The following is a 72,089-nucleotide window of genomic DNA, read 5'->3' as shown; positions in this document are numbered from 1 at the left end:
CCCCTTTCTAACCCCCCAGTTAACTACATGGGCCAATCGTGGAAAGAATATAACAGAACCCAACAAAGGCAAGGTAAACATGTGTAACATCAAGGGACATTGTGGTGGAGGTTAGTCACTGTGACTCTATTTGCGCCTTTTAATCTTTGTCGAATGGGTTAATTCTCTCACCTCTTTTGCACCCATTGAGGACATCAATTCTCGTGTGCGTTCTAGTAGTCGATTTCTTCTTAGGACAAGCTTGACAAAGGCTTATGCTTGGTTTTTTCCTAATACTTTTGATTTCATGGATTTTTTAATTACAACTTGGCATCCAACTATGCTATAATTTTAAATCATGCTATCATCTTGTTGTTTCCTTATCTATATCTATATCTATATCTATATCTATCTATATATATATATATATATATATATATATATATAGATATAGATATATATATAGATATATATGCACCTTTATAAAAACGTTTACTAGGTGGAAAATAACTATGCCAAAAAAGGATGGGCTATAAATTTCTTACCCTCTGAAAGGTTAGAAATACCAGAATGGTGAGATATATATTTTGGTATTTCTAACCTTTCAGAGGGTAAGAAATTTATAGCCCATCCTTGTTTGGCATAGTTATTTTCCAACTAGTAAACGTTTTTATAAAGGTGCCTAGTGTGGTGTGAAAATGCCTGCATTGCCCTTAATTGAGGTGGTTTAATTATCTGGGGACCCTAAATTAAGTGAGGTTATATTCTCTTACCTTTGGAGTCCCTCATTGGCTAATGAGTGGAGGCCTATGGCTACCATGAACTAGCCTTGCTTGATGAGTACTCATATTTTAGTATACTCAAGATTCCCTTCTTCCGGTGGAGTTACTATTGCAACAACATAAGGGTGGAGGTTCTCACCTCTATATTTCATCATTATCTAAAGGATGGAGGAGGCTCACCTCTGGAATCCCTGTACTAGCCTACAAATAAATAATTTTATGTCAGAAGGGTGGAGGTAGGTTAGACCCCTAGAATCCCTGGAAAAACTAGAAGTTTGGCCTTTGGGATAGTTTTTACAAGCAAGGGGGTGAGAGGTGCATAAAGAATATGTTGTTAGTCTATCTATGTTTGGGAGGAGAATCATTGACTATGTCCTAGTGCCCATCCTAATTTCCACAGTGTTGAGTGGCTTATTAACTAGGATACCCAAATACAAATGGATTGTTTGTATGGGTATTAAGTTTTTGTACTATGGGTGATTTCTAATATGCATGGTAGAATGGCGTGCACTGATGGTTACAATTGCAATACTGTGTGTGGTTTGAAAAATAGAACAACGTGTGTTTAGGCATTGTCTTCCATTTCATAGGCCAATATATGTATGTTTTAACCCTATACATAAATTACCTGCAAATGAATTCTTAAAAATAGAAAATAAAAGATGGCAAGAGCATAAAACATAAAACAGATATACAGTGAGATTTTCCAATGGATCCCAAAATTGGGACTACTAGATTGATTTTTCATTATATTCCTTTCAATGTTACAATACATATATATACATGTCGAAACATCCATAAACCCCAATCTATTAACCTTGGATTAAAACATAACTGTAGTTCCCTTTACCGGATCTATAAGATACCATGGGTAGAAAACCATAATGCCCAAAACCATGTGTAAAACCCATGCAAATAACCATAGGTAGGTCTGCCTACCTAATATAGGGTCATGGAAAGAATATAACACACACCCAAAATTCTACCACTTGTTGTTTTCTTTCCACACAGGGGGTCACAGGAGAGATTAGCCATTGGTCCATCCATACAGTGCCCATTGTTTCTCTAAACCAGGAAAACTTATCAATGCTTACAGACTTCGTCAATGCATCTGCAATATTCTTCAAAGTGTCCAGCTTTACCAACAACACCTTTTTATCCTCCACCATGTCCCTCACAAAGTGATATTGAAAATCAATGTGCTTTGTATTTGAAGGATAAGAAGGGTTCTTTTCCAAACAAATTTCACTTTGGTTGTCACAGTATATCCTTATAGCTCGTTGTACTAACCCCATACTTGAACACAATCTCTTCAACCAAACTGCTTCCCTGCTTGCATGAGTGGTTTCCATGTATTCGGCCTCCATAGTTGAAAGTGCCACTATAGACTGTCTCTTGCTCATCTAACTAACTGTAATTCCAAATATGTTAAACATATACCCACTTGTAGATATTCTTTAATCCATATCTCCAGCCTAGTCTACATCAACAAAGCAAGAGATGTCCAAAAATCTATCCAATCCTGGTCTACCTTGGTAACACAAACCATAATCATTTGTGGCACACAAATAGATGAAAACTCACTTTTCTATTGTCCAATGCTCCTTCCCTAGTTTTGATATAAACCTACCCAATACTCCCACTACATGTGCAATGTCTAGTCTAGTGCGTATGGAACACTAGACATGTTCTTTTCCTCTTCTTGTGTCCTGGGATATTGTTCAACACATAAATTTACACCCACATGAATAGCAACCTTCACTGGTTTACTATTATGAATATTAAACCTCTACAGTATTATCTTGACATGCTTCCTCTGGTTTAACTAGAGCTTCCTTTTTTCCTGATCTTGTTTAATTTCCGTGCCCAAAATATAGATTGCAGCACCAAGATCCTTCATGTCGAATTTGGAGGATAATTGGCTCTTTAAATCCTAGATAATTTATTTTTCATTTCCAATCAACAACATATCACCCACATACAAGAACAGATAAATAACATGGCCACCAATTAACTTAAAATACACACAATGATCCGCTTCACTTATGGTGAAGCAAAGTCCCTGTATAAATGTATCAAATTTATGATACCACATTTGTGGTGAATTGTTTAAGCCATACAAAAACTTGCTTAACCTACATGCTAGTTCTTTCTTTCCCTTCACCTAAAAGCCTTCATATTTCTTCATGTAGATCTCTTCTTCCAAATCCCCATGAATAAATGTTGTCTTCACATCCATCTGTTCTACCTCAAAATCAAAAGTAGTAGAAAGAAATAAAAGTAATCTAATGGAAGCTACCTTAGCAACATGAGAAAATAAATCACCAAATATAATTCTCGACACTTGGGAATAACCTTTTGCTACCAACCGAGATTTATATTTCTCTAGCTTTCCTTCTGCATTCATATTCTTCTTAAACACCCATTTTCTTCCAATGGTTTTCCTTCCAGCTAACAACTCCACCATATCCCAAGCCTAATTTTTGTCCAAAGATTCCATTTCATCAATCATGACCTCTTTCTAGAGTTTTCCATCTTATTAATCTACTGCCTCCCTGACAGTTCTGGGATCATCATCAATAATATATAAAGAAAAATTTTAACAGAAAGTAGCTGGAATATACCTTTCTGGCTACCTCATTTCTCGAACTTATCTTCTCACAGTTGGAGTTTGTGGCTCTTCATATTTTGATTCTTTTTCTGTTGTAGAGTTTGATTCTTCCTCCTTTTTCTCAGATTCTATATTCTCAGGTTCCTCTGATATGACTTCATGTTTAATAACATATTTCACCTCTCTAAACACTACATCGTAGATGTACACAACCTTCCTTGTTTCTGGGTTCCAAAGCTTATAACCTTTTAAACCATTCTTATACCCAATACAGATGCACCTTTCATATTTACTATCTAACTTGGATCTTTTCTCCTTTGGAACATGTACATATGCATCACAACCAAATACCCTCATATGTGAAAGAGAGGGTGTTTTTGGAAAATTTAGCGTTTCTACAAATTCCTAACCCTCTAGACCTAGTAGCTAGTATAGAAACAATAGACAAAGTAATTCATTTCTTTTCCGATAATCAACATATAAGAGAAGGAGGAAAAGAAACCAACCTATAACTTTTGCTTGCTCCCTCTCTCCTTTGACTGATTCTGCCGCTCCTTTCCATACTTAACTCTCTTGGAAAGTACCCGCACACAAGCCGAGATAGAAACCCATCAAAGCACACAATAAAGATCTCTTAATTAAACATATCATAGAATCCATAATACGATATACATCATATAAGGACATGAATGGAAAAAGCTTAGAATTCTTTATTGATAAAAGGAAAGATTACAACCCATGAATGTTCATGCTTGATTCAATGTCTTCCTTCTATTTTTGATCCCTTCTCTCCTCATGAAGCAAAAATTCGACATCATTACAATACTCTTACTATTCTCATTCAAACAACATTTCCTTAGCTCAAGAAATCCAAACCTAGACTAGCCTTTGAATGCTTGATCAATTTATAGCTGAATGGAGGAGGTTAAGATATTAATGGCCCTCATGAATGCTCTGCCAAATTTTGGAGGTGGTTCCATGGAGGAAGGGATAGTGAATTGAGGTTCATTCATCCTCTTCCTCATCCAAATGCGAGCTCAACCAACCTAGAAACTTCTAGAAGTATCCATTGGATGAGGAATCCAATGGATTCATTTAAAAAATTCGATGAATCTCGCTCAGCGTAGGTGAAACAAAGGCTAAGTGTGCTGTAGTGCACCTAGTCAGTGCAGTTTCTGCATTGCAGTGCAGCCTAATAGAAGGCTACCTGTGCTAATCTCATTAGGGGAATTTTTTGGATGAATGGTGTCATGGAAACTCTTGGGAGGAAAGCATGATGTAGGTTGACTTCACTAGGGAATGAAAACAACTGAATTAGGGATTGATGGAGCCTAATAGTACTGATTTGGAAGTCAGGGTTGATGTGCCCAAATTGACCTGTTATAGTTCCCCCCTAAAGCATGAAGTCGAAAATAAACATGTCGAGTGAGATGCTTTACCATTTGGAGAGAAGGTTTTGAAGTGGAAGGTGACTTGCATCAGTTACAATACAAATATCATGATAATTTGATTTTTTCTCACGAACTAGCTAAGGGAAGGCATACCCATGCTAAACTTATAAAATTTCATTAAATGTACAAATATAGTCATCTACAGATATAGACCCATGAATGGATGACCATGAATGTAAGGCCATTTGTACATTTGATATAGTACTCCTGAAAATATGTTGCAGCCCAGATGGATGAAACTAGATCCAGGGTCTTCAATCTCGTTCAATCTTCACTCAATGTACAAGTCTAACCATGTGAATAGATGATCTGAAGTTGAACATGGAGAGACATCATCTAATTACCAGCAAATGATGTAAGCCATTAACAGAAGCAATAGGAATCACCTATAATGATAATGACCCTCAAGGTACTGCAGTACATTTTGCATGGTGTGAATAAATGATTTGAAGTCAAACACCATATGAAGTCTTTCGGTCGAAGGCCATCGATGTCAACCTATCGCTGGAAGTGAGAAACATGCCATTGATGTATGCAAGCCTCAAAGTACTGAAAGGGTGTTTCTAAGTCAACTTCTTGGATGATGTGCTGATGTCGACAAGAAGTGACTTGTCGCAAGAGGGCCTTGATGTATCCCACATCAATGAAACGAAACGAGGTAAATTATTTTGGAGATGAAACATCAACTAACAACACAAGTTTTAGGAATGATGGTCATGAAAAATGAAGGTTTACTGTATTGTAAAGGATGAAGTTTTGAACTGAATGACTTCACTTGAACATATCGGTGACACTGAAGCGAATTGGTAGCATTGACCCAAAACAAATAAATGGATGGTATGGTAGAACAATGGTGTGATAACCATCAAGTTGAATGACACAACCCACATAGTCACGGTGATGAGGTGAAAGTGTCATGTTCAAGAGCGACCTGCTACCATAAAGTTCTCAGCTTTTCCATTTTCCCCAGTCATTTCTGACCAGTACCTCTTTATTTTTATCAAGCTTGAGGAGGATAACATATTCTTGCTGTATAATTCCACCCTTCAGGTGAATCCATCGCTATTTGATGTTTTAACAAGTCTAGGGAAGGTGAAACTTGGTCATGTCTAAATGGATAAGTTTGTCGCTATTTAATGTTTTTAACGAGTTTAATGACAAAGATAACTCGATCCTTTTCACATTTAGAGAGTCTAAAAAGGGACTAAAAGGAAACACCAGAAGTTCTTTTTCGTAAATTTGTCTCTCAAGTCCAAAAAACCATGAAATAATACAAGAGAGAACCTATTAATCATGTTTGATCAACGAGTACCTTTTTCGTAGTTAATCTATCTTAGCCCAAAGAAGGGTTAAAACTATACTGAGTAGATATCGATTCTAATATTTTAATGAGCTATAAATGACAAGCCCTCGACAACCTTTTCATGTTTAGAGAGTCTAAAAAAGAGCTTAAAGAGGACTCGATTTTGAGGAACGAGTGGTGTCTAGGGTAGCAACTAGTTCCGGTGATGTTGCAACTTCTCAAAACATGTTGATTTATGTGAAGAGGCTGGCTAATAATACCACTCATTGCAACTGTCCCTCAAAAAGGGTAAAACAACCAAGTGAAAGCGTATGATCGGCCAAAGGGATGGTGACAATGGGATGAAAACAACCAAGGCTCATCTGACAAAAGAGGCTAATAGAATGGCGATCACAAGGGTTAAATTGGAAATGGGTTCATTTTTAGACAAGCTTGAACCATAGGTAACTGTTCTTGGGTTTAGTTTCATGTTTACAGAAGCTTGAAATGAAAAACTATGCTTGGATTCAGTTTTATTTTACTCAAGATTAAAACAAAAAAATATACTTGGATTCGGTTTCGTTTTTACACAACCTCGAAATGAAAAATTGTGCTTGAGATTGGTTTACATGCTCCTAGCATGATAAAAGGGAGAGACTCTTGAAACCAGATGGAAATCACTACGGTGAAGTAGGACAGTTATTCAACACCTTTTTGGCTTTGTCCAGATAGACAAAGGTGAATGGGGTGATTCCTTTCACATAACCTATAGCGAAACGTAACTTTACCATTAGGTGCATGCCCCCCAAGCTTCATTACATTCACCTAAGTAGACTACTCATGGTTATTAGGTGGATGGAATGAAGGTTCTTTTACGAGATCAAGTGAAAGACCCGACTAAGATTTTACGAGATCTAATCAAGGACTCGACTTGGAACTTGGAACCTTTTTTCATTTTTAAATGAGCTTGACACAAGACAAGAAACTTTGCTCAGTTTCCTTGTTTCATTTTGTAACAAGGTTGACACAAGACAAGGAACTATCCTCATGGGGCTGTTTCATTTTTTAACAAGGTTGACACAGTAAAGGAACTATCCTCATGGACCTGTTTCATTTTTAATGAGGTTGACACAAGACAAAGAACTCTCCTCGAACTTCTTGTTTCATTTTTTAACGAGGTTGACACAAGACAACGAACTATCCTCGGAGGACCTGTTTCATTTTTTACCAAGGTTGACACAGTAAAAGAACCATCCTCGTACTCCTTGTTTCATTTTTTAACGAGGTTGACACAAGACAATGAACTATCCTCAGATTCCTCGATCACAACTCATAAGAGGTCATGAAAGAGAGATCTGGTTCTAATGCCCCCAGTACATGATGTACAACATCACTGAATTGATCGTCAGTTGATGTAGGTATGGAATAGGTTGCCACATAATTAACCCGTGGTGGGGATGATACCATTGGTACAAAAGGACCATTTAGGGAAGATGGTTGACTAGGAGCCATATTTGGACCAGGAAATGAAAGCTGGTCAATGGTGACAATTCTGCCTTCATGCGAGAAACAAATCACTCAAAAGAGTGTTGAAACAATAGCTCCCATGTCATAAACATAGTCACACCCTAGAAGTAAATTGTAATCTAAAGGGCCTGGGACTACCATCATGTTCAGATAAATGATTTTTCCTCCCAAAGTAATAGGTAATTGAGGGAGGATCCCTAATGGTTTACTGGTTCCTCTGTTAAAACCCAACAAATTTTGGGTAACAGGCACAAGCGGTGGCGAATCGAGCGCTTGCCAAGCAGTTGAGGAAAGGATGTTCACTGATGCACCTTCGTCTATAATAGTGCTATATACAATCATATTACAAACTTGTACTATGATATGGAAAGGAAAAAAAAGAAGGAAGGCAGAATCCTACTAGTCGATTCCAATCAAAGGAAGTGACTAGAATACTTGGAGGGGGTACCGTAGAAATGGGAGAATTAACCCCTTGAGTTACGAGAACTAGAGGATTTTCCTCTTGTCTTGATGGAACAGGAGGATTTCCCTCAAGCTCATTTGAATTTGAAGAAACAAAAAGAACTTGAGTGGTATCATATTCACTCTCTTTGGGAAAGGTACAATTTGTTGAAGGTGAAATTGAGTCAACTGTTACCTTGACCTGTCGATTTGGGTCGGGTATAGACTCATTGGATTCACTTTTAGAGAGAGTGGGTTTGACCGAGAGTTGATTTGAGTCAGTCAATTCATCAATTAATGAAGGATTTATGGATATTTTCTTGTAACCAGATGGAAGTCGCTACGGTGAAGCAGGACAGTTATCCAACACTCTTTTGGCCTCATCTAGATAGGGAGAAAGGTGAATGGGATGATTACCTTCACATAACCTACATGGAAACTTAACCTTTCCCTTATTTCCATGATCTTTACTGCCACTAGTTGATGGTGTGTCACCAACATGATCTCCAGAAGTTGATGACATAGGATGATGTGAATGGGAAGACCATTCTTCTAAGATCTGAGAAATATTAGGACAATTTCAGAGAAGATGGTCTCTCACACAAAGTTTGCATGGATATCAAACTTTGTGAGGCTTGATGGATGTTTTCTCATCTGATGTTGCATTCAAAGCAATGGTTTCTTGGTTTTCCCTCTACTGAATTTTCTTCTTCTTCTTCTTCTTCTTAGCCACCTAGTTACTAGTACCAATACTTTTGCTAGGAGAAGAGGAAGAAGGGGAGGAAGAAACAACCGAGGAAGAAGGCAAAGGGTCAACTTTAGGATCAAATGGAGGTTGATTTTGTCCAATTGGAGGAGTACTCAACTGTGAAGAAATCACGACATTTTGAACCAAGGAGGTTGAAAACAACCATATTGGCAAGCCAATGGTAAATCCTGGATGGGACAATGTATCCATATAAGGAGCACCAATATTTCCAAAAGGAGGAAACTAGGATTCCCATCAAAAGGAATTCCTTGATCAGTGGACTCCGGATTTATCACCATATATTTCAACCTAAGATCAACTAATGAGCGAGCTAGGAGGATGTTATCCACGGTCAATTAAGTGTTACGACACTGGAACACAACATTTCTTTTTCATTTTTAAAGAGTCGAGAAAAAGCAAAAGATGACTCTAGTCGCCTTCAATGTTTAATGAGCCTGAAAGGACAAGTGCTTAGATGATCCTTTTACTTTTAAAGAGTCAAAAAGGAATGAAAGTGATTGCTATGGAGATTCTAGACAAGAGGGTTTACCAGACAAATCAAAAAACTGCAATATACACCTTGGTGATAAATGAAAGAGAAATTACCAAGGATTTAACGTACAACAGTCAATCTTCCCAAATGATAAGATCGGTGCATTGCGATCGGTAAGGCGACAGACTCGGCTTCCTAGGGATAAAGGATTTCAACCTATTGGGGTCTCCGACTATATGCTCGATGGTACAGGGTGCACAAGTCCATACTAGTACTTATCGAATCAGAGAGGAGGAATCATCCAACCTCAATGAAAATGATAACCACTAGGTTTAAAGATGTCGTAACACATATCTAGCCTAGACCTCTAGATGTTTTCGTTAAGTTCAAATGCATTATTAGACTAATTGATGTAAATTTTAGGTTGATATTTCTTAAAATTTTCCTTTGAAGGTTCACCATGAGATGTTTTCCAAAATTCCTAAGAATGCAACTAGAATCAGAAGCACTCTTTCCATTTTATTTCAACAATGAAAATCCTAGATATGAGGGATAGAGCATACAAGTACTTTTTGAACAAGCAACAAAGAGCATTAACTAATGCAATTCCCTAAACCATTTCTTTCAAGCATTCACAAACTCAAACTCTAAGATGAAAATTGCATGTATTTCTTTTCAGTTTCTCTTAAAGTGAATGATGCAAGAAGAAAAACTAATGCATAAACAATTCAGAACTATTTTCATAAAAAATGACGATTTGTGACAATTTCTTTTAAAGGGAAAGGAAGACTATACGACACTTTTGATTTTAAAGAAATGAAGATTTTCGATCCTTTAAATGAAAATACAAATCAAATGCACAAATAAATCAATCGATTATTTATGAAGGAAGACTTTATGACACTTCATTTTTTTGAAGAAAATGACAATTTTAAGACACTTTTCTATCGACAAAACAATCGATCAACTGTCTTTCGATAGTGGAATGAAAATGATAAAACAAATTCATAAAAAGAATCCAACAATCCAGTCTAAATCGGGTCGAAATAAGGAACAAAAACTGTTTTCAGAAATAAGACATCATTTACATTCGACAAACAATTCAAATTGCTGAAAATTGACAAAAGTTTTCAGTTCCTAGATGGGAAAACTGACCCTGAAGGGATCAACGCAAGAAGCAGTTAGAGACATTGTGCTAAATCCCACTGAGTCTATGCAGGAAGTGCACTGCAGCGCACTGTGTCTGTCACAGAAGTGCGTTGATTACAAGAAGGCAATTTTATGCCTAAATTTGACTCAATTTTCAGTGAATTTGGACTTGAATTCAATAAATTATAGGAAGTACAATATGTCATAATGCTTTAAGAGATTGATAAGCTACTACAAGGGATAGGATCAGTCCCTAGCGGAGTCACCAATTCGTTTTGGGCAAATTTAGTGTTTCTACAAACGCCTAACCCTCTAGACCTAGTAGTTAGTCTAGAAACAATAGACAAAGTAATTCACTACTTTTCCTATAATCAATTGATAAGAGAAGGAGGAAAATAAACCAACCTGTAACTTTTACTTGCCCCCTCTCTCCTTTGAATGATTCCACTTCTCCTTTCCATACTTAACTCGCTTGGAAAGTACCTGCACACAAGCCAAGACAGAAACCCATCAAAGCATACAATAAAGATATGTTAATTAAACATATCATAGAATCCAGGATAAGATATACATCATATAAGAACATGAATGGAAAAAGCTTATAATTATTTATTGATGAAAGGAAATATTATAGCCCATGAATTTTCATGCTTGATTCAGTGTCTTCCTTCAAGTTTTGATCCCTTCTCTCCTCATGAAGCAACAATTCGACATCATTACAATACTCTTACTAATCTCATTCAAACAACATTTCCTTAGCTCAATAAATTCCAACCTAGACTAGCCTTTGAATGCTTGATTAATTTATAGTTGAATGGAGGAGGTTAAGCTATTAATGGCCCTCATGAATGCTCTTCCTCATCCAAATGCAAGTTCAACCAACCTGGAAGCTTCCAGAAGTATCCATTGGATGAGGAATCCAATGGATTCCTTTAAAAAATTTGATGAATCTCGCTTAGCGCAGGTGAAACAAAGGCTAAGTGCACTGCAGCAAACCTAGTTAGTGTACTTTCTGCATTGCAATGTAGCTTGATAGAAGGCTACCTGTGCTGATCTCCTTAGGGGAATTTTTTAGATGAATGGTGTCATGGAAACTCTTGGGAGGCAAGCATGATGTAGGTTGACTTCATTAGGGAATGAAAACAACTAAATTAGGGATTGATGGACCCTAATAGGATTTAGAAGTCGGGGTTGATGTGCCAAAATTGACTTGTAATAGAGGGTTTCTTACCATTCCATACCTCATGTGGAGACTTATGCTCCAATGCTGATGACGGTGATCTATTAACTAGGTAACATGCAGTCTCCATCTCCTTTGCCCAGAATTCTTGTCCTAACTTGACACCATTGAGCATGCTTATTGCCTTTTCCATCAATGTCTCGTTCATTCTTTCTGCAACTCCATTTTGTTGAGATGTGTATGGAGTAGAATTTTTCTGTGTTATACCACACTTCTTACAGAACTCTTCAAATTCCTTCTTACAGAACTCTCCACCATTATCTGTCCTTATAAACTTTATCTTCTTCTCTATCTAGTTTTCCACCAGAGCCTTAAATTTTTTAAACCTGTAAAAGACTTTCAATTTCTTCCTGAGGAAATATATCCATGTATTCCTTGAGATGTCATCTATGAATTATACATAGTACACAAACTTACCTAGTGATGGAACCGATATAGGTCCAATCACATTGTTATGCACAAGCTCTAATATCCCTTTTGCCCTCTTAGCACCAGAGGGGCATGTCACCTGTAGTTATTCTTCCCATATACACAATGTTAAAAAAAATCTAAATCTAGAGATAAATTGGGCATACCTTCTACCATACTATTACCAAGAAGTAATCGAAGGCCCTTCTCTCCAATATGTCCAAGCCTTTGATGCCATAGCATGGTATTTTCTCTGAAGACCACAAGGTTTTCTACTCCACTTTCAGAAACCACAAAATTGTTCCACCCATCAGTAAAAATACTACCCATAAGCTTGTACAAAGTTCCAATATGAACTCCCCGCATCAATATCAGTGCTCCCCAATCCATTTTGCATGCATCTTTCTCGAGTACTATTTATACACTTGCATCATCCATCTTTCTTACAGAAATAAGATTTATGGACAATGCAAGAATATGCAGAATACTTGGAAGTCATCTAATCCTTCCACCTTGCAACTTCAACTTGAATTTTCCATGTCCGATGATTATACCCTTCCTATCATCCCCTAAGAAGAGATCACCACAATCATATTTCTCATATTCACAGAACCACTCCCTATGGGGAGTGAAGTGAAAGGATGCATCTAATTTAATAAACCATGCCTCGTGATCTACATGTGTACTTGAAGAAGAAGCCAAGTACACATCCCCACCTTCATCTGAGGTTGTTTTCACCTCTACAAAAGGAGCATCATCAGATTCATTTCCCTTCTCAGGAGCTTTAGATCTATAATCCTTTTTGAAGTGTCCTTCCTTTCGTATTTCCAAAACACCTTTATAGGTTTTCCTAGAGATTTAAATCTCCCTCTAGATTTAGATCTCCCACTTGAGGACTTATTTTTGTTTCTATTTTGGGACTGTTCTCGTACAGAAAATGCATCTCCATTCTATCCCTCCATATTTTTCGGTCTCATCTCCTTCGACAACAAGGATGAGACTATTTCATCAAACTTCAAGGTAGTTGTATTGCTACCTATTGCAACAACCATATTATTCCATGAATGTGGTAGAGAAAACAATAAACTCATGCACTTATCTTCATTTGAAATTTTAATATCAAAAATAACAACTCGCTTACCACAATATTAAAGGCGTTCAAATGCTCTGTCATTGAATCTCCAACCTTCATCCTTAGGTTATTCAACTTTTTCTGTAGGAACATTTTGTTCACCAGAGACTTAGATTGGTACAAAATCCCTAACTTGTCCCACAAAGCCTTCACCATAGCTTCCCCTGATACATTCAACATTACTAAATATGAGATACACAACCATATTGTGCTATTTTATTTTCAATCCAACTTCGTTTAGTCTTCATATGACGTTGTCGTTGGTTTAGTACCCAGATATACCATGATCCAATGATCTTTATCCGCCAGCAGATTCTCCATCTTGATTTTCCAGAACTCAATAATCTTACCATCAAATTTATTGATCTCTATATTTCCACTGATTTCCATCTTATTTCATCAAAAGAATTGATCCTATAGATCTCCCACTGAACTGGGTCTACCATAGGCTCGAGAAAAACCCCTCAATAGAAAATGCGTCCCCTTGAAGCCGAAACAACTCTGATACCAAATCTAGGTTTTAACCCTGTACAAAAATTACCTGCAAACTAATTCTTAAAAACAAAAAATAAACAATGGAAAGAGCATAAAACATAAAACAAATATACACAAATATTTTCCCCTGGATCCCAAAACCGAGACTACCAGATTGATTTTTCATTATATTCCTTTCAATGTTACAATATATATATATATATATATATATATATATATATATATATATATATATATATATATATATATAAACCCCAATCCATTAACCCTGGATTATAACATAATTGTAGTTCCCTTGATCGGATCTACAAGATACCATGGGTAGAAAATCGTCATGCCCAAAACCATGTGCGAAACCCATGAAAAAAACCATAGGAAGGTCTTCCCACTAATATAGGGTCATGGAAAGATAATAACACACACCCAACAATATACTCTCACAATATGAATCACCATACATGATATGGTAAGAAAATATACAAATATCCTATGTAGTGTTAAGAAAATATTGATATGTGATTAGTGTTGATTTCTGTGTAGCTTGGGAGGTACTCCAAGCCCTGGTGTTCAAGGGTTGGAGGTCAAAGTGCCACAAATGGGCTTAAGGTCCAAGCTTGGGGGTTTTGCACTCATCGTAATTTGGGCCAAAAACATGATGAATATACAACATGTGATGGATGAGGATGATAGTTCTTAATGATACGATTCTAATGCATCGAGAATCATCCAAATCTGAGTTGTCGTTAGAGAGAAATGAATTTTTGAAGTTGTTTAATTAATTATTGGTTACCAAGTCATGTAGGCTTGGTGTAAACATAGTCCAATAGAGGGGTCTCTTCATCAATTCATTGAGCCTTTATATGTGTATAAATCAAGGTGTATTGAAGTGTTTTAGAGCATCCATTGGTGTGACATTCCTCCAAGGAAGAGATTTGAAATTTGGATGCCTTAGCCGCAACAAGAGAGGGTCAAGACAACATGGAGACAAGTATGTTTGGAGGTCAAGAAGTAGCGTAGAAGAAGATTGTTTGCAGGGTTGATTTATATATTTTCTCATGGTTGTTTTATCAAGACATGTCTGAGTTGTTGTTCAAGAGACGAGTTGTTGGGTAGCGAAGGCCGAAGAGCTAGAGGGACAAAACATTAAAGAAATAGATGTGCTTGGGCATGCATAGGGACTATCTCATGATTTAGTGTTGCAGTGCTAGGCCACAGGCCTTAGCACACAACTAGAGCTATGTGAGGGTTGTGAAGGTGGACTAGCCCCTCAAGAAGGCAACATGGGTAAGGAGGAGGCTTCCCAAGGAATTATACAACCCTTTGAGGGTTGGTTTGTGGACTGTCATAAAGGTTTAGGGCTACAACATGTGCCCTAACCAAGGTTGTCACAAACGCAGAAGAAAACATCAGTTCAATAGTGTTGGATCCTAGTTTAGGATCAAATTTTGATCAGTTAAGGGTAGCCTATGGAAGTCAAGGAGGAAGGGAAGATAGTGTGATTAGATTTCCTACACTAGTGACATATTCCACATTGATTGAGAAGTAGACTTGCAGCAGAAGATTGTTGTGCATTGGGTCAAATTGTTGACCATTGCTTGGGTCAGTTCTCGGGCTACTTGTAGGATGCCTTAGAAGTTGTTTGGAGGATCCCACATGTACTTTTGGGAGGCCTACCAAGTAGCCAAGGTGACAACAGACACATTAGATCGAGAGGAAAGAGGACAAAAACAAGGTATGTTGCAGATGGACCCATGTATGATGGATTGATGGTGTCCTAGGAGATGACACATTAAGGTGCCTAGATTTGTTCAATAGCTCCTCTATTGCAGAGAAAAAGGCAAATTGGAGAAGTTTGTGGGAATCCATGTGTAGGGTCTCCCATGTGAGGGGATTCCCTAACTAGGTGTAGATGCTACATCATGGACTTGGTCTCTCGTGGACTATTGGAGGGAAGCGTGACACAAGACCAAGTGTGGACAAGATTCAAAACTTATGGTTTGCTGGAGGATAGAGTGATAATGTCACAGTTGGAGCTCGGTGAGAAACACCTTGATGGACAAAGGTGGTTGCGAGAACGACAGTTGATGAGCTCAAGGTTCTGATCAATGAGGAGTAGTTTGGGACGCCCGAGACTTGTGTGTGGAGAAGGACTTCTACAACAGATGAAGTGCAGTCCTCCTAATCCGTGTTCATTGTGGGAGATGGAAATCTTGTAGTGATAGGTGGTAGCCCTTTGAGCCCTATGTTGGTCTTCATCAGTGTAGCACAGGAATACCATAGTGGGTTGAAGTCCCTGAGTAGATGAGGAGCAACAGTGGGTAGTTGAAAGTTGTTCACAAGTGGAGCTGTGAACAACTCAAAAGGAGTCTCGATGTGTTGTGGCCTTGATGGACTAAGGCAAAACCAGTGAGAAGATTGACAGCCGAGGCTCAACGGCTAGATGGACTTGGAACATTGATAGAGGGAGGTGCTGCAGATTGGGAGCCGAAAGACCAGGAAGGTATAGGGTATGACTGAGAGGAGCTAAGAGAGCATGCGACAACCAGATGGTCAGAGTATCTTATTGAGGATAGATTGGTTGTTGATGGATTGACACCAAGTCCCAGTTTGTATCTTGTACTAGTGGATGTATGAGGGCCATTATCCCTGGTACGGGAGCCCTATACTATTGTATTATATGTTGTTAATATAACAAAGTTGGGTTGAAAAAATAAAAAGTTGTCTATGTTCTGTACATGTGTGATTTACTACTTTACATTTATGCTATGCAGAGTAGTTTATGGTTGAGATTCTTGGTTTTGTAGTGCCGATGATTTTAAGACTCTAACCTAAACCCATGGTCATGGAAATTCAACATGGTATAAGAGCGTATTTGAGCTACGTTGAGGGACAGTATATCAGAGTGTGCACATTGAAGCAACTTAGAGGAAGTTGTTAGTATCTAGATCATGGAGGAGAGGGTTCAACTAGAGACATGGAGATGTGGTCTTAATAGACTACATGATTAGATGGGACGGGAGTTATAGTGGATCGGTGGTGAACCTTGTGCACTTCAGTATGTTGTGTGGCAATTTGTAGATCATGGAATTCCTATGTCTTGTCATGGATGGGTGGGACAACTCGAGGTTTTCTTTGGTGTGGACAATATCAGGTTGATATTGATGGCTTCATGTGATGGACTACAGGTTGGCAGGCTAGAGTCTTCATCAGATCATGATGTTTCATATCCGAGATTGGTGGGATTTGCAAGACTGAGCTAGTGGAGATTGTGTAGGCTCAGAGGGAGCATCCCTGTGGAGGTTTTCAATCTTTAGGTTTAGATATGATGAGGCAGAGGTGCTACCAAGATTGGCGGATTCATTTTATAGGGTATGATGCAGTGATGGATGCCAGATGAGCTACTGTCATCGCTAGATGATGATGGTTACTTCCAGGTCTTGGAAGTACCTCCCTGACTAAGAGTGAGTGCTAATTTTTGTGTAGTGGAGGAGGTACTTGAAGCCGTGGTGTTCGAGGGTTGGAGGTCAAAGTGCCAAAAATAGGCTTATGGGCTTGAGGTTCAAGTTTGGGGGTTTTGCACCCATCATGATTTAGGCCAAAACCATGATGAATATATGACCTGTGATGGATGAGGATGATAGTGCTCAGTGGTACAATTCCAATGCATCGAGAATCGTCTGAATTCGAGTTTTCGTTAGAGAGAAATGAATTTTTGAATTTGGCTAATTAATTATTGGTTACCAAGTCATATAGGATTGGTGTAAACATAGTCCAATAGAAGGGTCTCTTCATCAATTCGTTGAACCCTTGTATGTGTATAAATACAAGGTGTATTGGAGTGTTTTAGAGCATCCATTGGTGTGACATTCCTCCAAGGAAGAGCTCTGAAATTCGGATGCCTTAGCCACAGCAAGAGAGGGTCAAGACAACGTGGAGACAACTTTGTTTGGAGGCTAAGAACCAGCGTAGAAAAAGATTGTTTGCAAGGTTGATTTGCAGATTGTCTTAGGGTTGTTTGAGGGTTATCAAGACAAGTCCAATTTGTTGTTCAAGGGCTGAGTTACTGGGCAGTGAAGGCTGAAGAGCTAGAGGTACAAAACACTGAAGAAATAGGTGTGTTTGGGCATGCATAGGGATTGTCTCATGATTTAGTGTTGTAGTGCTAGGCCGCAAACCTTAGGACATAGTAGAGATGCGTAGAGTGTTTTGAAGGTGGACTAGCCCCTTAAGAAGGTAGCATGGACAAGGAGGAGGCTTCCCAAGTAATTCCGCAACCCTTTAAGGGTTGGTTTGTGGACTGTCATAAGGGTTTAGGGCTACAACATAGGCCCTAACCAGGGGTGTTGGATCCTAGTTTAGGATCATATTTGGATCATTTAAGGGAAGCTTGTGGAAATCAAGGAGGAAGGCAAGATCTAGTGATTAGATTCCCTACACTAGTGACATATTCCATAATGATTGAGCAACAAACTTGCAGCAGAAGATTGTTGTGCATTGGATCAAAGTGTTGACCATTGCTTGGGTTAGCTTGTGGGCTGCTTGTAGGAGGCCTTAGGAGTTGTTTGGAGGATCCCACATGGACTTTTGGGAGCTCTACCAAGCAACGAAGGTGACATCAGACACATTAGATCGAGAGGGAAGAGGAAAACAACAAGGTATGTTGCAGATGGACCCATGTATGATGGATTGATCATGTCCTAGGTGAGGACACATTGAGGTTCCTAGATTTGCGGAATAGTTCCTCTATTGTAGAGAAAAGGATTGATTGGAGAAGTCTATGTGCAACCATGTGTAAGGTTCTCCCAAGTGTGGGGATGCCCTAACTAGGTACATATGCTACAACGTGGACTTTGTCTCTTGTGGACTATTGGAGGGCAGCGTGAGAGAAGACCAAGTGTGGATGAGATTGAGCACTTATGGTTTACTGGAGGAAAATGTGATAGTGTCCAAGTTGGACCTCGGTGAGCAACACCTTGATGGAAAAAGGTGGTTGCGAGAGCGGCAGTTGATGAGTTCAAGGGTATGATCAACTAGGAGTAGTTTGTGGAGCCCGAGACTTGTGTGTGGAGAAGGACTTCTACAGCAGATGATGAGGAGTCCTCCTAGCCCATGTTCATTATGGGAGATGGGCATCTTTCAGTCATAAGTGGTAGCCCTTCGAGCCCTCTGTTGGTCTTCATCGGTGCAACGCAGGAAGAAAATACTGAGTTGAAGTCATTGAGTAGTTGAGGAGCAGCAGTGCGAAGTTGAAAGTTGTTCACAAGTGGAGTTGTGAACAACACGAAATGAGTCTCAATATGTTGTGGCCTTGATGGAATAAGGCACAACTAGTGTGTGGATTGACACTTGAGGTTCAATAGCGAGATGAACTTGGACAAGGCAAGTATAGGGTACGACTGAGAAGAGCTAACAGAGCATGCAACAACTAGATGGTCAGAGTATATTGTTAAGGACAAATAGCTTATCAATGGACTGAAACGAAGTCCCAGTTTGTATTTTGTACTAGTGGATGTATGAGGGCCATTATCCTTGGTAGGGAGCCCTGGACTATTGTTTTATATGTTTTTAATATAACGAAGTTGGGTTTAAAATTTAAAAATTTGTCTATCTTTTTTGTGTGTGATTTACTCCTTTATATTTCTGCAGTGCAAAGTAGTTTATGGTTGAGATTATTGGTTTGGCCTTGTCAGTGATTTTACGACTCTAACCTAGACCCAAGGTCACGGAAATTCAACAGTTGGAATTTTTCATGTCATATCCTACCCTTGAAGTTGGTATTAGGTTTCTTTAAAGTTGGGCTTCTAGATATTAAAATAATGATCTAGCACTTTAAGGACCCTGCATAGCATTTGCATGGAATTCACACAATTCTTGGGTTATTGCTTCAAGCTTATATCAGGGTGGAATTTTCCCTTGATGCATTAAGTTCTAGCCACGGTGAGAGGAGTTTCAATGTTCATATTATCAAAATGATTACTAATGTTTTTGGATAGTATCTAGCAACCCTTTGATTGTCATTAATTGTCCTATACAAAAAATCCTAGCTCTTGTCACCTGATATAGTGATTTTAGGCCTATTACTCCTCTGTTACTATTACTTTTCCATGCATGAGTTTGGTTGATGAATGCACCTCATCATTCTTGATTTCTTATATAAATGAATATATTTTCGCATAGTGTATGCATTATGTAGATATTATTGGCAACATACAAGTCTTCCATATGGAAATTTAGTTGTTTCAATTGTATTTTATATGCACCTCATTATTTTCTTATATATATCTAGTAAAGAGGATTTCACATACATTATGTAGACACTATTGGCAGCATACAAGTATTCCATATGGAAATATGGTTGTTTCATTTTTTTCTTGTACACACCTAACTATTTTTTATTTCTTATATATGTCCTAAAGATAAATTCGCATAGTGTATGCATTTTGTTGGAAGCATACAAACTTTTTGTATGACAATCAGGTTGTTACCTTTCATATTAATGTGCTACCCTTTCATGCGTATTGGTTGCCTGGTTAGAATATCATTGCATGGGTTTTAGCTACTCCTAAAATCCAAACATGATATATTATTACATATGAATAGCTGCAAGAGCAATAATTGCTGAGTTTCCTTCGTTTGTACTGTAAGGTAGAACTTCTTTGGAAATCGTCAGGGTGTTAATGAAGTGATCACTTTCAAACACTACAAATGATGATTGTGTCACCATGGAAAATACTTCTATTGTAAATTGGTTGTACATGACATATCATTCATTAAAGATGTTGGTTGCATCTTAAGGTTCCTAAACAAAATATATCAAGTTGTGTTGAACTTCTCTTCAATTTCAAGGAATAGGAAAGCACTAAAATTATGGGTAAGAATCCTACAATATCACTATTAGCATCTCCAAGGGAAGCTTCCTTAGATAGAAATTAACTTGATAAGCGCATTAATTGAAACTTTTGGTACCCTGAATTTTCATCGATGGTTTAATGGGTTTCTTTCAAGTATTTCTTCTTGAAATGGTATCCATATTAATTTATTTCATGGTCAGTAGCCTTCTTAAAATGGAACTAAAACTATCCATAATGCTAATATTCCAAAAATAGTCTCTACATGCTACACTTATAGCCACCATCTTCTAGAGGATACAACTGGTAATGTAAGGTATATTTGATTTGTACACCAAGCAATGATGTATATGGAGCAAATAATGGGACACTACGCCACTAGAAATGAGATAAACAAAGAAACAAGAATAGAGTTGGAGAATATTGATCCCTTATAGAACTTAAATGCCAAGAGCATTTTCATGCAAAGAACATTTGACATTTGATTCTGATGAGTTGAAGAGATGGGATGGTATTCCAGATTTGCGAAAGGAAATGATTAAGTAAATTTATCTTACATCAAGGATGGTGTATGATTTAACAAACTCAAAAACAAGAATGTAATGCAGAGGACCTTGTTGTCAAGCAACATTGGGAACTAGGAATGATGACAATCATACTTTGTCCCTCGCCCTCCAAATCTCCATCACTGCTTGTAGTCTAGAGGTTTTCCACTAACTTAGACATGATTTAGCCTCTTCTATCACCACTATTTATGATCTAAATGCCTATAGAACATCATAATTTTTAGCTGCCCAATGGTTGTCATTACCATAGGTTTCACTTCCTTTTAAAATTTTGAGGCAAAGCTTATGATCAAGCTGAAGATGGGAATTAATCGGCCAAAAAGGTGCTCTCCAGCCCAGTATGGAAGAGATATTGTAATGTACCGATCCAAAACCAGTGGGAAAGCTTATAATCTTATTATGTAAACATTTTACAAAAAAAATAAGATTAAAAAATTAAAATAAAATCAAATGAAAATAAATTTCTAGACCCCATTCTCTTAATTTCACCTTAGGAGTCAGGTCTACCTATTAACCACATCTTCAGGTTTAGGATTGTAAGGGGGTGTGTTATAGACATGGTGTTGAATTAGGCATCTATATTGTTATTTAACCTCAATAAATCTATTATTTGATATATCAAAGGAGTTCTCATGTAAAATAATGTCTTTTACATCTCATCTTATATGGTTAATGTCATATGCATCAGATGCATGTTTCCACTCATGGGATGTAAATGGACACCATTCGAGCTCTCAGAATACATTAATTGTAGCAACCTATGGGAAAATAAATTCTAACTCCATTGTTGAGATATGTGATGGATTTATGGCCCCGCTATACTAGTTTCTATTTAATAAACCAACTCCTTATATTTCACTCGAGGCTTGGAAAGAAGGAAAACCCATTGAAAACTAATTTATAAAGGATGATGACACATTGATTTTTATTCACATGATTTGTAAACCTCCTCATCTACCACTAAATTTCATCCTAGATAGAGTTTCACTCAAGGAAATCACTTTTGAAACTACTGTGGTTGGTGGTAGTGTTTTCCATTGGCATAGTGGCATTGGAAAGCAAGTTTGGTCATCATATACAATCGATATTGGCATCTATAAGTTGAAAATTCAATAATATGCGAAGATGGAATCAATCACATTGAATGTTTGCACCTATTTGAAGATAAGTTTCAAAGTCACAACCTTGATGATGTATCCAAGGATTACTATAATGAATTCAAATTTAGGAATCATTATGCAAACAAAAAATCATTGGAGGATTTTTGCAAAGAAGCCTATACCTTCAAAGAGGTCTAAGAGAAAATACACCACACTTTGGAAGGTTGACTTAGCATGCAATAGAAGTTGAGAAACAAACAATAGATAATGAATAGATAATATGGGTTGTTGAATATATAAGGCTTGGGAAAATATAGAAGGCCTTAGAGAAATCTAAGCTCCAAATGACTGAGACAAAAATTGAGAGGAAGAAGGGATAAAAGGCTACCATTTTTGTTTAGGCCAAAGTAACCATAGAGGAAAAGAAGAATAAATAATTGGAGAAACAAGTCATTGAAGAGAAAGGAAAGGAGAGGGATGAAGAATTAGCTCAGTAAAAAGCAGAAGAAAAAAGGAAGAAAGGGAAATAAAAAGAGGAGATCACGTTAAGCGAGAGAAATTTGAAGTTATCCATAGATTATACTAGAGTGAAATGCAAGAAGGAAATAATTTCAATGGTGATGTTAGTACCCTTATTCTAATAACACCAATAACAATGATTGTTGTGTTAATTTTCTAGTGTTTTATGCTTAGAAAAATCACTTATAACAATTCTTCTTCAATTAGCAATAAATTTCCAATATCATTTCAATCTTCCAGTAACAATAAGCAATTATAGATAGAACAGTAACTCAAATTCATAATAGAATACAACCAAGAACAATAGAGACATGATAATTTGGTCAAAGACCAGGGGAAAACCCCACAAGTGGGAAAACCCTTTCCATATTATTCTTCTATTAGATTTTCATAAAATTTTTAGTAGAGAGATATCATGTTCAAGTACATCAATCAAAAGTCAAAGGTCAAAGTTGTGACAAGACAAACTCAACATCCACTATCCGATCAAAGATGATCCCAAAAATTCAACTTTGGTCAAAAGTCAAATATGAAAATTTTGGTCAAAGTTAACAACAACAATAACAAAAACCCTAACTAGTCCTTGTCAATGGAAAAATCAGGCTCCAAAATTTTTGTTCAAGGCAACAGAAAACTTGGCCTCCTCAACTCAGTCAAACTTGGTTAAAAAGGTCCCAAAATTTTTCCTCAAATTAGTCAACATTAAAGTTAACCCTATGGTTAAAGGTTGCCTTATGTTTGTGGTCAAATGTTGTCAAAGTGCTTGGAAAAATTAATCGTTATTTCTCCTAAATTCGGAGTCCAAAAAAAATCCAAAATCCCAAAGGTTAATGTTTATCAAAGGCCTAAAACATAAGTCAAATTTGGTTAACAAATTCTCTCTCTCTGTCCAACTTTCACGTGTGAAATTGAACCTACAATTTTAGAGTTGCACGAACCAAACATGGGATGATGTGATGTGATGATGATGCCTCCAAGTTATGTGATATGAGGTCTATTTATATGATGCTGAGGTCCAATTTCCTTGCCTAGGTCGACTTGGAATTTTTTGTAGTTATGTGTTTCATATTCAAAATAATATGTTTCCTTGAGAAAATTAAATTCTTCCAAGGGCTAGTAGGGTCTCTAGAGGGTGAGGAGGGCTTCCCAAATGGAGGGAATTTCTCCCCGAGTTGCCAAATTTCAACACTCCCTCTCAGCTAGGGAGGAATTTTTGACTGCATCATAAGTCTCAAATGTCTCGTCATCATCCTCCCATATCTCATATCTGATCATTTTCATGCACATTCGTGAATCTAAAGAAGAAGAATAATCATAGGGGAGATAAATCTACCACCCTATATCCAAGGACATTAGGCAGGATACTACTTACCATGAAAGGTAAGGATCATATTCTATCCTATTGTTTGTTGATCTGTCCTCTTGACCCTTAGAATTCAAGTGGTAGAACACCTGCATCCTTTCACTTGGGGAGGATACCTCTACTTACCAGTGGCAAGGATCACACACACCCAAGTGTCTCCTCACCCATTGTTGAGATGGGTGGAAATCCCAACAAGCCAAACTTGTGGGTAGGATGTGTTGAGAAATCTATGGCATCAATAATTAGGTGATTTCTCTTCAATTAGTAACTTCTTGTGAATGATTTTTACAACTTTAGATTAGGATCTTCTTCACTTAAGTTATTAATGTTCTTCTTCATCAAACATCTACCAATCCATGAACAGAAATAGACAAGAGACACAGAACGTAGGCTATGAGCCAGGGCTAAAACATTTCACTCTTTGAGAGGAAAACCCACACAAATTATTCTTATATAGATTCCAATGGATGAATACGAAGACCAACGCCCTTGACCTATTAGCCACTCCAAGACCAAGACACAATTCCTATTCCATCTTCTCGTTTACTCTCTCTCAATTAATTCTACTTTAGATTTTGCACCATATGTGATGACACCGAATTGTGGTCACTGAGTTTATCAAGGATGCCAAAACTCTCCTTCTTCAGTAGCACCAAATTTTGAATTAATATCATTGAACCATAGTCACTGTTGATAGCACCGAGACCTTGTCCCTTGAAATAGTAATTTGTCACACAGTTGTGACCTTCTTCCTATGGTGGCACTAATACTTCTTTTGTTAGATAGAGATTACACCAAAACATTTTATGCACTATGAGTTATGTAGTTACACCTCGTTGCCCCTTGAAATATCTTCGATGTCCCTTCCTTACCTATCCCAATTCCTTCTTATTTGACACCTGAATTTCAGAGGTAATCCAAATGACTTGACTATGGAAATGTGAATACCCTTCATGCATATATATAATTGTTTCCCCATGTATATAAGCAGACATGACCTCAACGAAGTGATCTTTCTCTAATTGGGTGAGTCGACATCGCCATCTACTTCATCTTGAGGCCGAATTGAAGAGGATAACCACATGCTTGTCTTGGAGGTCTATTAGATAATCCTATAGACTTAAATACATTTGTAACATGCCAAAGAAGGGTTGTTCATACATGACATTAACCCTTTGGACAAATCCTAAAGTCTCACAATGGGAGCCATCTAAAAATAAAAACTCTTTCTCATAAAACCCATGAAGCAAGCATACAATCATTTTGATTTTCTTCTTTACATAAATTACATACAAATCATACTTACATGTCATTATGAAGACCGAACCTAGTTTCACTTTTCAACACTCCCTCTTAACTAGGGAGGTATTCATAATGGTACTTGGTCATTCTCAATTTGAAGAATTCTCATAAGAATAATCAGATTGGTAACCCATTTTTATAGCATCATATCAACCAACATTGTTACATAGCAAGGCCTTGAATAAGAACTCTATCTCTCCACAATATTTGAGCTCAATGTTAGTGAGACCAATGATTTATAGACACTCTCATCATTGTCTCTCCTGGAACATACCCCACCTGAGTTCTCAAGGTGTGTTCCATCATGACTATTTTTATCTTGGATTCCCAGTCCTCAAAGAATACTGGTCTTCTATGACTACTCTTATCTTGGATTCCCTATCTCATCCTCAAAGAGCATCAGATGTCATATCATTACCAAATTCTCCATTTTGTCTTCCCAAGTGAATACCAGAATGAGGTGTTTATCTCTCCATCTTAATTAGGGAGGACATATCTATTCCAATAAAAGAATGTACTCATTCCTACATAATGAATGTACCTAAGCTCCCTCTTGGCTTAGGAATTCCAAATTTATTCTAAGTAAGAAACTTTTTTCTAGGCTCTCTCTTAATCAGGGACCTATAGCATCTCCTTAGGTGGAGATGATGGGACAACTAGCTTATTGAAGAACTCCTCCATGTCATGAATTTATTTTCATTATCTAGGAGTCTTCATGTTTGGGACTTCTACATAGGGCATCAACCATCCATCACTTTCATCCATGAGTTAGCCATGTCATCATCGGAAAGTGATCCATCAGTCCATATACAACCTTCCTTCATGCCATGTTGCTTTCTTCATGCCATGTTTACTGTTAGGACTCCAATATGTACCATTTTGCTATATATTTTGATATCATTTTACTCTCAAAACCATAAGCTTCAATGTCTTTTTCATTCACTATATCCTAAGGTATATAGAAACCTCTTCTTTATTATATGGTTAATCTGTCTTACATTTAATTCCATAATACTCTTATATTTTATCAATTATTGAAGTGCATTGTTGCTAACACAAGTCAAAGATCGCAGATAATATATGCCTTGTTGGGAACGAGCGGTCGTTGCTGAAACAGCTGAACTTCATTGCTGAAACAGCCAACTCCGTTGCTGAAACAGCTGGTCCCGTTGCTGAAACAGCTGGTCCCGATGCTAAAACAGCTAACGCAGTTGCTGAAACAGCCGTCAAAGCACGCAACTCCCGCTATGCGTTTTTTGCGATTCTGGAAGAACTTTTTGTGGATAATAGCAGCAGCCAGAAGATACGTTACCTGGATTATCTTGAAGATAGCATTTCTGTTGTCTCGGTTGTAACAGTATCTCTTTTTAAGAAAGAACAGAATAGTTTTGTTTAGAACAGAATCGAGATCTTCGCTCTTGTGTAAAATTGTAAATGATGTCTCCTCTTTAAAAAGAGGAGACATCATCATTAGAGGGGATCGAACTGTAATTCTGAGAACAGCATTGTGTGAGACAGGAGCTAGTCTCCTTTTTGTAATGTATCAGTTTCTTGACAGATGAATAAAGACCTGTTTTGAGCGTTCTAGTTTAATTCTTTCTCTTGGGGAATCTTGTGAGAAGGAAAGGGCCCGCCTTCCTCACAAGATTCACCCCTTTATTCCTGTAGTTGTTTATTTCTTATGTATTCGCATTGTATTTAATTCTGTTGCTGAAACACTAGTTACATGGTTTGTGATACTCTGTTTCTTAGCGCTACATGTATTGAATGCACGAGTGGATGATGAGAGCATGTGCTGAAGATCCCTGTACAGAGGGATCCACGCCTTATAATTCAGCCTCTTCGAGGGGGCAACCTCCTTTACATTACATAAATGAACAATTCTTGGATGATACAAATGAAAATACCTCCTTTCTATATATAGGAGTCTAAGTGGTCCGAATACAATCAAAGCCTACATAACAATAATATTGTAGGGCACAACAGTAACAATGGTGGGCTTCTATGTGGCATAATAGTAACAATATGGGCACTACATGGGTACATCAATATAATAAGTGGGTTATACTAATAACAATAAGGGGTTACACTAGTAGTATAGGGGCCTAACATGCCCCTCTCCTTCAAAAAGCGTTGTCCTCAACGCTTGCGTAGTTCTTGATGCTTCTATATAAAATTCTTGTCTTCCCATGTGGAATATTTAGCGGGTAAGTTCTTCCACTTGATGAGATACTCTGAAATTGATCGATTTCGTAGCTGTCGGGTTCTTGTTTCTATGACTGCTCCAGGTTCCAATATGATTTTTCCTTCCTCTTCAATTTCTGGCAATATTGCTTGAATTGGGATCTTTTGCAACTTTTGAATAAGTCGCCATACTTCTTCGTTCTTCTTCCATTCATCCGTTGCTTCGTTTATCCAATTTGGTTGGATAATATAAATAGCACAAAACAATGCTTCCACATCCTCATCCTTGAAGCGTCTTCCCATTCGGTAAGGTCACCATTTTTTAAGTGCATGTAGTATTGCCAACATTTCCTTCTCATAAATAGCTTGCTTGAGATGTAGCAGTAAAAATACCCAATCACTCACATCAAAACATTTTTCACTACGATGTTGATCTACCTGTTGATTCATTTGATTTTGCACCGAAGTGGCGTTATCCTTTAAAAGTTGGAGAACTTGCTGTTGATGCTCGATATGATCTTTCTCTACTTGAACCTTTTTCTTCTTGATATGTCCTTCTATCTTTTGAGGAGTGGTAATTTCTTCCAGTCCTTTACAAGATATGGTCGGATTCATTTCTTGATGCTCGATGTGATCTTTCACTTCTTGAACATTTTTCTTCTTGATGTGTCCTTCTATCTTGATAGTTTGAGGAGTGGTAATTTCATCCATTGAATTACAAGATATGGTTGGATTCATTTCTTCTTTCTCGATGTGATCTTTCACTTCTTGCACCTTTTTCTTCTTGATATGTCCTTCTATCTTGAGAGTTTGAGGAGTGGTAATTCTTGCCAAGGCTTTACAAGATATGGTCTGATTCATTTCTTATTTCTCTGGGGTGGTGTCCTGACATATATCCTCTTTTTTTGATGTTTCTTGATCCTTTTCTTCCTCCTCTTCATATTCTATGTAAAATAATTTCTTCTCAGCACACCTATGACCTTTAGTGCATTTTCTATCACAATTGTAACAAAGCCCTTTTTCTCTTTTTTCTTCCAATTGTTGTGGTGTAACCCTTGTAGGTTGTGGAAGGCTGGGAGAAACAACACTTCCATCTTTATAGTTGTGAGGGGTATGCTTCCTGGTTTCCATAATTTTGCTTTCCATTATGTCACAAAGCCCTTTTACACTTTCCAATTGTTGTGTTGTTGCTCTAAAGAAGGTGTTGCTCTTTATATCCTCATAATGTGCTATCATTTCCTCCGTGAAAATTGACCACGTAACAAGTTTTTTACGAGAACAAAGCCCTTTGTACCATAAAAATTGATCTAGTTCTAAATATGAAGATGCAATACATACCTTTTGTAACAGTTGTACACCATGTATATCAAAATATTGCTCCATCTGAAGTATCCAATTTACCGGATCCTTGCCATCAAACTTCCTCATCTTGCTTTTTCTTGATTTTAGGAGCTCTACCTTGAAACGACTGTAACTTTGTACTTTCAGATCTTTAAGTTCTGCACTTGTGATCTATAGTAGAACTCTGTGTCCTCTTTCCAATGCCACAAGTTTGATCCAAATTGGATTCTCCAAGAAAAAGTTATGCACAATCTCCCGCAGTGACCTGATTATAGACTGGTTCAGTAGAGCGAACTTGTATGAAGTGCCACGTGTCACTGTTTCAACCTTTGACTCTGAAAAATATATAAACCAAAACTACAGTCCGTTCTCTTTCTGTACCTTCTTACGAAATTTCAATCCAATGCTCAGAAAGAAAGTTATGACGATTTTCCCCAGGTCACCTGTTTTGAGTGTAATTCAGGAGTCTGCAAAAAGACCAAATTCCGCAGATCATATCGCCGAAAATATCGCGAGAAAAGATCTGAAATTCGGACCCAAGGTTCAGCGCCAATTCTTCTCAAATGGGTTTTTTTTGCGACTTCTGAAACGTCACAGAAAAAAAGTTCTAGCGAAAATGCCACGATGACCTGTTTGGAGCAGCGAAACCCTAGAATCCAAAGCTCTGATACCAAATGTTATGAAACCAGCTCACAAAAAGATAGAAAAGAGAGATCCACACCTTATAATTCAGCCTCTTCGAGGGGGCAACCTCCTTTACATTACATAAATGAAGAATTCTTGGATGATACAAATGAAAATACCTCCTTTCTATATATAGGAGTCTAAGTGGTCCCAATACAATCAAAGCCTACATAACAATAATATTATAGGGCACAACAGTAACAATGGTGGGCTTCTATGTGGCATAATAGTAACAATATGGGCACTACATGGGTACATCAATATAATAAGTGGGTTATACTAATAACAATAAGGGGTTACACTAGTAGTATAGGGGCCTAACAGTTTTGTTTAGAACAGAATCGAGATCTTCGCTCTTGTGTAAAATTGTAAATGATGTCTCCTCTTTAAAAAGAGGAGACATCATCATTAGAGGGGATCGAACTGTAATTCTGAGAACAGCATTGTGTGAGACAGGAGCTAGTCTCCTTTTTGTAATGTATCAGTTTCTTGACAGATGAATAAAGACCTGTTTTGAGCGTTCTAGTTTAATTCTTTCTCTTGGGGAATCTTGTGAGAAGGAAAGGGCCCGCCTTCCTCACAAGATTCACCCCTTTATTCCTGTAGTTGTTTATTTCTTATGTATTCGCATTGTATTTAATTCTGTTGCTGAAACACTAGTTACATGGTTTGTGATACTCTATTTCTTAGCGCTACATGTATTGAATGCACGAGTGGATGATGAGAGCATGTGCTGAAGATCCCTGTACAGAGGGATAGGGTCTTGCTCCCATTGCTTGCTTTCTTTTACTTGCAGTGTGATTAGAAACAAGAGGCCAAGTGCTGAAGATTCCTATTCCTGGGGATAGGGTCTTGACCTCTTGAGGTTACTTCTTTTACGGTGTGATTAGTGCCAGGCAGCAGGTGCTGAAGTTCCCACCAAGGAATAGGGTCCTGTTCCTGCTATGGTTGAATGATTTCTTTCCTTATACATTTATTTCCCTTTGCTGTAACAGAGAAATCGTGTCTGCTATAAGTTAATTGACTTTAGCTTTAATTAAGTAGACTGTGAATTGATAGATTGATGAATTTAAACAGATGTGTGTGACTTTCTTTTACTACAACATTGAACTGCTTTTGAAATTGAGCATATCCAGTGCGCTATTACCTTTGGAATAAAAAGACCTTCTCGGGTTGACAATTTATGTGGAGCTCGAATTGTGAAAACAATTAGAGCGACCAACATTTTGGCGCCGTTGCCGGGGAAGGTAATTATAGATTTCAAAAAGCATTTATCTATTTTTCCTAATGTGCAGATTGTATGAGAGGACGAGGAAACCAGAAGAAAAATAACCGCGCAGGTGGCAAGGGCTGGGGAGGACGAAAAACGTTTATTGACGAGATTGTATCAAAGGCTGAATCATCACAAAGATTGAGTTCTCGGAAGTCAAAACTTCAGCGTTCCCCTCAGTCAGATTACAGAACAGAAGAAGTTGTGGGTCCTGAAAATACAGAAGAACCAGCAGTCAGCGCTGAAGAGTCAGAGGAAAGTAGCAGAATAGAAGAACATATCGAGGAGATAGTAGAAAGCGCTGGACGACCGGTAGGAAACATTGAAGAACCAATAGAGGATTCTGACGATCGAGAAAGTGCAGTAGGAGGACCAACAATGGAAGACAACAATGATAATTTCATCTTTGGAGGAGGACGTACAGGTCCTGAAGAAGAAAGAAGGGATGAAAATTCTCTTTCTACCTTGGGATTTCCCATCAGTGATCTTCCTGCAGGAACAATGAAAAATATCCCATTGTCTGCCCTACCTAACTTTCATGGTTTATCTACTGAGGATCCTGACGAGTTTCTTTTTGAATTTGATATTTTATGCAGAAGCTATGATTATGTTACTAATGCTCAAAAGTTGAAACTGTTTCCAGCCACCTTAAAAGGGAATGCCTTGAGATGGTTCATGAGCCTTGGGAGTCAGGTAATCACAACATGGGAGCAAATGAAACAAAAATTTCTGCTTAAATATCAGGACTACTGCCGGACAAGAGAGAAGAAGGATGAATTATTGAATATGGCACAAAAATCGGATGAAAGCTTGGAGGACTACATCGAAAGATTGCAATACAACATACAGAGATCCGATCATCCAGATATAAGTAAGGAAATTCGTAAAACAATATTACTTAGAGGTTTAAGGGATGATTGTTTAAATATGTTAAATATGCTTGCTAAGGGAGATATATCTAAAGAATCATATGATGAGATTTGTGAACTTGCTAAAAGATGTTCTAGGGGAGCTGCAAGAAACAGAATAAGAGATTCCACCTATTCAAGGGTACAGAAATCAGCCAATGGAGGAGCAACAAGAGCAGAGATAGGTAATTTGCTTGAAGAATTTAAAACTGAAATGCTAAGTTCTTTTGCTTCGCAGATTGACACTTTGCAGGTTAAGAAGAAGTAGGCTGAGGCAGAAGAAACTCTGGCTGTCTACTGCCCGAAATGTAGAGATAAACATCCACTAAGGGAGTGTCCAAGAGATAAAGTACCGGTTTGCACCCTTTGTGAGAAAGATCATGAGACAGAACAATGTCCATCTCTACCAGGGATAAAAGCAGCGATGCAGCCAACAGAGGAAGAAGCTGAAGCAGTCTACCTGCTAACTCAAAGAAGACAATGGCAACCTAAAGGGCAAGGTACGAACTCTGGTATGCCATTTAATCGTTGGAACAATTATTCTGCTTTTGGCCAAACAAGCTACCCCCCCTTCAACCAAATGCAATATCCATTTTTCAGTCAAATGAATTTCCCACCCATGCAAATGCAAAACCCTCCCTTTGTTGACCCTTCAATGTGGACTCCTTGGCCTCCACAGCAACCACCTCCTTTCAATCCTTGGAACCCAAGTTGGAATAATCAATCACTTCCATACCCAAATCAGATGCCTCAATTCCAACAATCACTCTCTCTGCCATCAAATGCCCCACCAAACAACCAAATGAGACCCCAACTACCTGCGCAACCAAATCCTAACCCCAATAATAAAGCTGTGCAAGTCATTGATATTCAGAATCAGTCTATATTTCCTACTATGCAATGTAATGATATTCACTTGAGATCTAGAAGAGTAGTAGAGCCTATTATTGATGATATAACTGATTCAGATAAAAATGAAACCGAAAAGAAGAAAGAAGCTCAACCACCTCCTAACAAAAATGCTGAATTAACAGAACCTCCATTCCCCGAGCGTTTGGTTTTAACCAAAACAGCTGAAACACCTGCTTTTAATTTTATGGGGGAATTGCAAAATTTGTATATTAAAATTCCACTTTTACAAGCATTAAAAGATGTACCAATTTATGCCAAAACATTAAGGGATATTTGTGTTAAGAAACCTGGTAGGAAAACCAAGGATCCCCTTACAGTACATGTGATGGGAGACTTGTCTGCATTAATGTCTGGAAAAGCCCCTCCTGTAAAATATGGTGATCCTGGCCATCCTACTGTCACAGTTCAGATTGGTAAAGCAGTAATCCCCCGAGTTTTGGTAGACTTAGGTGCAGCAATTAATATAATGACTCTGGAAACTTCACAATTGTTACAGCTGAATAACACAATCAGAGATACACCCACCATTTTAGAGTTAGCTGACCGTTCCACAATTAAGCCAGAAGGGGTTGTTGAAGACCTGCTCATTTCAGTTGAATCCTGGAAATATCCAGCTGATTTTGTTGTATTGCAAACTAAAACAAAGCTGGGGGGACATCCCTTAATTCTAGGAAGGCCATGGTTGGCCACAGCTGATGCATTTATTAGTTGCAGATCTGGTTCAATGACAATTTCTAATGGTTATGAAACAAAACAATTAACTCTTTATCCTCACGCTACGCCAGTAGTTAATAATGAAGATTCTATATGGATGGATTATGATGATAATGCTGTTCAGCCGATTCTAACTATAGGACAAGCTTTAACTCTTAAAGACAATACAGAAGATGAAATAATCAATAATTTTATTTGTGAACCTTCTTCTGTTATTGCTGACACACACAATCAATTAACTGCAATTTTTGAAATTGATATACAAGAAAAGATTGAACCTGAAAATTCATCTCAAACTTTAACCACGATCCCATCTAAGAGCATAACAGTTGAAATTGAACCCGGTAAGACATTAAACATAAATCCTGATCTAACAGATGCTGAAACACAGCAGTTAATGAAGTTATTACACGAATATAAGGAGGCATTTGCCTGGGATTACATGGACATGAAAGGTATTTCTTCTGACTTATGTACTCACAGAATTTACATTAAAGAGGGATGCCGACCTGTTTGCCAACCCCAAAGACGAATGAATCCTAATTTACGAGAAATTGTTAAAGAAGAACTTCAAAAATTGCTTAATGCAGGGTTTATATACCCCATATCTGACAGTGAATGGGTTTCCCCGTTAGTAATTGTTCCTAAGAAAAACGGGAAATGGAGGGTATGTGTTGACTATAGAGCTTTAAACAAAGCTACCCAAAAGGATCATTTTCCCTTACCTTTCATTGATCAGGTGTTGGACAGTCTTGCGGGGAAGAAATTCTTTTCTTTTCTAGATGGATTCAGTGGTTATAATCAGATAAAAATTGCACCCCAGGATCAAGACAAGACCACTTTCACCAGTCCTTGGGGAACTTTCGCCTATAGAGTTCTCCCATTTGGATTATGCAATGCACCAGCAACCTTTCAAAGAGCTGTTATAGGAATTTTCTCAGATATGCTGAATGACTGTATGGAAATATTTATGGATGATTTTACCCCCTATGGTGTGTCTTTTGAAGAGGGATTACAAAACCTTGAGAAAGTACTTAAAAGATGTATTCAAGCCCACCTTTCCTTAAGTACCGAAAAATGCCACATGATGATGAGTGAGGGAATAGTGCTTGGACATTTTATTTCATCTCTAGGTATTCAGGTAGATCCATCTAAAATATTAGTCATTCAGAATCTTTCTGTTCCTAAAACTCAAACTGATGTGAGAAGTTTTTTAGGACATGCTGGTTATTATAGGATATTTATTAAAGATTTCTCTAAAATAGCTTCTCCATTGTTTGTATTGCTTATGAAAAATGCTGAATTCAAGTGGACTAATTCTTGTCAAAAAGCTTTTGAAGAATTGAAGCATCAGCTGTCTACTGCTCCTATTTTGAGGGGGCCTGACTGGAATCTTCCGTTTCACATATCCTCTGATGCTTCAGATGTGGCTATTGGAGCAGTCCTAGGACAAGAGGAAAATCATCTTCCTTATGCTATATACTTTATCAGTAAGAATATGACCTCTGCTGAGCTTAACTATACAGTTACCGAGAAAGAGTTCCTTGCAGTAATCTATGCCATTAATAAATTCAGACACTATATTACTGGGTACCCTACTTTTGTGCACACTGATCATTCAGCTATTAAATACTTAATGAACAAATCTGTCACAAATGCTAGAGTTACCAGATGGCTGTTACTATTGCAGGAATTTGATATTACAATTGTAGATCGGCCTGGTAAGGAAAATGTGGTGGCTGATTTTCTTTCACAGTTAAAAACTGATAATGATATTCCAGTATATGATAGTTTTCCTGACGAATATTTGTTTGCAGTTTCTGCTCATTCTCCATGGTATGCAGATATTGCTAATTACTTGGTTGCAGGAAAACTACCAGCACACCTGTCATATAGGGAAAAGAGAAGAATTGTTCAACAAAGTGCCAGGTATAGCTGGATCAGCGGATGTCTCTTCTATACTGGGCTTGATCAGGAGATCCGAAGATGCATTAGAGAAGATGAAGTATATGACATATTGAAAGCTTGTCATGATGGCCCTTGTGGAGGCCATTTTGCTGATAAAAGAACAACACATAAAATTCTGAGGATGGGTTACTATTGGCCCTCACTATTCAAGGATGCAAAGAAGTATGTAAGGGCTTGTGACAGCTGCCAGAGAATGGGTCAACCCAATCATAGAGACCAAATGCCATTAAACCCCCAGGTAGTTTCTGAACCATTTGAAAGATGGGCCTTGGACTTCATAGGACCCATTAACCCTCCATCCAATCAAAGAACCTATATATTAGTCTGCACAGACTATATGACTAAGTGGGTGGAAGCCAAAGCACTTATTAGAGCCAATGAAGAGGCTGTTTTGTCCTTCTTGTTTGAAGATATTTTCACTAGATTTGGAATCCCCAGAGAGCTAGTTACTGATGGAGGACCTCCATTCAATTCTCATGGTTTTAAATCTACTCTTCACAAATATCATATTCAACATAGAATGACCACACCATACCACCCCCAGGCCAATGGGCAGGTGGAAAGCACAAATAAAGTTTTAGAGGCCATTCTAACTAAAACAGTGAAGGATAACCGAAAGGATTGGTCCCAAAGGCTCCCTGAGGCATTATGGGCTTACAGGACTACTTGGAGAAACACTACAGGTTTTTCTACCTATGAATTGGTTTATGGTAAAAATGCTATTTTTCCTGTGGAATTTGAAATTAAAACTTTAAAAACTGCCTTAGCTGTTAATCTTGATTTGAATGATGTGCAGACAGCTAGATTGCAGCAGCTTTTGGAGTTGGATGAAAAGAGATTGGATGCCATTCACCAAACAAACATGATTCAGCAACAAAGGATGAAGTGGCATGACAAAATTATCAAACACAAGCAGTTCCAAAAAGGTAATTGGGCCTTGCTGTATGATTCTCGGTTTGAAAATTTTCAGGGAAAGCTACGTACACGGTGGCTTGGACCATATGAAGTAGATGATGTCTTTCCAAATGGAACAGTAAGACTTGTAACAATTGATGATGCTAAAACACCTCTACTAGTCAATGGCCATAGGCTCCGTTTGTATGAGCGCCCTGTTTCTAAAGAGGATTTCAAGACTGCTTGCATGACTGATATTCATTATCTTTTTCCAGGGTAGTCTTTTGCTCCTCACAGCACTTAAATTTCTGCACTATATTACTAGATTAGATTTAGCACTAATAATCCCTATCAAGGATTGGCATATTACAATTGAATTTTGCAGATTCTGGAAAAGCAATAAGGAGGACAGATTCATCATGAGAAGATCTAAAAGCTTTAAATCAAGAAGCTTCTTCCCATCATTTTACCCCCTTTTTCCTAAAAGCAATATCCCCCCATACCCACAGTATTTCTATCACTCCCACCACTCCTGAAATATCCTCCTTCAGTCAGTATTTTCCACCCCTTACTGCTGAAATAATCCCTTACCATTCACAGACCTAAGTCAGTTATCCCAATTCTCTGATTTTTCCCGTTGCTGAAACACCTGTTTCAGCAACGTAACACCAGATTTTTCCCGTTGCTGAAACACCTGTTTCAGCAACGTAACACCAATTTTTTTCCGTTGCTGAAACACCCGTTTCAACAACATATCATTGATTCCACCCGTTGCTGAAACACCTATTTTAGCAATACATTATCGATTTCTTCGATTGCTGAAACACCTACCTCAGCAATGCATTGTTCATTTTTTTCAGTTGCTTAAACAACAGTTTCAGCAATTGGTTATCTTCAAAGTAATATCCCTTCTTGCTCTTATAGAAGCTTTCTGGTACTTTTGGTGAAAATTATTTGGCATATATCAGACTCAGCTACACCTTCAATCCACAGACCCTTCTATGATCATTAAAGCTATTGCAACCGACACTTCGAATCATTAATTAAAGGTAAAAGTATAAGGTATATGGTTTTTATGTAATTCGGTTAAATCATATGAAAAGAGAGGATTTCATTTCATAATGATTGCATATCTTTCCACGTCCAATCATTATTATACCATCCGTAGGGGGGGGAATTCCGAAAATGGAAAAAAATCATTTCGCATGAACCAACCTGCCGCCGGTTATCATATCCATTTTTTGCCGTCATTTAGACTGCGCAGCCTTTTGTTGCAACAACTAGTCCGATCGGGGTCTGAGAATACTGTATTGTGCATCTGCCGAAAACTCAAAGCTTCAGCCATGGGAGGAACGGCCATTAGAAACGAGCCCGGCTCCATAAGCCTTTTACAGTTCTTTCCGGAAGTGTATCAGATCTTCCAACAAGCAGGGTGGACAGTATATTTTGAAAGGTTGGGGGAATTTAACGCAGAAGAAGTATTAGAGTTTGCACAGAACCTTGAAGACAATTTCTCTGTGGTCCGGGGGGTTCGCATTTCAGTGACAGAGGATGACATAGTTCAGGTATCAGGGTTGCCAGCCGAGGGCATTCGCTGGTTCAGCAGGAAGCAAGTCGTTCTTAACGCGCAGCAAGACTTCCTGCGTCCGGACGAGCAAGTGGAACCAAGAGGCCGCGGGGTCAGTCTGCATTCACTTCCTCAACCATGGCCATCAGTAGCAGAATTCGTCAAACACTACCTAACATGCGAAGGGCGTTATCAGGTAGTGTACAATCATGACTTTGTTTTGCTGAATCATTTGAGGAATGGAAGACTCATCAATATCCCTTATTATCTGCTTGGTTGTATTAAAAACATGTCATATTACTGTAAACGAGCCAAATCCCCGATGTCATCCCTTACCAATCACCGCTTATGCCAGCTGCTAATACAGAGAGGTTTTGCTCAGCAAAATCCCCCTCTGCAGGCCCTACCTGAAGTCCCTCTGCAGGCCCTACCTGAAGTCCCTCTGCAGGCCCCACTCGAGGTACCTTTGCAAGCCCCACCCGAAATTCCCCAGCCGGCCGAAATTTCTCAGCAGGACCAAACGTCCAGTCCTCATGATATTCCCGAAATTCCTCAGGAGGAAACCCCGCACTCCCCGGTCAATCTAACTCCGAGCTCGTCTCGGTTAGCAGAGCTAACACCCTCTACTATTCCTGTCCCTAGGGACGATTCTCTAACACCCCCTTCTTCACCTGTTAAGAAAAAGAGGAAAACCCCAGCAGTCACAAGCTCCAGACCACGGACAAGGTCTACATCCCAAATTCGTACTCCTCCGGAAAACCCTGTCCCTAAGAAAAAGCCCTCCCGTTCGAGAAAAAGGAAAGGCAGCGACTTTACTGCCTTCCTACCAAAAAGGAAGAGGACAAAGACTGTTGAGACAAAATCCACTTCCATTTCCCCTAACCCTGCTACTATTCTATTAAAACCCTTATCCCCATCACAAACCTCCCAACCTGGCTCGTCCGAGGACATGGTCACACAAAAACCAGTGCCTCGGGATAACCTGACATTGTTTATGGGTCAAGAAGTGACTGCTCCACAAGAACCAGTCATTTGCCCAGTGACTGAAACACAAGAACTAGTCACTGAGGCACAAGAATACACCAAGCAAGATGATAGTGGGAAATGCCCAGTGACTGCTCCACAAGAACCAGTCACTGAGGCAGAGGAATCTACCAAGTTGTCTGACAGTGAGAAATGCCCAGTGACTGCTCCACAAGAACCAGTCACTGAGGCAGAGGAATCTACCAAGATATCTGATAGTGAGAAAGGCCCAGTGACTGTTCCACAAGAACCAGTCACTGAGGCACAGGAATACAATAAGCAGGATGATAATGGGAAAAGCCCAGTGACTGAAATACCAGAACTGGAGATTGAAACACAGGAATTCATTCCTAACCTGGTGGATGAAACACAAGAACCACCCACTGTGGTACCAGAACTGGAGATTGAAACACAGGAATTCATTCCTAATCCGGTGGATGAAACACAAGAACCACCCACTGTGGTACCGGAGCTGGAGATTGAGACGCAGGAATCCATTCCTAACCCAGTGGATGAAACACAAGAACCACCCACTGCGGTAACAGAACTAGTCACTGAGGCACAAGAGTCCATGTCTGGCCCGATGGATGAAACACAGGGACTACCTACTATGGTATCAGAACTAGTTGCTGTGGAACAAGAATTCGTTCCTGATGAAACACAAGGACTACCTACTATGGTATCAGAACTAGTTGCTGTGGAACAAGAATTCATTCCTGATGAAACACAAGGACTACCTACTATGGTATCAGAACTAGTTGCTGTGGAACAAGAATTCGTTCCTGATGAAACACAAGGACTACCTACTATGGTATCAGAACTAGTTGCTGTGGAACAAGAATTCATTCCTGAAGAAACACAAGGACTACCCAGTATGGTATCGGATCTAGTTACTGAAGAACAGGAATCCATTCCTGGCACGATGGATGAAACACAGGAACCATCCGTTGTGGTGCAACAACAAGCTACCACTGTGCATCAACAGAATATTCCAACAGAAACAATCAGCATACAAGGCACACACACTATGGCATCTCTACTACAGGAAAATGAGTTCCTGAAGTCTGAAGTAGAAGCTTACAAAGCTGAATTAGCCATGGCTCGAGAGGCTTTTGAAAAAGAACTCAATCTCCATACATTAGCACATGTAGCCTCAATGCAAAACCGGGAGCCATGTATGGAATATATGTGTAAGGAGTGTGGCATCATTTATCAGGATGCAGGATATAAAGTGATTGAGATTCCACTCCCTGAAACAATTATGACAGAGGGGATACAAGAGGAATGCCCTACTGCTCCACAAGAACCAGTAGGACCCCCTATGGTGCAAGAAGAAGAAGAGATCAAACCAGAGATATCTCATCCTTTGTGGACTGATGCAGCTATTCCGGCAGAAGAAACACTGCCAGAGAACACTACTGTTGATTCAGATATTCCGGCAAAAGAAACACTGCCAGAGTACACTACTACTAATGCAGACATTCAGGCAGAAGAAACATTGCCAGAACAAATGACTACGGATGCAGATATTCAAGCAGAGGAAACATTGCCAGAACAAATGATTACTGATGCAGCTATTCCGGCAGAGGAAACATTGCCAGAGCAAATGACTACTGATGCAGCTATTCCAGCAGAAGAGACACTGCCTCAACACACTACTGATGCAAGTATCCCGACAGAAGAAATAATGCCCCAATGCATTATCTCTGAGGTAGCCATTCAGACAGAGGATATAGTGTCCCGACCCACTACTGATGTTAAACAGACACAGACTCGGCTATGGGACCCATTGGAACAATTCAACAGATGGAAGAAGAAACATGCTGAAGAACAGAACCTAGTATTACAACAGCATAAGTTGCAATGGCACAACTATGTATATGCTAACTGGGATAGCTGGGAACAAATATTGCAAGAGCACAGGGAATATAAGAAGGAAGCCAGACAGTCTAAGGAACGGATAGCCTTGATGTTTTCATTGGTACGAAAGTTGATGGTGACACGTAAACCCTCTGTAAATTACTCTCTCTTTCTTACTGAACGACTAGTTTACTTTCAAATAAAATCAATAGCATATGGCAGACCACATGAAGTACTGACTTCAAAGAAGTTTGTTGAGACCTTCAAAGAGGCCCCTGAAAGTGACCAGCATCTGCTGTGTGAACTCTACCTTCATAATGAGGCTCTTCCTAAAGAAAGGAGAGTTAATCTTACTCCAATTGCAGGTGATATACAAATTAGGGCATTTGCTTCATTTTTATCTAATCAGCTCACCTGGCAGACTGCGTTCAATGCCAGCAGTCATAATGAGGAGAATAAACTCCTGTGGATTAGACCAGAACCTGTAAGCCCAGCCATGTTTATAGCACAATATTATGAATTCTTGCAGAAACCGGGAATGAGTGAGCACATAGAACAATTACAAGCTTCAATCCTTTTTAAGTGTCAAGAGCATATTAGAATGAAAGGTCCTGCTGCATTGAAGGCCAATGATATCTTTTGGGAACAGTCAAGTAAGGAAAGACAGGATTATCATCCTTTTAACCCTCTCAATCTTCAAGCTGCATTGTCCAGGGTCCCTAAGTATATTGATTGCATTCAACATTGTGGAGTCAATTGGATTGGGTATCATTTCCGTTTTCCAATCTTATGGCTGCCTACAGAAAAATATCAAAGTCATTATCAGTTAACTGACAGAGAGGAAGCCTCGGCATGGCAACAGTTGCAGACCAACAGTGGGTTCCGAGCTCCTACAGACGCTACCTTCTCCAGCTACTGCTTGAGTAATTTGCATTGCCAATCCCAGTACTCAGACTCTGATTCAGACGAAGGGGTTGCCTGAGGACATGCAACATTTTTAGCTGGGGGGGATGTTAGGACTCCAATATGTACCATTTTGCTATATATTTTGATATCATTTTACTCTCAAAACCATAAGCTTCAATGTCTTTTTCATTCACTATATCCTAAGGTATATAGAAACCTCTTCTTTATTATATGGTTAATCTGTCTTACATTTAATTCCATAATACTCTTATATTTTATCAATTATTGAAGTGCATTGTTGCTAACACAAGTCAAAGATCGCAGATAATATATGCCTTGTTGGGAACGAGCGGTCGTTGCTGAAACAGCTGAACTTCATTGCTGAAACAGCCAACTCCGTTGCTGAAATAGCTGGTCCCGTTGCTGAAACAGCTGGTCCCGATGCTAAAACAGCTAACGGAGTTGCTGAAATAGCCGTCAAAGCACGCAACTCCCGCTATGCGTTTTTTGCGATTCTGGAAGAACTTTTTGTGGATAATAGCAGCAGCCAGAAGATACGTTACCTGGATTATCTTGAAGATAGCATTTCTGTTGTCTCGGTTGTAACAGTATCTCTTTTTAAGAAAGAACAGAATAGTTTTGTTTAGAACAGAATCGAGATCTTCTCTCTTGTGTAAAATTGTAAATGATGTCTCCTCTTTAAAAAGAGGAGACATCATCATTAGAGGGGATCGAACTGTAATTCTGAGAACAGCATTGTGTGAGACAGGAGCTAGTCTCCTTTTTGTAATGTATCAGTTTCTTGACAGATGAATAAAGACCTGTTTTGAGCGTTCTAGTTTAATTCTTTCTCTTGGGGAATCTTGTGAGAAGGAAAGGGCCCGCCTTCCTCACAAGATTCACCCCTTTATTCCTGTAGTTGTTTATTTCTTATGTATTCGCATTGTATTTAATTCTGTTGTTGAAACACTAGTTACATGGTTTGTGATACTCTGTTTCTTAGCGCTACATGTATTGAATGCACGAGTGGATGATGAGAGCATGTGCTGAAGATCCCTGTACAGAGGGATAGGGTCTTGCTCCCATTGATTGCTTTCTTTTACTTGCAGTGTGATTAGAAACAAGAGGCCAAGTGCTGAAGATTCCTGTTCCTGGGGATAGGGTCTTGACCTCTTGAGGTTACTTCTTTTACGGTGTGATTAGTGCCAGGCAGCAGGTGCTGAAGTTCCCACCAAGGAATAGGGTCCTGTTCCTGCTATGGTTGAATGATTTCTTTCCTTATACATTTATTTCCCTTTGCTGTAACAGAGAAATCGTGTCTGCTATAAGTTAATTGACTTCAGCTTTAAGTAAGTAGACTGTGAATTGATAGATTGATGAATTTAAACAGATGTGTGTGACTTTCTTTTACTACAACATTGAACTGCTTTTGAAATTGAGCATATCCAGTGCGCTATTACCTTTGGAATAAAAAGACCTTCTCGGGTTGACAATTTATGTGGAGCTCGAATTGTGAAAACAATTAGAGCGACCAACATTTACTTAAGTATATTTCATCCTACAACATGTGCATCAGTTTTGGAAGACATCCATAGATCTTCATTTGATAGCCCTGCATAAACCCATCCAGATATTTGTTAAAAAATAAAGGAATGAACACTAAAATCAACATTACCTTTGTGATGGTATTTCACCATGAAATCTACAAGTTTCCATCATCATCTTTCTTATATATCGACACATCTCCCAAAGATATATATTGTCAAGGGTCTCTTTATTTTTCAGACTCCATCAGAGTCTACATATATTTCATGGAGATATCCTAGCCAAATTTTCTTGGTCATATGGATGTTGATTTCCTTTACCATGGTTGCATATCTCACGATCTCTTCCTTCCTTTCTTCACACATTTCATTCCCTGGAGCTTCCAATACGATTTCCTCAATTGTAGTCAACCACCTCATACTTCATATGAGGACATATTATGTTGATTTCATCTAGTGTGACCCATGCCTTCCAACATCCTTTCATAGGAGGAGATTCCTTTCCTTTGATCATGCTTCTCAATATAGAGCAGTGATCCATGTTTCCCGCAACCAAACAACATGACTTTATAATATTGAATATAAGCATACATACCTCATTTACATTTAGGTCATCTAGGCTTATTTCAACAACTTCCTTTATTGAAAATAGATTCAACCCCTTAATCTTATTCATCTTTTATTTCATCATAAAATCATCCCATGAATTCCACAAGTTTGAGATCATGACGAAACACATGCTTCCTCTTTAGATTGGTGAGCATTCTGATGAATATTCCATCAGAGAATCTTGAGGATCTTTCATATCCCTATCCATTAGATGTTACCTTTTTGATGTATGATGAGCCTTGTCTTGGATTACTTCTTCCTTTCCTTAAGTTTCCAATGAGGTTCTCAAGAGATATATCCTTCATATTTGAATTCCATAGATTTTGTTCCAGACATCCTTCATGTTTCCTATGAATATCTCATGAGCTCTCACTTTTAATGCTTTTCCTCTTCCAGCTTCTTCCATTTCTTCAGTGAAATGGAATTCTTCTCTATATTCCTCGTTATTTCCCTTTTTGAGCTTAGGATAATCTTTCCTGTAATGCTCATAGCATTGAATCTTAGCTATGCTCTTCCTTCCTTTCTGAGGACCAAATTTTCCAAACTTCCCCTTCCTTCCGGAAAATGTTTGAACCCCTTTTACCCACAACCTGTCTCCTTCGATCTTACACAGATACCAAAAGTTGTAGAATTGAATATATTTCTTATCCTTATAGGAATTTGTTACATAGTGCATTTGGAACAATGGATATCATTTCTTTACCCGAAATCATCTTCTTCAGAACTTGTAGTTGAGAATTTATGAAGATGACCCTTTATCTTTTGATTCCTTCAATTTGTGTATATCGTATCTAAGTGATATGACCTTTCTTTATTGCATCTTCAAAGAATAATTTTACCAGCTTATCATATATGTCTTTTGGATGTCTCCAATCCTTCTATATGAGAGAATCTTGGACTCCATAAGAATCTCTTGAGCCCTTAAATCGTTTTCTATGCATTTAGATAATACTTGACCTTTAGATGGTTTGGATACTTTTCTAATGAATTCATTTTCTTCGAGGATTATTTCTATCCTCCTTTTCTATGCAAGGAAGTTCAATTACCTAACCAGCTTATAGATCTCATTGCAAAACGAAGTCATTTTACTAGATTAGATTATAGAATAAATATACTTACCTAATAAGTGAAGATGAAATATTCAACTTGATCCATTTGATGGTGGTTGATGAAGATGTATTAGTTCTCCTTTTGGATTTTCTTCTTCCAAATGAAATCCCTCCTTCAATAAAAGGAGATTCCCCCTTTTATGATGACAACGCCTTTAGATCTAGATCCGTTTCTTGATGGTGATTGGTGAGGATGTATTGATGCTTCCTCAGATGATCTTCTTTAAGGATAAGGAGGGGATTCTTGCTTCAATGGGAGGTAGATTTCCTTATAGCCTTATGAAGATGATGAAAATTCCTTCTAGCCTTCAAGATACTTCTTATTATTTAGTGGTGAATGAGTGCAGATCAGAAATGCTTCTAGGGTTTTGACTTTCTCTAAGATGATGTTGTCTTAGTCTTAGAAATTCTTCTCTTGGATGTATATACTTTGGGCTACCTTGCATTTTATATCTCTTCGACTTGATGAGGGAATTTATGGTCATTTAATGATGACTTAGAGGATTCAAAACTCTTGCTGGCGTAGATTGCATTTTTGATCTAGGGTTTGATACTTTAATGTAGATCTCGATTTCACTTTGATATCCTCCAACTTGCTTTGATGCCTTTTTTGAAAATCGATCCTTGAGTGTCCCTTGATAATATGCCATTTTCTTGACTTTGTCACCTTATCTTTGATACCATGTTGAAAAATATAGGGCATCAATAGTTAGGTGATTTCTCTTCAATTAATAACTGCTTGAGAGTTATTTTTACAACTTTAGATTAGGATCTTATTCACCTAATTTATTAATATTCTTCTTCATCAAACAAATTACCAATGTGATGAGCCCCATAACTGGGTAATTATATGGGCTCATTTTGCCTCCTAACATAGCTTAATCAACCATCCTCTTAGCTTATTGCATGCTTTTTGATTATATTTATGCTTATGGAGTGAGATGGGTTGGTTATTATGCCTTGGAGTCTAATATGTGTTTAATGCATATTTTTTTGAATTTTGGAGACAAATTCAAAGATTTAATGGACAATTGGCAGCAATAATTTAAAGAATAAAAGGGAGAGGATTTATAGAAGGGTATCCCCCTCATTTGTGACTCCCTACTTCGAATTCTCCTTCATGCAGCTCAGAGCACAAACAGCCACATCAGTGCATTAGGAGGCAACGGAGCAAGTGGAGGATAACTTCTGTTTATCTCAAGTTTTGGCAGCCAAGCCTCCTTGATTTTAAGGAAGTTGTTGGGAGCTTCAATTGTATAATTAGAGAGGCCTAGGGCCTCATTAGAAAGTTGGTGAAATTTTCAAATTTTTGTTGCAAATTTGCTCTGCTCAACTTCGAGCTTACTTTTGTTGACAGTTTCATGTAATCCTATTATTATTTTGATAATAAAGATGAAATCTCTTTTGAGCTAACACTGAGTTACCTCAGAGGGCTGAAGCTCTTGGGTTAGGGCCCAATCCAAGTAGCCAAGCTTCTCTTGTTTGTATTTATATGCTTTGTTTTAGTTTATGAATTAGTGTTGTTAGATAAATTTCTTTCTTGGTTAAGAATATGTTACTTTTGGTGATTTAGAAGGTTGTTTCCATTTGAGTTTTCTGTAGCAGGTTGAAAAATGATAGAAAGAAGATACAAAAGGCCATCAATAGAGCCTTGGCCTCCTTTCCTCCCCTTGGGACCATGAACTGAGTCCAAGACCGTCTTGCTGCCACAAAAACACAGATTTTCCTTCTCCATAGGATTTATAGTGTTGTAGTTTGTTAGAAGGTTAATGCTTTGCTTTAGATCTCTTTCACCATGCCCATTTTTGGCTTTGCAATAATTTTCCTTCCATTCTTTCTCTCATCATAGCATTTTTCAGCATTTCTTTCCATAGCTCATAATTTAGATTAGCTTGATGCAAAATTCTGTTTTTTTGATGTACTTAGTGTCCTTGCTTGCTTAATCTCGTCGTTTGATTTTCAGTTCTCTTGCATCAAATCTCTTCTCACAATAAGTCAGCCAATCAGCCATCACCATCTCTCTTTTATTTATGTTCCATAGGTCACCCAAAGTTCCTCACAAATCTGCCTTAGTTTTCTGCACTTTTCCCATAGACTTTCCTCTCTTTCCTTGAACAAGTCCAACCATATTTCTCTCTCCTAATCATTCTTGATGGACCCTAGCCACCTTAACACATCATCCTAGCCTTCAACTACCCTTTCCACTCACTTTCCCACCTTAAAAACCTCCAAAACTGCTCTCAACATCCTCTTGTAGACCTCCTGTAGATCCCCTACAGCCTCCTGTAGATTTTCCTGTAGGCTTCATTTTGAAGTCCGATTATGGGAAAAGCCTCTAGAAGGCCACCTAAAACCTCCTAGGACCCATCCACACCATCCTACACCTCTGTAAATCCAAAAGTCTCCCTCCATAGCTACCTAATCGCTGCCACATTCACAAACAAGTAAATTACATGCATGACAATTTCACATAAAAATACATAAAAATCCAAAAAGATGTTTTTTTCTCATTTCCTTCTAGAAATATCTTGAGTAGATGCTGTTTACTTCCTTGAGTAGGTAATGGCATTCATTTCATGGTTTTCATATTTCTTTATGCAAAAGTAGGATTAGTTGGTTAAGTAGGGTTCGCTAGGTTTAATTTACATTTCAATTCTTTTCCTTTCTACAAGTCGAGTAGCCTCTGTAGGGTAAGCTTTCCTTTCTTTCATCACATATAGAGCTTCTTCTGGAATCCATAGAAGTTATCTTGAGATCCTAGTGATCTTGCACGAGCTGACCAAGTGACAGCTTGCAGTAAGAACTAGTACTTGTGCATACAACACCGCCACTTCCAAGTTTGTTATGAGCTACCGGGTTGTAAAAGTAAAATAGGAAGCCCAAGAGTTGCAGCATTATTGCTGCAATACTGGTACTCACCACTTTTTGGTGCCATTGCTGGGGAAGCGTCAGAGTATCTTGTGATTACTATTTTCTTCTATTTTCTACTGCAACATTCTACTAAGTAGTTTATTTAAGCAAAAGTAGACTAGTTGTTTCTTTCATTTTCTGCATTTCCTTGCTTTCATTTTCAATTCTGTAATTTCCATTTCAGCAAAAGTAGAATAGTTGTTTCTTTCAACTTCTACATTTTTGTTAGGTCCCTATAATACTAGTGATTACCCCATTACTATTGTAATTGTATCCCTTATTAATATTGTTGTGCCCCTATTGTCCCCATATTGTTATTACTATGCCCCATAGAATCCATCTATTGTTATTTTTGTGGCTTTATATTATTATTGTTAGGTTCGCTGGGTTATATTGTGACTCCTTAGACTCCTATATATGGAAAGGAGGTTTTGTCATTTGTATCATCCAAGAATTTTTCATTTATGTAATGTAAAGGAGGTTGCCCCCTCGAAGAGGTTGAATTCTAAGGTGTTGATCTATATTTTCTATCTTTTTGTGAGCTGGTTTCATAACATTTGGTATCAGAGCTTTGGATTCTAGGGTTTTGCTGCTCCAAATAGGTCATCGTGGAATTTTTGCTATAACTTGTTTTCTGCGACATTTCAAAAGCTAAAAAAACCCGTTTGAGGGGAAATCGCACTGAACCTTGGGTCCGTATTTTAGAGCTTTTCACACTATATTTGAGGATATATGACCTAAGGAAGTTGGTCTTTGTGCAGACTCCTGAATTACATTCCAAATAGGTGACCTGGGGAAAATAATCATAACTTTCTCTCTAAGCATCGGATTGCAATTTCGTAAAAAGGTATAGAAAGAGGATGGACTGTCGTTTCTTGTGTATATTTTTTAGAGCCAAAGGTCGAAATAGTGACTCGTGGCACGTCGTACGAGTTCACTCTACTGAACTAGTCTATAATCAGGTCACTGTGGGAGATTTGGCATAACTCTTCCTTGGAGAATCCAATTTGGACCAGACTAGTGGCATTGGAAAGAGGACACAGAGTGCTACTGCAAGTCACAATTTCATAACTAGATGATCCAAAATTACAAAGATACATCAGATTCAATATCAAGTTCCTACAAAGTGAAAAAAGGTGTGTAGTTTTTTTTAAATTTTTGCATAAGCTTGGTTTGAAAAATTAGTTTGAAGGAATTTAAGGGGCATATTAAAGCATTATTATCGGTAATTGATTCCCCAAGGAAAGAAAATGCAAACACCTAGTAGGCAACCTAAAAGCTCTAGCATGACTCATGAAGAATAGGAAGAAATGCAACATGATATATCAAAATTACGAGACCAAGTGCAACAAGTGTCACTTGCACAAAAAGCAACATAATCCAAGATGGATGGTTTAAAGAAAGATGTAGAAGCTAAGATGGATGGTTTAAAGAAAGGTGTAGAAGCTAAGATGGATTGTTTAAAGACAAGCATGGAAGATTTGAAGACATGCATGGAAGATTTGAAGACAAATTTGAAGACAAATTTGACAAAGTTTCTACAAGAAATGCTTACTAATGGTGAAAGGGTAGTAAAGGAAACTCATGATGAGAACAAAAGAAATGTTAATCATGATTTCATAGACTCTAATGTTGGATCGAAGACCCACCATATTCCAAAAATCGATATCAAGAAATTTGATGGCAAGGATCCTGCAACATGGATATTACAGATGGAGCAATTTTTCAATCTCAATAATGTGCAAAACACACAAAAGGTACGTATTGAAACTTTATATTTGGAACCAAATCAATTTGTATGGTATCAATGGCCTTGCTCTCTTAAACAAATTATCACTTGGGGAAATTTTTATGGAAGAATTGGCAGCAAATTATGAGGATAGAAAACACTTTTTTTAGCCAATTGATAAGTCTCAAACAAAAGGGTTCAATAATGGAGCACATTGAGGAGTTCCAAAAATTGAACATAAGGGTAAAAAATATTCCAGTGGAGCATAGGATTGATGTGTTCATAGGGACTTTAAAGGATAATATCCAACATGATGTTCACCTTTGCGAACCTGATTTATTAGAGAAGCATTTAGGTTAGCAAGAAAAATGGAAAGCAAAATTATGGCAACCAGGAAGCATACCACTCACAACTATAAAGATGGAAGTGTTGTTGCCCCTAGTCTTCCACAACCTATAAGGTTGACACCACAACAATTGGAAGAAAAAAGAGCAAAAAGGCTTTGTTACAGTTGTGATAGAAAATAAACTAAAGGCGATAAGTGTGCTAAGAAGAAACTATTCTACATAGATTGTGAAGAGGAAGAAGAAAAGGAGCAAGAAAGGTCAAAAGAAGAGGATATACTCCAAGAACAAGCCTAGATAAAGAAGAAATGAATCTGACCATATCTTGTAATGCATTGGCTGGAATTACCACTCCTCAAATCATCAAGATAGAAGGACAAATCAAGAAGAAAAGGGTAATAGTGTTGATTGATTCAGGAAGTACCAACAATTTTATTCATTGTAAGCTAGCAAAAACATTGAATTGCTTCCTATATCCAGCACCAGAGTGTCAAGTGATGGTTTCAAATGGAGGAACGATAAATTGCTCTAGAAAGTGCCATAATATCAAGCTATCCATAGGAGAATATGTATTGACTAGCCCAATGCTTTCCATTCCAATGGGAGGTGCTGATGTTGTACTAGGAGTCCAATGGCTACAACCCTTTTGTATAATATCTTTTAATTTTCAAGAACTCTTCATGAAATTTTATCCAGAAGGAAAGGAAGTTGAATTAAGGGGTATTGCAGGGAAATTAGGAAAGATAATCAGCTCTAATGGTATGACAAAGCTTCTAAAAAAGGAACAAAGAGGTGTAATTGCACAATTATGTTTGCTAGATGTTTCCACATCAGAATCATATATTTCTCCAGATCTCCAAAAAGTCTTGGAAAATCATTCCAAGGTATTTGAGACTCCCAAAGGTCTCCCACCTCTTCGTTATCATGATCATTATATTCATCTAATTCCAGGAAGTGTTCCTCCAAACATCAGGCCATACAGATATCCCTATGCTCAAAAGAGTGAAATTTAACGTATGGTTGCAGAAATGCTAGAGGTTGGTATAATTCAACCTAGTCAAAGTTCTTTCTCTACTCCAATAGTATTGGTGCACAAGAAGGATGGATCATGGTGCATGTGTCCAGATTATAGGGAGCTCAACAAGCTCACTATTAAAGATAAGTTTCCCATTCCTGTCATTGATGAATTACTGGGTGAATTGCATGGATCAATTTACTTCACCAAGTTGGATCTTCGTTCAGGATATCATCAAAGCAGAATGAAGACTAAAGACATTCCGAAAATAGCATTTATAACTCATGAGGGTCATTATGAATTTTTGGTCATGCCTTTTGGCCTTACCAATGCACCTTCTACATTTCAAGGTTTGATGAATTCCATTTTCAAACCCTTCCATAGAAAATTTGTGTTAGTACTTTTTGATGATATACTAATCTACAACAAGTTTTGGAAGGATCATGTTGAACATGTTGATAGGGAGCTACAACTATTGGAGGAGAAACAATTATATGCAAAAAGATCCAAATGTTTCTTTGGAGTACAAGAGGTGGAATATCTGGGTCATATTGTGTCTCATGAAGGAGTTAAGGTAGACCCTAGCAAAATTAAATCCACTAAGGAATGGAAAATCCCCACATCCATAAAGCATCTGCAAGGATTTCTCGGGTTGACAGGGTATTATTGCAAGTTTTTTTAAGAATTAGGGGAAAATAGTAGCACCTCTAACAACATTATTGAAGAAAGATGCACTTTCATGGACTCCAGAAGCAACAAAGGCCTTCGAACATCTTAAAGAGCCAATGTGCCAAGCACCAATCTTAGCTACACCAGACTTCACAAATTTTTTTATTATGGAATGTGATGCTTCAGGAAATGGAATTGGTGCTGTTTTAATGCAATATGAAAGAACCATTGCTTTTGAAAGTCGTCCAATCAAGGGAAAGTTTCTACACAAAGCTATTTATGAGAAGGAAATGTTGGCAATACTACATCCACTTAAGAAATGGCGACCCTACCTAATGGGAAGACACTTCAAGGTAAAAATGGATCATGATAGCCTTAAATAATTTTTAGAACAAAGATTATCCTCTGAAGAGCAACAAAAGTGGGTCACAAAGATGTTGGGTTATGACTTTGAAATCATCTACAAAAAAGGGAAGCAAAATGTGGTGGCAGATGCACTCTCAAGAAAGGATGAGGATGTGGAAGCATTGTTGTGCACCATTTCTATTATCCAACTAGATTGGATAAACGAAGCAAGGGAGGAATAGAAGAGTGATGAAGAAGTGTGGGCACTTATTTGAAAGTTACAACAAGATTCTAGTACATATGATACATTTATCTAGAAAAATGATTCGTTATGGTACAAACATCGCTTATACCTCTGTAAGAATTCCCAACTCAAACAAAAGATTCCTATGGAATTGCACACTTCTCCCTTAGGAGGGCACTCAGGATTTTTAAAAACTTACCACAGGGTTAAGAAGGAATTTTTTTGGGATGGGCTTAAATCAGATATTCGAAAGTTTGTGGCGGAATGTTTGGTTTGCCAACAAAATAAAGTTGAAACAATTAAGACCCCGAGTCTATTACAACCTTTATCCATTCCAAGCCAACGTTGGGAGGAGGTTTCAATGGATTTTATCATAGGTTTACCCAAGTCTGAGGGAAAGAGTGTCATCATGGTGGTAGTTGATAGACTTACCAAGTATGCACACTTTTGTGCATTATCACATCCATTTAAAGCCAGTACAATTTCTATTGCATTTATGGAAACAATTCAAAAGCTACATGGAAATATAAAGATTATTGTAAGTGACAGAGATCCCATCTTCACTGGAAATTTTTGGATAGAATTATTTTCTTGTCTTGGTACTCAGTTAGCTCATAGCTCATTTTATCATCTTCAATATGATGGGAAAATTAAGATAGTAAACAAATGTTTGGAAGGATATCTTCATTACTTTGTCTCTGATAAATAGACACAATGGGTCAAATGGTTGCCTCTAGCTGAATGGTGGTATAACACATCCTTCCATACAGAAAAAAAAATGACCCCATTTATGGCACTTTATGGATATCGACCACCATCCATCACATCATATTTAAGAGAAAATTTTAAGGTTCAAGCAGCGGAACATCACATTGAACATCAAAAACAAGTCCTCCAACTATTAAAGGATAACCTCATGTTGGCATAGAATAGAATGAAACAATAGACAGATCAACATCATAGCGAAAGAATTTTTGATGTAGGTGATTGGGTATTCCTACAGCTACAACCATATAAACAAATGTCCCTGAAGCAAGCTAAGAAGGATAATAAATTATCACCAAAGTATTATGGTCCGTACGAGGTGTTGCAAAAGATTGGTACTATGGCATACAAATTGGAGCTTCCCGCAGCTTCTCAAGTGCACCCAGTTTTCCATGTTTCATTTTTAAAGAAGGTTATAGGTGACAAGCTCCCAGTTCAAACAATATTGCCAGAACTTGACGAGGAAGGAAAAATTATATTGGAACCGGAAGCAGTCACAGAGACAAGAACTTGATAGCTACGAAATTGATCAATTTCGGAGTATCTCATCAAGTGGAAGAACTTATCCACAGAAGATTCCACATGGGAGGATAATATTTTTATACATAAGCACCCATAACTACTCAAGCGTTAAGTACAACACTTTTTTGAACAAGAGGGGCATGTTAGGTCCCTATAATACTAGTGATTACCCCATTAGTATTGTAGTTTTATCCCTTATTACTATTGTTGTGCCCCTATTGTCCCCATATTGTTATTACTATGCCCCATAGAATCCCTCTATTTTCAGTTTTGTGGCTTTATATTATTATTGTTAGGTCGACTGGGTTATATTGTCACTCCTTAGACTCCTATATATGGAAATGATGTTTTTTCATTTGTATCATCCAAGAATTGTTCGTTTATGTAATGTAAATGAGGTTTCCCCCTTGAAGAGGCTGAATTCTAAGGTGTTTATCTATCTTTTCTATCTTTTTGTGAGCTAGTTTCATAACAATTTCCCTGCTTTCATTTTCAATTCTGCAATTTCCATTTTAGAAAAAGTAGATTAGTCATTTCCTTGCTTTCAGTTCTGCATTTCATTTGCTGTCCTTTTCAGTTCTACAATTTTATTTCAGCAAGATCATTTCAGTTAGTTGCAATTTGTTTGTTCAATCAATTTCAGTTTTGTAGGTACAAGTATTAAAAAAAGAAAAAAACAACCAAAAGATTTATTTTCATGCCTTGTGGGAATAGAGATAATTCAAGAAAATTCTTGACCAACACTCCCACCACATCACACAGCCACCCTTCTCTCTTCTTTGGTGGCATTGATCAAGAATAACCTTTAGGTGAAAAACCAGAGATATTTGAAGAACCTATAGGGGAAGAAGAATAAAACATCCTTCCTGAGAGAATGGTTGAAAACAAGAATGCTAGGGGGAATGGAGACAGAGTAGAGGGTACCTTTCCCATCTGAGAGACCAAAGGGGACACCAAAATGAAAAACATAAGCCCTTCAACCCTACCTCACTTCCATGGTTTGACTACAAAAGATATTGACACCTTTTTGTTTGAGTTTGTTGTTATCTGTCGAACCTATGACTATGGAGAAGATGAGCAGGGAAAATTTTAAGAAGCCCCTCTAAATTTACATGTATAATAAATGGGCGAATCTCCATGGTATATAGGAAAAATGGAAGGCGATTTTATCAATAATATGATATGTATATATAATTTTTTGGCGAATCTCTCACCAGGCATGGCGAATATTTTACTCAATTATAAAATCTTGTGTTTATTGAATACACAAATGAAATCATTGCATTTCTTTAAAATATCTCTTGAAATCAAAATTACCGATATTTGATGCCTTTCGGGGGTTAGTAGGTCGATAGTAAAGATGGATCTATGCTGGTTTAATTCCCCCATTTAAATAGGCTACATAACAAGTGAATACCATGGGTCAATACCATGTGCCATTTTGGTGAATACCATGGGTCAATACCATGTGCCATTTTTATTTTTATTAATATTAATATTAGGGTTAATAATGTTTTTGTGCATGGTATTAATAACAATCTAGTCCATGGTATTTGTCCCATAGTATTTTGCCAATAGGTTTCACCTAAATATAACGCATTTTTTGAGTGTTCTTACATATAAGGTGACTTATGGAGTAAATATAAAAAAATGTTTTATTTGTTTACCATACCTCTCTTTTATTTATATTTTTATTAATTTACCATACCTATTTTACAAATATGGTATTTGACCCATAGGATTCACTTAAATAAAACCTCTTTCTTGAGCCTTCATAAATAGAACGAGGGTTATGGACTAAATATAAAAAGAGGTTTTATTTATTTACCATGCGTCTAGTTTATTTATATTTTTATTCATTTACCATACCTTTTGAGTAAGTATAAAAATGTTAATAAGTTTACTACATAACATAAATAATTACTAAGAGGAATAAATATAAAAATAACCAGCAACAACCATAAACACATAAACACAAATGTTTATCCAGGAAAACCCCAAATCCGGTGAAAAAATCAACCTAATAAGATCTCATTAGCATTGGCCAAAACTCTGGCCAATCCGACCAAGTGAGCCTTCGCCGCTCACCTCCAGGTCTTGCATTACAATGAAGTCCTTCCAGTCTTTTATAAGCTCCATTACATATAATACCACGGGCATAATACTATGGGTGCACAATACCATGTGCCCCAAAACCATCACTATTTAACCTCGTCAACTTTGACTCTATCCTGAGTCAAGTTTACCTAACAAAAAAACATTTTATTTATTTACCATACCTCCACTTTACTTATACTTTTATTTGTTTACACCCTTGCATGTATATAAGGTGATTTATGGAGTAAATATAAATTTTTTATTTCTTTATTTACCATACTTCTCATTTATTTATATTTTTATTAATTTAAAATACCTCTTTTATAAATATGGTATTTGGGCCTTTGGCCCATATGATTCACTTAAATAAAACCTATGCTTGAAAATGGGCGAATGGATTCACTTAAATAAAACCTATTCTTGAAAATGGGCGAATGGAAGGTTGTAACTCCTAATTTCAAGGGCTAAATTTACCTTTTTTACCCTCTCCCTTAAAAGAAGGTGGGCTATTTGAGGTGATTTGTAAAAGTGTACGATGATACAAAATAATCGCCCACTAAAAATTTAAAACCCCTTAATTTCGCCAAAGTGCGAACATTCGCCCCTAAAATCACCCCTAAAGATGAGCAAAAGTTGAAACTATTTCCTTCTACTCTCAAGGATGCAGCATTGCGCTGGTTCATGGGGTTACCTGGCAATAGCATCACAATTTGGGCTCAGATGCAACAGACCTTTAATAACAAATATCGAGACTACTGTAGGTCAAAAGACACCAAGGAAGAAATCTTCCGAATGACCATGGGAAGTGATGAATCTTTGGAAGATTATGAAGAGAGGTTCTAGCTCAGTTACAAAAGGGCCAGGTGCACACTTGACCCCAAATCTCTAAAGTTGGTCCTGCTTAGGGGAATTCTGGAAGACCTTCTAGACACCCTCCACCTACTAGCTGGGGGAGACATCTACCAACTACCTTATGAGGACATAAAGACTATTTTTAGAAACCATTCTAGAGCAACCAGAAAGAGAGGTAGGGAGAGTCAACCCATAGCTAGTACCTCCTCATCCAATTCATCCATCAAAGGTGAACTTGGAAACATGCTGGAAGACTTCAAGAGTGAGACATTGCAGACTCTTGCCATACAAATGGATACCTTGCACATCAAAAGGAAAAAAGAGGAAGCAGAGAGGGCTTTGGCCATTTTTTGTCCTAGGTGCACCAGGAGGCATCCTAAGAATGGATGTCCATTGAACTCTATATAGGTTTGTTCAGTTTGTGAAGAAGATCATTCTATAGATAAGTGCCCTTCCTTGCCTGGGCTTAAAGCTGTATACCAGGGGGCTGAAGGAGCTAGTGAACCACTCTATTTCGTGAACCAAAGGACACTACATGGACCTAGACCATACCAGCAGGGGATGCAAGGGACATCTCAGGCATACTACAACCCCAACCAAGTCACTTCCATACTATCTTGGGGCCCTCCTGCTCATCCTTCTTGGTCCACGCCTCCTCCTTCGTCCTTTCCGTCTCAATATCATGCCCAACCAACGGCTCATTCATTTCAATCCTATGCTCAGCCACAACCTTAATGGCATGCATCTCATCAGTGGTGGAGGCCCCAGTACAACTCTCCTCCCACTCTTTTGCCACCACCACCTGCTCAACCACAACAATTACCTCCTGCTCCACCAAGGCAACCCCAAATGCCTTCCCAACCGAACCCAAACTCGAACAACAGATAGGCCCAACAAGTATATAGTGGGGAACCATCATGCCCAACTTATGTTGTGGAGATTCAGGAGATTAACCTGTGATCTAGGAAGGTTCTCCTAGATAGCCAGCCTCCCCCTAAGGAGGTTGAGGAAGATAAAGAGGAAAGTGAACCTAAAGCAATTCCACCCTTTCTTGAGAGACTATCCGGGACAACATAGCCCATCCTAGAAGAAACTGAACTATTGGGAGAATTGAAACAGTTAAGTGTAAAGATACCACTTCTCCAAGCCATAAAAGATGTGCCTATATAAAATAGGATGATCAAAGAGGAGTGCTTTAGGCATCCAGGCAGGCACAAGAGAGATGCCCCAACCATCAATGTCTTAGGACAACTATCCAACCTAATGTTGGGGTAGGTAATATGTCTGAAATATTTGGACCCTGGAAGCCCACTAGCTGATGTCCACATCAATGGCACCATGATCCCACATACCTTGATTGATATGGGAGCTGTCATTAATGTGATGACAAAGGACACCATTCTCAAACTTAACCTCCAGGGCTCCTTGAGGAAGACCACGATAGTACTGCAGCTAGCAGACCACTCCATCGTGACCCCTGAAGGGATTGTGGAAGATGTGATGGTCTCCATTGATTCTTGGGAGCACCCGTTGATTTCTTAGTCCTCCAGCCAAAGGCAAAGCTCACTGGGTATCCTCTCATCCTGGGGAGACCCCTATTTGGCTACTGTCAATGCCTACATTAGCTATCGAGCTAGGAATATGACCATAAAGAACACGCATATGTCCAAACAGTTAATCCTATACCCTCCTGCCCAACCCTTGCTAGAACATGATTTACCTCTTTGGTTGGAGGAGGATGAGGATGAAGTCTATTCTGCACCACTTTGTGCATTAGAAATTGTCATGGGGGGGGGACCTGCAAAATGAGGATGATATCATTGAAAAGTTAATTCAGAATCCACCCCCCAGTACTTTGCCATTAGAAGATCTAGTGAAAGAAACCCAAGAAAATCCATTGACTGATCTTTGTGTTAGCTTCCTATACCAATAGGTTTCATTTTTCATGATTGACAGTGGGAGTGCCAAATATGTTCATCTTTGATGTTGCAAAGGTTCCATATTTTGTATACAGATAGATGTGTAAGTATTGTTGTTTATCACTGGATGGGTGGCCCAACAGTTCAATCTAGACCATGCCATGTTTAAATTGTTGTTGTAGAATAGAGAAAGAATGTCTATCCAAACAGTTAAAGCTTGGCAGATTAGTAGCTAGGTAGAGAAATTAAGGAGCCCAATTGCTCAATCTATGCCCTTGGAAGAGATGAGGGTTGATTTAGGTAGGAGGGCAGTCAAAAGAAAAGAGGATACTCAGGGTTTGCAAGTCTAAGTGCACCCATTCAAAAGGAAGAAAAAGTGTTAGGTGTATTAGGCTGGGTAGGTACTTTGAGGTTGCAGAAGCAAGGTTTTGATCATCTGATGTGTTATCAAAGAGAGTTAATCTCATCAATGAAAGAAATGTCAAAGCAGTTGTTTGGTGGCAGAACTATGGAAGCATGTCTAATTCCCCTCCACTCCCCTTAAAAAAATCTCTTACTAACTTCCCCTTAAGGACCTTGGGATTTTCTTAACAAGTCTTGTTTTCACTTCATTCTTGTAAAATATCAAGTCAAATTTTGGCTTTCCTCAATGAAAAGAAGCCACATTTGTTGTGTAAAGATCATTTCTCCACATTCCATTCACTTCCTATGTCTAAGTTTCATTTCATAAACTTAGCCTCTCCCCTACACTTTCACTTCACTAAGCCATATTAACTTATAATTTTATTGTATAGCTCCCTAAACTACTTTCCCATTCCTATTTCTACAAAAAATCATACAAAAACCCCAAATAATATTAAATATTCTACCCCTTGGCACTATAGCCATAAAAGCAAAGTTAAGGAAATGCTAGGTCCATTTAGGGCCTTAGCATTAGCCTTCTGCGTCCTAACCCTGGGATTAATCTAACCTTTGGTTAAGTTAAGAGCCACTGCCTACCCCTTTACCCATAAAAGTTTACCATTCTACCCTTTTGCGTTCATTGCTTAAAGTTTTTGTTTAAATGTTTATTTAAACATTAAACTCTGTCGGCGCACATAACTCTTAAACCCACATTAACCAAAGTTTTCACCCCCCATGGCATATTATCATTTTATATTCGGGCGGGTCTTGCGCCTAACCGTCCGTCACTCCACTTGCCCCGTCCGCCGTTCGATATTCCATGCCGCAGATCAACGGTGGGTAGTCGTTTTCAGAATTCGATCCGCTGGAGGTTAGCGTCCAGGGGATGGGCGGTTTCCTTGTCGTACCCCCGCCACGCATCATCCTCCTGGTGTGTTTGGAGCCCCCCTCCCCAAAACCACTCAGGCCCAAATGTGGTGCAGGAAGAAACCAAAAACCACCCTCCACTAAATGACGTCAGCACCACGTCACCTCTGCATCAACCCGCCGCTGCCCCGTGTCACTGCCACCTCACCTACTCGCGTCCCTACCCCGCCAGCGTGTCTTCTACCACGTCATCGCCTGAGTCAGCTGCCACATCATTACACCGTACCCGCTACCTGTCGGATGACGTCATGCTAACATCATCCCAAAAAAGCGCCAAAAGCGCCAAAGTCCCAAATTTTCATAAAAATAGGCCAATTTGACCATTTTAGTTCATTTTTATTGGTCAAGTTTGGAGAGCTGCGCATGCTTTTTTATGTCATTTTACCACCAAAGTTCAAATTCAATCAATCGAGCCACTGCCATCCGCAAATTTGCCTCCATTATTCGTCATTATACTAGCTCAATTGCCTCGGTGCCATAAAAACCAGGTATTTGCCGAATTTCGCCTGTTAACCCTGTTTTTCACCATTTTCTCCTTTTCACTTGCTTGAAACTCTGGAAATGCCCAAACTAAAGTCACTCATACACCTAAGTACTACCTTAAATTCGCTGATTAACCTCCCTGTTCGAAAAAACCTTGCGAAATTGTGCCCATTTGCAAATTCACCGTTGAAAAATCATTTTCAAGTTCGTGTTCCCAGCAAAAACTCGATATTCCCCATGCATTGTCCCCTTTGCTACATTCCACTGCAAAAAACTTCAGTAATTGGGTTAAATAATCCCCATTCCCTCTGTATTTGCCCTCACAGTCTTTTAATCTAGAGAATTCATCAAAGAGAAGAGAAACCTGTCTAAACTCTACAAAATTTGTCTCTTTCATCATAGTTTCAGACAGTCAAGACTATTGTCCCATTTAAGCTCAGTCTCCAGTTCCTTTGCTAATCCTCATGAGCAAGTTTTTTCAACCTGTTGTTGCCTTAATCTTTATTCCAAGCACAAATACAGAAAAATTTCAAAATGGCCACTCCAACAGATTTAAACATTACTCCTATAAATTCACCCAACAAAGAGCTTGAAGCAATGCCTCTAGCTTAAAAGGATTACCTCATTCAAGATTTGGCTGGGGACAAGAATCACTTTCAGACCTTCTGCCAGTTGAGAAACAGTTTTTTGAGTAACTCTGACATGTATGGCATATGGGAATCTAATTTTCCTTTTTACTTCCTCCCTTCTGTTAATATTTTTCCTGAAATCATCCATCTATGTGCTGAAGAACTATGATCCAATCCAAAGACCTATCAAGTCTCCATCTGGGAGCATACTTTTCCATATTACTCCTGACTCCATTAACCAAATGTTAAACTACAAACAGACTCAGCTATTGGTTCCTTTTTCTATGAAATACCTGTTGGATGAAGGCTCCAAGCTCTCCAGCTCTGAGATCTCAAGAATTGCCAAGACATTTATGACGGCAGACCGCCACCCTACAGAGCCCCCTCCTTTCCTATATGTCATTTTCAATGAGGTGGGCAAGCTGCTTGTAGATATGATTTACTCTGTGCTGGGTTTTAAAACAAGTGAGCACATTGATAAAACAATGTTGGTCTTATTGTCTGCATACAGCCCAGGACAACCCCTTGCTGTCAAGTATAACTATCCCAAGTTCATATCCAATAAAATGCACGACCAACTACTGAAGCTGGATAGGGAGGAAATCTTCAAGTATTCATCTTTTATCTATCATTTGTTCCTGTATTACCGGTATGATTGTTTCCAATGTCCCATCAAGAAGTTAGATTCAAAGGGTGAAATAAGGTCGTTATCTTTTGGTCATCAGTCTTCCATCAAGTCCAAGACTCTCCCTACTCTTACTGTGAGTTCATCGACCAATTTGTTTATCTAGTCTCCTGCCTTTTGAAAAGAACTCCTCGTCCTAGAATATCTTATGACATTCAAAAGATACTGCAGTTGTCCAAGAACTACAAAATAGGTGATTGGTATCTCTACCAAAATCACACTGTCATCAGAATCTATGGCTGTGAGCTCTGTCCTTACAGGCTCCCAAGATATGTACCAATGAGACTGTTTGCCTTGGAATACTACAAACAACTCATCAATTCAGATCTCACTCATTTTCATAGTGCCGAGAAGAAAGCTCGCCTGAAATTTAAAGACCATCTAGGCCCCTTTATCATGAACAAGAAAGAAGGTTGGCAGGATGCTAACCAAATATTGAAGGAAAAACTCAAGTTGAAAAGAAGTTTTTGGTGGGTCCCTTATGACCCGGATGGCTTTATCAGTGCCAGAAGAGTTAAATATAGGCTGACAGCATATGAACATTTCAAAATCCCACACATTGAACAATTTTCTAATCAAGATGAGTGGGTGCAAGGCACATTAGTTGAAGAACTCACTCAAGAAGAAATAATGGAGCAAAATGTCAAAGATTTAGAAAAAACTCTTGAGTTGGATTCTTTTCAGCAGGTAACATTCAAGTTGCCACACCAACTTGAAGAGGGCTCATCCACTACTACAACTACACAAGCTGCCTAATCTACATCAGCAACAGGTACAACAAAAGGAAAAGAAGTGATGGAGGCAGAGCAAGAAATGGTTATAGAATGGCCTGCCACCTCAATAGAGCAAACTCAAGAACAATCTCCTCCACAGCAAACATAGGCACTGCAAGTGCCAACTTTACAAACTCCTGCCAATGAGGAAAGAGGCAGAAAACGAGACCGAGAAGACTCTACTCCTGCTAGTGGATCTACACAGCAGCCTGAAGCCAAGAGGCAAAGAGGTGATCCTCCAGTTGAGGAGGAAATCAATGAACAGGTCCTAGAAAGTCCAAGGAGAGAAAGGGAAGCCAGCCAGCAAACACCTACTAGCTCTTTTCAGCAAGAGCAAGAGAGGCAGCATGGCATGGAGGTATCCTCCTCAACATGACAAAGCAAGCGGCCACCTGGAATCAAAGCTAGTTTCATGGAGATCAAAGCCCAAAATGAACTGTTAAGAGTACAGTTATATGATCAGTTCCTTAAGGCAACACCTGCCAAACAATAGAGATTGATGGCAGCATATGACTGAAAAGAAGAAAAAATGATTCTCAGCGATCTCAAGCCTAAGATACAACAGCCACAGTCAGCTTCAGATTATGTGAAGACAAATTTGGAGGTCATTGCCAAGGACATTCACCCCATGGACCAAATAGAATTGCACAAGCAAACAGGTGAAAGGGTCTATGCCACTCTGGCAGATAAGGCCATGCTGGCCCTTGAATTGAAGGAATCTTTGAAGAATACAAATACTCAACTAGATTTGGAAAGAATGTCCTCCTCAACCAAAGAAAACAGAATAAAAACATTGGAGGAGATCATTGTGGACCTAGGACATGATCCTAAGAATCCTAAGGGTGTTAAAGCCCTTATGAAGAAAAAAGAAGATGATATTGCTGCCCTTAGAAAACAATTGAGGTTGCCTCCTACTATGCACCCTCAAACTGCAGAGTTGGTGCAAGAAAAAGAAGCTGAGGATACAATGGATCTGCTCATGAGAATGAACCAAAGAATAATCCAGATGGAGGAAGAATTGGAAAGAACAGTACAAGGCAAGCAGGGAGAGTCGACCTCCCAGCCACCTCAAATAGTTCCAACTAATGTCCCTGTTCCTCCTACACAAGCAGCAGCAATCCCTCCAATCATCCTGACTACAACAACAACAGCAGCAACTACAACAACACCTGAATCTAGCATGAGCATGGAAGAAATGATGAAGGCTGTTAAAGAGCTAGAAGTTCAGGCAACAGAGGTAAAGGAGGCCAAAGAAAAGTTGGCCAAGCTAGAGGCAAGCTATGACAAATCAAAAATGACAGTAGCTGAAAAGCAGAGAGAGATAAAAGCCCTGGATAGCAGAGTAAAAACCTTAGAGAAAGAGCTGACTTTAGACAAGACTCTTGCTAAAATAAAAAAGATTTTTTGGGCCAAAATCAATCAGTTAATCTATGACCAGTGGCGGTAAATTCAGGCCATATATGAACATATTGAGTTAATAGGCCTAGCCTAGTTTGAAAATCAAAGAGCCAGAGCAGCATTGGGAGTTATGCTGAGTAGGCCAACAAGATGATCAACTTTTTGAACATTCATACCAAAGAGGAGCTGGCAGCAATGCAAATCATGAGTAGAACAGATACCATACTGACAGCAAAGAAGGTGCTGACCTTAAGAGGTTTTGTGCAGACTCTAGAAAGAAAGTGTCAAGAAATGCAAAAAGATATAGATAATTTTAAGCTGAAGCTTGCAACATTACAAAGCAGGGGATTGCCCAGCTTGTTGACCAGCGCTGGAAGACTGTTGACACATGAGCAATATGCCACCAGAGTGAACAATTATGTTACAAATCAGATTACTGCATCTTCAAGTTCCCCAGCAGAAACAGGGCCTCCCTCTGGACAAACTCTTTATGATAAATTGGAAGGTCTGTTTTACATTGAGCATGAAATCAATCATTTGTTTGAGGTCCCACCCAATTTTTACAAGTACACAGAAGCTGATGAAACGCTTATAAAAATACAAAGACATCAGCTGCCTCCTGAGGATTGGTGGCAGGCAATGCTGGAGATTTTGCCCAGGTAACTTCAGTCTTTTTGCTCCTTTTTCCAATTTTCGGTCAGCTACAAGTCAGCAGAATTGAGCACGCAGGCACCGAACAGAGCATGAAGACAACAGGCAGAGCAGGTCAAAGCAATGACTCAGCAAAGCACTGGGACAACAAGCCCAAAAAACGCAGATTAAAAGCGCAAGCCTCAGCCGACTCAGTTGGTCCCAAAAGTACAAATTTTCTGACAAAAATAGACAACTAGAAAATTAGCATTTACTGCAGCATTTACTTTCTTCATTTACTTCCTTGGAATAGTTGGTGATGTAATTTATTGCATGAAGACTCATCATCTAGATATTTTGTATCTCGTTTTTTATATATACCTCCCCATAGAACGTATTTGGGGTTGGTAATTTTCTCTCTAAGACACTGCGCTGTAAATTTTCAGACTTTATAATACAAAGAGCTGGTGGAGTTCATGGTCTCTGCATTATCTGGATGTGAAAGTAATGAATTGTGTTCTGCTACAGAATTCCTGTGTCGTTTAATGGAACAATAAGTTTTTCTAAACCGTGTTCTGTCCTTTCTGTGTTTGCAAAATTCACATATGTTACATGATCTTAGTAATAGAGAAGAAGAATAGCTCAGGACTTGTTTGAATGCGCCCTCAGCTCAATCTCTGTTTCTAACTGTGTTTTCTTCAGGGTTAGTCATAAATATGAATTCTTGATTGCTCATTTTTGCACTGATTCTCTCATTATGAATGCTGTTTAGGAATTCTTAATTGCTCCTAGATAATATTCTCACATTTCCCCTCTATCAGCATAGTGAAAGATCCTTGACTGCCTTTCATTCCTTGATTTCATGCCATCGATTCCCAGATTTGAAGAATTGTTTCATATATGCCTATCTGGCTCTGTAGAATTACCACTTCTCCAAAAAAATACTTTCAACAGTACACCATCGTTGACTCCATTGCCCAATAGTCTAGGCTATTCTGAAAACTGCACAACAGTTTTGCCTGAAATCACCATCCAACCAAATTTAAAACAAAATCCTGTACATCATAACTAGCCTAAAATTACACCAAAACAAAGCTAAATTATAAAGAGAGATCCCTCTATGGTTGCAGGTAGGTTAGGACCTGCTTCTAAAGTATTGGTTAGTGGTTACCTCAGCCGTATTCCCTTAGGAGCCAGGGAACAACCTGAGTGATAACATCATTGGCGACTCCGCTGGGGAAAGAACGAATTTTTGCAATTGTTGTCTATTCCTTAAAACTACAGATGAAGCCTGAATATCAGCTAGGAAGCCTTTGAAACTGTTCTTGCTTTACATTTACAGGATTAAATAAAATCTGCTTCAGTCAATCTTCATTCTAGTTTTAAGCTCTAAACAACTGTTCCAAAAATTTGATCAGTTTCTTTATGATCTTAAAACATTCCCACAAAATACCAAAAACAAATTTACAAGCTGGCTCCAAAGAAGAAAACTCGTTATACCAGGTCAAATCCTGACTCAAACCCTCCAACTGTTTTTGAAAATCCCAATTTAATACCAAAGATCCTTAGGAAACAAGAGAAACAAGAAGATCTTGCTGATTCAAGCCCTGAAATAGTTCAGCAAAGTTATATTCCAACCCCGGCTAAAACTGCAGTCCTTACTCACATTGCTCCTACTTCTCCTAGTTCCTCATCCACCTCTCAAAACACTTTTTCCACACCTCCATCTACTACACATATTTCTAACACCTTCCCTGCCGTTCCAACGGTTCCATTCCTCCCTGTTGTCCCATTTATCCCTGTCAATATGGCAAATCATTATGCCCCTTTACAGCTACCTGCAAATCCAGGTACTATGCCTCAGGATTATCAAAGTAAGATCACATATTTTAATGGTACTGGCTCTTACACAGTCCAACAACACACTAAGAAAATGCAGGATTATTTTGAGAATTATGAAATAGATGATGATGATGTAAGAATGAAGATTTTTTTCCAAAGTCTAACTGGTGAAGTAAGAACTTGGTTTAGAGCACTTGTTGCAAATTCCATAGCCAATCCGTATGCTCTTTACCAAACATTTCTCAACAGATGGGAAAAGAAAAAAGATCCACTGCACATTTTATCAGACTATGATACTATAAAAAGAGGCCCATAAGAAACTGTCCTAGACTATTGTGCTAGATTCAACAATGTTTACAATACCATTCCTCAGAACCTTAGACCTCCACCTGATTTAGCTTTGATCAAATTCCCTGATGGATTTGATTCTGACATGGCATATCAATTGAGGGAAAGAGCCCCTCAAACCTTAGCATACATGCAGAATATAGCTGTTAGTGTGGAGGCAAACCTCATTGCTAAATGAAACCGAGAAAGAGTTGAAAGAAGAACAACTTTTAAAGAAGAGGCTTCAGCATTTGAACAAAAATTGGATGCAATCATCAAAGGTATGGATAGACTTGGAGATAGAGTAGAAACTATTGAAAGAAAATAATCATGGGAAGGTAAACCAGGTAACACTGCAAGAAACCCAAACTTTAGAAAAAACCAAAATCCGAATGTTGGAAGGGTTGGCCTCGACCAGAACATCAGACCTCCCTTTCAAGAAAACTATGTTGAAGCCTCAACATCTAGTGAACCTACAGAGGATCCTCACATCAACTTAATGGGTTTGAACAGTGAGCAACAAATTTTTCTAACCCAAGAAGACCAATATGATCATGATATCAATCAATTCCAAACCAAATCTGGAGAATCATATGATTTTAGGGAAGGCTATGATGCAGCAGTTTATGAAGTTCACAAATAGTACAAATTGAGAAGTAGAACCATAGATGTGCCTGAACCTATAAAACCAAAGGATACTAAACAACCAAAGAAACCAAAATATAAAGCTATCCTCACTGAACCCTCTGATAAAACAGACCCAAGCCCAAGAGAAGTTATTGTGGAAGATGTATCAGATATACAACCCTCTAAAAATCAGCCATTCACATCCCCTCCCACAAAAGAAAATTCAGATAGTATTCTTGAAAATAATTTTAAAACAGAAGTACCTCAAAACAACATTCAAAATCAAGAGAAGAGCACATAAGATTCAGCTAAAAAGGAAAAATCTGCTAGTCACAACACAAGAACTCAATTGGAGAAACCATTCAATTTGGAATCAGAAATTGGTAAGCTTTAAATAGTCATTCCTCTCTATGAGTTGGCCAAGCATGAAGTATATAGACAGAAAATCAATAGGTCACTCCAAATACCAGAGAATAGGGATGTTGTCAACGTTTTAGATGATCAACCAGAATTACTTTTTGGTCCTAAAGTTAATGGTAAAACAACAAATGGAGGAGTTCCACCATTCTATGTCAGTTTAAACATTCATGACAAGGTATTACACAATGCAATGTTTGATTCAGGAGCTTCCCACAACCTAATGCCTAAATCTGTGATGGAAACGCTAGACCTAGATATCACAAGACCATACAAAGATTTGTTCTCATTTGATTCCAGCCAAGTCAGGTGTCTAGGCCTAATTAAAGATTTATGTGTATCCTTGGTCCAATACCCTACCAAAACAATTTTGATGGATGTGGTGGTAGTTGATATTCCACCCAAGTATGGTATGCTTTTATCAAGATCTTGGGGGGCCAAACTCCAAGGATCTTTGCAACTAGACATGTCCTATGCCACTATTTCAGTCTTTGGGAAACCAAAGAGATTATACCGGGAAACATTAATGAAATATGTGGTTAGTAGTCAAGAAAAGCCCCAAAACTTTCCCATCTATTCTATCCATTCTGATATGGATTCATTCATTTTATATAATGCTGATATGTGTCCCAAAACTGATGTCAAATTCCTAGAAGCAACACAAACACAAGGCATAGATGAACAATCTTGTGCCCAAGATCAAAAAATCCTTGATATGATTGATGCAACAAATGAAAATGACATAGCACATGACTTACAAGAACCCAATCTGCCCATTGTACAAGCTTCTAAAACTCTCAATGCTAGTCATGACCAAGAAATCCTATGGTACTTAGAATTTGATGGATCAGTAAACAAATTAGGAGCAGGGGTAGGGGTTTGGATCCATAATACGCAAAATGACCATGCTGAAGGTCATGCATATAGGTTAAATTTCATATGCACAAAAAATATGGCTGAGTATGAAGCCCTTCTGTTAGGTATCAAACTGATCAGAGATCTAGGGGCAACAAAAATTTCAATTCTAGGTGATTTAGATCTGATTATACAACAAATGAAGGGGAATTTTGTCACAAATGATCATAGGTTGAGAGCCTATAGAGGAGAATCCATTGAAATACTTAAAACCTTCTCAGAATCTCAACTCACCAAAATCTCAAGAAATCACAATTTACATGCACATAGCTTGGCAACTTTTGCCAGCACATGCAAGCTACCATTTGAGCCTAACCACCATTTCACAGCTGAAATCAAACACAGGCCCGCATCCCCAGATAATGTCAAAAGTTGGCAAGTTTTTGAAAATTATACTCAAATAAACAATTTCCTCACTTTGCAAGAGGAATTTTCAAATTTAAACATTGATATGAATACCATGCATGATCCACAACAAGTGATAAACAAAAGTGAGCAAACCATATTAGCTGAGATAGCAAATCTGATTTTGCACCCAACAAATTTTGATCAGAAAAGTGTACAACAGCTGAAACAAACCCATGTTGATGAAATAGCTGAGGCAGAAGCTGAAGTAATTGAGCTAAAAGACAATTTTCTACCCATAGGCTAAACTCCTTTAGAAGACATATTCGATTCAAATGACATTCTTAGAAAACCAAAAATGCAACTACTAAATACTGAAATTGAGGACTACAACATTGGGACCACAGAAAATCCCAAAATGGTAAAACTATCCAAATCACTGCCTACTAATCAGAAGTTAAAATACATTGAGTTGTTTAAAGAGTTCCAAGATGTCTTTGCCTGGTGTTACGAGGACCTCAAATCCTATGATACTTCAGTCATCCAACATACTATACCTTTGAAAGAGAATCAAAAATGTTTTAAACAAAAGCTAAGAAGGGTGAACCCTGTCCTCCTTCCCCTCATTGAAAAAGAAGTTAAACAAATGTATGAAGCCAGAATCAATGCACCTATTAGGTTCTCTGAGTGGATCTCAAATTTAGTGCCTACTAGAAAGAAAAGTGGAGAGATAAGATTGTATTGACTTGAGAAATTTAAACAAAGTCTCTCTCAAAGACCATTACCCCTTGCCCAAGATGCACCACATTTTACAAAGGGTGGTGGGGTATTCCAGAATTTCATTGTTAGATGGATTTTTAGGTTTCAATCAGATCTTAGTCCACCCAGATGATCAGAACAAAACTGCTTTTACAACACCTTTGGGTACTTTCAAATATGTAAAAATGCCTTTTGGACTTAAAAATGCAGGGGCCACTTTCCAAAGAGCAATGGACATAGCCTTTGCCAAAGAGATCCATGATTTCTTAGTAGTCTACCTCGATGATCTCACTCCATTTTCAAAATCAGACCAAGAACATTTAAAGCATTTGAGACAAGTGTTCTTAACTTGCAGAAAATATGGCATATCTTTGAACCCAAAGAAATCTATGTTTGACCTAGAAGAAGGCAAGCTTCTAGGTCACATTATTTCAAAAGATGGTATTAGGATTGACCTGGATAGAATTCAAGCTATCCTTCAAGTGCCTCATCCAGGAAACATCAAAGAAATACAAGCCTTTCTAGGAAAGATTAATTTCTTAAGAAGGTTCATTCCTAATTTAGTTAAGCTTATAAGACTGTTAAACAATATGCTGAAGAAAGATTCTAAAGTAAAATGGACCATGGAAGCCAAACAAGAATTTGAGGACATTAAAACAGCCCTTAAAAAACACCAGTCCTCACCAGCCCCAAGTTTGACAGAGATTTCATCATTTTTTCCTTTGCCTCTGAACACACTATTGCTGATGTCCTATTGCAAAAAAATGACCAAGCGTGTGAGAAGCCCATTCCTTTCTTTAGCAAAGCTCTTAGAGATGCTCCCTTAAAATATCAAATCATGGAAAAACAAGCATATGCCCTTGTAAAAGCCATCAAAGATTTCAGAGTTTACATTTTTCACTCACATGTCATAGCATATGTTCCAAATGCAGTAGTCGAGGACATTTTAACTCCAGAAGGAATTGAAGGCAAAAGGGGGAAATGGATTGCCAACATCTTAGAATATGACATTGAAATCAAGCCTACAAAGCTGATAAAAGGACAGGGACTAGCCAAAATAATGACTGAAACTAATTTCCAAGCCCTTGATATCAATGAAATGGACAATAAAGAGGAGATGGCAACTCCACAGATCAATCAAGCCTTTTTACAATCACCCTGGTATGCTGACATATGTTTTGTATTATTAAACCTACAAGCTTCCCCACAGTTGTCCAGGACTAAAAAGAGTTTCTTGAAAATGAAATCATCAAAGTTTTGTATTTTAGACAGTGCCCTGTTTTGGAAAAATCATGAAGGTATTTTGCTTAATTGTCTAACATTGAATGAGACTGACAAGATTCTGAAGCAATTTCATACAAGGGACTGTGGTGGACACTTGTACTGGAAGTCTATAGCTGACAAAATCCTAAGGGCTGGATTCTGTTGGCCCTCCCTATTTGCTGATGTGAAGAAATTTGTTGTTTCATGCCACAAGTGCCAGATCTTTGAAGGCAAGAGAAAGTTGTTACCTTTACCCCTCAAACCTATCTCAACTGAAAGACCATTTCAACAATGGGGTTTAGACTTCATTGGTGAAATTCATCCTTCCTCTTCTAGCTAGCATAGATGGATTTTGACTGCCACAGACTATTTTACCAAATGGATAGAATCCATCCCTTGTAGGCAAGCCAATGACTCAATTATCATACAGTTTTTAGAAACCAATATCCTGTCTAGGTTTGGCTGTCCGGAAAACATTATTACAGAAAATGTTGCTGCATTCAAATCCAAAAGAATGATCAACTTCTGTCACAAATACCACATTAATTTAGGCCATTCCACAGCTTATTACCCTCAAGGTAATGGGCTAGTTGAATCATCCAACAAAAGCCTCAACAACATCATCAAAAAAGTCTTGGAGGAGAACGAAAATAATTGGCATAAAAAACTAGTGAATGCACTATGGGCAAACAGATTGACCACCAAAAGATCCATTGGTACAAGTCCATATGAATTGATTTATGGAATGGAGGCAAGATTCCCTTCATATTTGGGAATCCCTGTGATTAAGTTACTACAAGAAGTACAAGCAGAGCCTAATGATATTCAGAGAAGGATCAATCAGACTATACACTTGTAGCAGACAAGAGAAGAAGTATATCAAAGAACCCAAGTTCTACAAGACAAACTCAAAAAGATTTTTGACAAAAGAACAAAAGCTAAACATTCTTCATAGGAAACAAAGTGTTGAGATGGGATTCTAGAAGAGATGACAAAGGGAAGCATGGGAAATTTGATTTCCTATGGAAGGGACCTTATGTTATTTAGGCTGTACAGGGTAATAACACCTATTTTCTGAAGAGTTTGGATGGCACAAATACTCAAGAAGGCCCAGTCAATGGGAGAATGCTCAAACATTATTTTGATCCCCTTTGATGAGCATAACACAACTGTATATTGTACATAAATATTTGTATTTCCAGTAGTTTTATTTACAGCAGTTAGATAAGGAACCAAATGCAGCAAATTTTGAAGGAAGAACTAGGGAGTTGTGCCATTTTGATGTATATTTTGAGTATATCATAATAAATCAAGAAAAGAACTTGGG

The sequence above is a fragment of the Pinus tabuliformis genome, chromosome 5_2 (assembly GCF_031772625.1).
Source record: "Pinus tabuliformis cultivar Carrire ecotype Pingquan chromosome 5_2, CPIR1, whole genome shotgun sequence".
In the NCBI taxonomy this organism is placed as follows: domain Eukaryota; kingdom Viridiplantae; phylum Streptophyta; class Pinopsida; order Pinales; family Pinaceae; genus Pinus; species Pinus tabuliformis.
Note: the sequence above shows the minus strand (reverse complement) of the source record.